General features: G+C 49.9%; 1 protein-coding gene across 1 annotated transcript; it reads left to right on the forward strand.

The window, feature by feature from the left end:
• Window positions 1–401: 401 nt before the first annotated feature.
• Window positions 402–30,919, forward strand: LOC311247876 (pyroglutamyl-peptidase 1-like; the record flags this gene model as incomplete). Its single annotated transcript, XM_084338859.1, has 4 exons — window positions 402–494; window positions 1,769–1,885; window positions 29,272–29,504; window positions 30,697–30,919. 4 exons carry the CDS (start codon window positions 402–404, stop codon window positions 30,917–30,919), a joined length of 666 nt encoding a protein of 221 aa, XP_084194985.1.
• Between the last annotated feature and the right edge of the window lie 41,170 nt (window positions 30,920–72,089).

The raw sequence follows: 72,089 nt of genomic DNA on the forward strand, positions 1-72,089 counted from the left end.
CGTTGTCGTGCCTTCTTCACAACACTGTCAATGTGTGTGGTCCATGTCAAGTCCTCGGATATGTGGGCTCCGAGGTACTTGAAACTGTTCACTCTCTCAACTGGTGCCCCGTCGATGCTGAGGGGGCTGTAGTCCTTGACCCCCGACCTCCTGAAGTCCACAATCATCTCTTTTGTTTTGCTATACTTCAGTAAACTGACCAATATCAATTTTCATACAATTGAGAGAGTTATAGAATGTGGCGAGGCAGGTGACGCCAAAATGCAGTTAAAGAAAATAAATAAAACTGCAGTTGTGACATTCTGTGCACTGTGTCCTGTTGTCTTGGAATAGCAAATGTTTTATTTTGATACCACCCAATTCGGATATTTCCAATATCGAACAAGCCTATATTTTGCAGCATGTTGAAAAGTCAGCAAATTAAAGAACAGTGTTTTCCAGGTTTCGGACCATTTGGAGAGCACGTGGTCAACGCTAGCTGGGTAGCAGTACAGGTAAGGGTTATTTTTTGTATTAGAGCTTCATCAGGTTTGCTACTTATTTTGTTGATATGTGAACCTGAACAACCACTTTTCAGTTTATCCTTTTTTTTCTTTTTCTTTTCTGCCTGTCAAATCCATCAGCCAGCTATTTACACTCGGGACGTCACAACATTCATAAGATGAGACGAAAACGAGATATGGAGGCTACCCTGGGCCTGGCGGTCAGCCAGTAGGCCTGTATGGAGGCTACCCTGGGCCTGGCGGTCAGCCAGTAGGCCTGTATGGAGGCTACCCTGGGCCTGGCGGTCAGCCAGTAGGCCTGTATGGAGGCTACCCTGGGCCTGGCGGTCAGCCAGTAGGCCTGTATGGAGGCTACTCTGGGCCTGGCGGTCAGCCAGTAGGCCTGTATGGAGGCTACCCTGGGCCTGGCGGTCAGCCAGTAGGCCTGTATGGAGGCTACCCTGGGCCTGGCGGTCAGCCAGTAGGCCTGTATGGAGGCTACCCTGGGCCTGGCGGTCAGCCAGTAGGCCTGTATGGAGGCTACCCTGGGCCTGGCGGTCAGCCAGTAGGCCTGTATGGAGGCTACCCTGGGCCTGGCGGTCAGCCAGTAGGCCTGTATGGAGAAGGCCAGACGTGGTGGTTCAGAGCCCTATTGGGGATATTGGAGATGGGGGAAAATGGTTGTCAGGGTGTCTAGACGGACTTGATAAGGATATTATAAGCAAACAAAAGGCAGCTTTGTGGCGGGGTCAGGGATGTGGTCAAACGAGCCCCCTTTCAATATTTATGGGGGGCTTTGCAGCCGTGACCAGTTGTCCTGCGGAGCGGGGCTTTTAATCGGCCACAGATTTGTCTCAGCCACACCCAGTCTTGATGTTTACGTCTTCTTCTTCTTGTTCTTCTAATATCTTTTTATGCATTATATAAAGGAGCTCAAGTTACCTTTGTTACCTTTGTCGGGGCGCCAGTGCAAAATATGAGTATTATTTATATTGTGACGACTGTGGTTTGAATTTCTACATTTGAGGCGACAGTGGCTCGGGAGGTCGAGCCGCCGTCTGGTGATCCAGAGGTTCCCGGTTAGATTCCCAGGCAGCGTGTCGATTCGAAGTGTCCTTGAACAAGACACTTAACCTCTAATTGCTCCCGATTCCGATTCACTGCCGTCGGTGTGTGAGTGTATGGGTGAATGTGAGGAATAAAAGCTGGATAAAAGCTGCTATGTAAATGCACCGTTTACCCTTTATTTGTAGCATTTCCATGTGGGTTATTGTTTGCTCTGATAGGAGCTGGAGAAGCTGGGCCTGGGTGACGAGGTGGCCCTGCATGTGTATGAAGTGCCTGTGGAGTACCAGGCAGTCCAGAGTTTGGTTCCTTCATTATGGAAGCAGTATCATCCACTGGTAAGAGGAAAACATTTACATTTTTAACATTTAGTCATTTAGTTGAACCCTTACTTTTATCCAAAGCGACTTACTTACAGCGAAGTGACTGCATGACAACTCTTTCAGCCGAGTAACAATGTTCATCAAACAGTGTTGAAACTTGGGTGCTGCAGTGTTGAGTGTATAGTAGTAAAGACATATTAGTACAGTAGGTAGTAGGGGTGTAACGGTACACAAAAACAAAGGTTATCCTATAACCCTAGTTATATGAATACTGAGTCTCGCTCTGCCTACTGAGATATCATCTCTCCAGCATAGGGCTGGGCGATAAAACGATAACGATAACTATCGCGATAAATTATTTCCTCGAAATAAACATGAAACGTGGTCGCAAAGTTTCGATATATCGATTTTCCAAGCTTGGATATGAGCACACGCACTAACAACCAATCAGTGAAGGAGATGGCCGATAGCGGAAGGAGACCCGGAAGGAGACCCGGAGGTAGGACTCGGTAAACAAGGCTGGCTAGGCTAATTAGCTTGCACGGCGCTATTTTATATATTTACGTGCTGAGTATGTGTGTGGCGTGAATTCTGATGCCACGGTTATAGTAGTGTGTGGTATACGGTGGACGTCGTTGCAATGTATTGGGGCGGAACACAGTATTTTAGGGATATTTAGTACTTTGGCAATATGGCTCGCTAGGATAATTAGCTTGCACAGCCAGGGGAGGAAACTAACTTTTTGGCTTACCAGCCAACTGGCGAGTAGATGATTTTATTTACCAGCCAAACTGATTTCTTTACCAGCCAAAAATAAAATCGCTAATTGTGATAATTACTTCTTTGTATGTCTTCGTCCAAATTGATTTTCAATTATAGTAATAATCACACCGTGTCTCTACTCGTTAAAATATTTATTAGCATAAAACATGAATAAGTGTCTCTACTCTCCACAATATTAGCATACAACATGTATTAATCACACTGTCTCTACTCTTCAAAATATTAGGATATCACATATTAACATGAAAGAGGGAACTATTCTGGACTGGGTTGGGCTGAACTGGGCAGTGAAAGACGCTGGGTTGGGCTGGTCTAGGTTATACTGGGTTGGGCTGGTTTAGGTTGGACTGAGTTGGGCAGTGAAAGAACCAAGCATTTCACTGTAATGTAATAGCTAAATAAAACAACTTGAACTTGACTTGTTACATTTGCACTCTGGTTGTATGCCAAATGTATTCCGGTTGTACTGTACTTGTGCTGTATGATGACAATACATTGGAACCGAATCGACAACGCTAGGGGTTCAGCAGGTGTATTCTGAATGCCAAGTATGACAACATCACCGTTGTGAAGGGCATATGGGCGAGTGGTGATATGGGGGGAAACCCGGTAATAATAAAATGTCACTCGGCTGCATTTAAGCAAAGCCGCTCAGTATAGTCCACTATGTTGAACGCGCGTTATGGTAGCTTGTTACATGCTAGGTAGCTAGCCGGCTAATGCTGGTTGACTTGTCATTCTCATCCGACTCGAAGGAGTCGCATGCTGTTGTTCGCCCCCATGTCAGACCGCACTGATATCCGAAAGCGACGACTCTACATGCAATTATTTTCATCCACTGATGTGTTTTTGTCTAAGTTTGTCTACGTTGTCAAGCCGGTGGCAGGAGTCTGTAGGTCCGCGCGCAGTGGTCTGTCCACTTCCCCTAGATGGGCGGCATCTTCTAGAAAATGAGTGTTCATTGGAGGAGCTTAGAGCGCATCTGTACAACGATGATGTTCATTGGTTATGGTTGGATTATTATGAGGCGCAAATGGGAGGAATCAAGGGGGGAGTCAGAGTTCGGCTTGTGCCAGTGAGCGAATCAGCAGATTGCAGAATGATTTTTTTGTTTTGTTTTGTAATTACTAGTACTCGCCAGACTGGCGAGTGCTCTTCATGAATTACTCGCCAAACGTAAAAAATACTCGCAATTGGCGAGTAAAGTGGCCTAATTTCCTCCCCTGTGCACAGCGCAATTGTATCGTTTGGCTCGCTAGGATAATTAGCTTGCACGGCGCTATTTTATATATTTACGTGCCGAGTATGTGTGTGGCGTGAATTCTGATGCCACGGTTATAGTAGTGTGTGGTATACGGTGGACGTCGTTGCAATGTATTGGGGCGGAACAGAGTATTTTAGGGATATTTAGTACTTTGTCATGGGATACACTGCTCGCTCTGGCTAACTGCTAACGTGCGCGGACTGATGACGACATCAACTCGAGACATTTGCAGCAGAAAAACAAGTCTATTAATAGCCCGTCCATCGGCGCTGGGCATAATAAGTTAATTAAAGGGGAACTATTTTACTATTTCTTTCACTATTTGGGCACTTTTACACAATTCCTGTGAGTTTATGGAACACCTCTGTAATTATATATATTTTTTTATTCATTGTTTTGTATTTCTAATCAAGTCCTCAAAAACAGCATTTTTCTACCTCAAGATCTTAAGCCGTTTTGAGCCTGGGCACCTAAACCACTGCGCCGCCTGAACATTAACATGCAGCGGTGTCTCTCTGACATCACAGATCAGCACATGTTCAGATGACTCAGTTCAGTGAGGGTGAATATTGTGAGAGGAGAATTGGAAGAATGCGCCAATATGAGAATTAGAGACATAGATCATATTAATATAAGTCCACATAGCTAGGAAACAATGCTAAACACTGAAAAAGGCCATTTATAAGATAGTTCCCCTTTAAACTTGACAGACATTATATCGACGATAATTATCGATATCGAGTTATATGAAAATAATTTTATAATTTTATCGCGATAATGTTTTTGGCCATATCGCCCAGCCCTACTCCAGCACCTACTGTGCTCGTGGAAAACTTCACATACACCTCACTTGCACGTGACCACGCCTACTCCCGAGCGTGCCTCTACACATGCATTAAAGCGTTCCGTCTCCAGACGGATTTCAGTATTTTTTATTGAATTTTTTTGTCAATTTGATTTGGAGTCTGACGGAATTGGCTACCTGGTATAATATGATTTGTATTCTAACCAATCAAACGTGAGCTTGACGCACACACACACTGCTCGCAGTGCCCTCCCCCTCACAGACCCGTCTTGTCACAGACCCGTATCATTTGCACCGAAGATAGCAAGCGTGCAGGTCCTCTTTTAACACCACTGAAGCATTAAACAATGGCCCAGTAAACTATTCACTTTAGTTTACTACACGAGGCGTTGTCTAACGTTATCTAGCTGGCTAGCTGATAGCTCATAACATAATTGAAATTTGTTTTTGAAGCTGTGGCTAACGTTAGCTAGCTACTGATCTTCGGGTGGCTAACGTTAGCTACCTAGCAACTGTAGCTTGCTAATACGGGCTGTCCTGGCTGGCTAACTTTTAATTCGCAATGGAGTGGAGCTAACTAACTGTACAAATCGATGTGATTGGCTGAGACTGTATTTTGTACGGTTGGCTGCCTGGATGTTGTGGATTCGGGGAGCCAGCTAGCAGCTAACATCAACTCAACATCAACACTCTGTTGACACTCTGAGCGAGTTTGCCAACAGCAATGTAACAAACAATATGGTCTGTGCGGAACCATTATCCCCAACACATAGTTCCGTGTGTGAATAATGTTGAGCCACCACAAAAGATGAATCCAAAGTTTAATATAGTAAGAATTAGGGCTGTCAGTTTATCGCGTTAATTAGATGAATTAATTACACAGCAAATTATCGCGTTATGAAAATTAACTCAAAATTAATTAACTCAATTTTTTTTTTTATATACTTTTTTTTTATCATTCATTCCATAAGAATGTAGAATACACATTTACAGACTTTTTTTTTTATATGGTCCATTTGCATGTTCTTGGTATCTGATTCTAGGGACATCTATGAATCTCAGGGAATGTATTCCCAGTATCAGAAATACTGTGGGCTAGATCCACAAAGAATGGATTGCACGGTGCAAGTTGCACCCTTACTTACAATTCATTATGAATTGAAAATGGGGGACCCTGATGTAAACAAGACGAAAGTCTTTCTCTGGTCTGCATCCCCATAACAATTGTGTGTATTGAGCCGTACTGTATTGTACCCATTCTGCAATCTGTTAATAACATTTTCATTCAATCAATCTGCGTGGTGATTGATTGAATGAAGATTTTATTTTGAGTAAATTGTAATGAACCAAATGAGAATATCAATACATTTTTTTTTAATCTTTGACTGTGAATAACACCATGCTCAAATTGACCAGACCTGAAAAATCTAAGCAAATTAATAGATGGAAGATGATTAAACAGAAGGTTTTGTAGATACAGTACTGAATTCTGCCATCCGGACACATGCAATTTGAAATATGATTATAGAATATAGAATATCAGGCATAAAATGGTTATGCGATTAAAATGCGATTAATTAGATTAATTATTTACAAATCCTGTAATTAATTAGATACATTTTTTTAATCGCCTGACAGCACTAGTAAGAATAGTACTAGGCTATATTATAACACATTTTTGCAAGTAGATTACATTAGCAAAATGCCCTTTTGACATGTAGCCTACATATTCATAATCATGAAAGTTTATTTGGAAGTATTTTATATTCTGTATGTAACTGAGGGGTTACAAAACCCTGACTGTATTAAAGATTGTGATAGATTAAACCACTACTACATATTATTATTATTATTACTTGCCAGACAGTACAGTTAATTATGGCAGACACTCAGAATAGACGACACGGTGACAAGGAGATATCATTTACAGTATTTATTATTATGCAGAAGATCAACTGTCAATTACTGGGTCGCTCTTTTATGGCGAATGATATTAGAAAGTCAGAGAGTAGCAAAGTCAGTGGGAATGAATAATTCCTAGGCTAGGTATACTAGACCAGACGCCGCCTGGCGTGGGATGGCAATATAGGGGGGCAAAACGAGGGTACAGCTGGAGACTGGTGATATCCTCCCAGAGTTGTAAGCTCCAGAGGAAGGAAGAATGTACGGATACTCAGGCTGTTCACTTGAAGAAAAGGGGTTCTCATACGGATCCGGTCTTTATAATCCAAGTGCTCGGCAGCAAGGTAATAGCTGTAATCCAATGCCCGATAGCAATGATGATAGCCAGCCAGCTTCGTCCACGAAGCTAGCCCGATGTAGAATCCTCAGGGTAGTTAAATCCAAACGACGAGGGTATTAACGATGCTCTTCTCCACGGTACTACGTTTCCACAAACACTGTCGCCTCACAGCAAGAAGGTCCAGGGTTCGATTCCCGCTTGGGGACCAGGTTTCCATGATGCCAGGTACCCAGGTGGGGTATCTCCCAGGCCTTTCTGTGTGGAGTTTGCATGTTCTCCCCGTGCTCGCAAGGGTTTCCCCCCCGATAAGATAAACCCAATGGAAAAACATGCACAACAACAAGATCGCTAACGCTGTGGCGTCCTTGACGAAGACGGACAGGAGCACTTGGATTGGTCCCCTGGCGCGGCTCACGTTGACGCCTGTCTGCTCCCGGCTGCCCTTGGGGGGGAAGGGCGACGGGATGGGTTAATCGCAGATACGAATTGCATGCATGCATCGCATGTGTGCCAATTGATGACCTCGGAGCAGGTCCTAAATTATTATTATATTATAATCCAACCAATAATGGTTCTACAATATCGCCGCGGTAGGTTCCAATGCGCACATGTCCAATAGTTCTGCTACTAGGCCCACCTCGTGTGCTGGCACTAATTACTTTAAGTCCACACTAGGGCTGCAACTAATGACTAATTTGGTAGTCGACTAATCTGCAGATTATTTTTTCGATTAGTCGACTAATCGAAAACCAATGTAAACAACAACAACAAACAATTTTTTTTAATTTTTTTTTAATTACCTATCTTTGTGAAAGTGGCTTCTCAGCTCTGGTCCAGCTGAAGACAGAGCAGAGGAACAGATTGGACATTGAGCATGACCTCAGAGTTGCTTGTCTACCATCACCCCAGACTTTGAGACTCTTGTCAGGACCAAACAACAACATCATAACATGATGATCCCATAGCAAATTAAAATAATGACTCATGAAACATTTGAATTTGGATCTTTAAGCCACTTTAAATGAAAATGTATTTGAAGAACAATACAGCAATCACTCATAACAAGATAAATAAATTAAATAATACAAATTAAAGTGGAAGTGTACTTTAAATAACTTTTGTTTGCTGTGTGTGAGAGGAGTCCGTGTGTGTGTGTGTGTATGTGTGTGTGTCTTACTCTGATCGCTGTGTGAGTGAGAGGAGTGTGTGTACTGTGTAATTTGTGTGTGTGTCTTACTCTGATCGCTGTGTGAGTGAGAGGTGTGTACTGTGTAATTTGTGTATGTGTGTGTGTCTTACTCTGATCGCTGTGTGTGAGTGAGAGGAGTGTGTATGTGTGTGTGTCTTACTCTGATCGCTGTGTGTGAGTGAGAGGAGTGTGTATGTGTGTGTCTTACTCTGATCGCTGTGTGTGAGTGAGAGGAGTGCGTGTGTAATGTATTGTGTGTCTAGTCTGATCATCATCTCCTGCAGGGGAACAATGTTTTCAATGTCCAAAATTTGCTATGGGATCATCATGTTATGATGTTGTCTGGAACCCTGAGAAGCCACTCTCACAAAGATAGGTAGTGCACACAAAAAAAAAAAAAAAAAAATTTTTAATGACTAATCGACGCAACAATTTCTCGTCAACGATTTTTTATAATCGACGTCGTCGATTATGTCGACTAATCGTTGCAGCCCTAGTCCACACACACTTGCTAAGGTTCACGCTAGTTACTAAACGAACGAACTGCTTGTTAATGCTGCACACCGAACGAACTGCTGTAATACGATTCACACTAAATGACGACTCTTTACTTCACATTAAGTTAGGTCGAACTTGACTCTGCTATACGCTAGGTTCAACTACTGCTGTTGCATTACTCCGGACGAACTTCACGTTACTGCATTAGGTTGAACTTCACCGTTGTACTGACGAACGAACCAACCACTGTTTGCTTGCTAGACGAACTGCTACTGTTCGCGCCTTCCACAATATATATACTTAGAGGGCTTTCTAGTGCGCAGCCGAAGCTCTTGTCTGGGATCAATGCGCTGGCCCCAGGCATGTCCCAACAAGTCCAGACTCGTCTTTGAACTTGTCTCAGGGGCGCGATTCTAGGCGCCGCCGACGTCAAGGGCATTATCCAATGAGGAAAGCGAATAATGCTATGATTCAAACGGAGGCTTAAAGGGATATAGCTTATATATATAAATAATATACAAGTTATATAAAACAATAAAACGTAGATTCTCAATGTTAATCTGGCCCTTCAGAACAGCCGCCTCCTAATTAGTCCGCACCTAATTAGTAAAGGGAGCACAGATTAATATTAGGGTCCAGTCAACTTCTCCATACTTGTTGTGAGGAGTAGGGCAATCTACAAAGTCAGTGGGTCATGGTCGTCATCAGGGGAGTCAGGGATCTCCGGCAGCTCTATCAACTTCGCCACAGGTCGGGTGTAAGTCCGCCCTTGGACAATGACTTCTGCCGCTCTGACCTCCCCATCGGCACCAGTAATCACTCTGCTCACGCGGCCGGCCGGCCGGCCACGTAGCTCGGGGTAGTGACTGGTCTATTATCATGACGACTGTGTCCACCTTCAGGTTGTCCCTGTCCTTTACCCACTTCTGACGGGCTTGGAGGGACGGTAGATAATGGAGGAGGAAGCGGGTCCAAAACTGGTCGGCCAATACTTGGCTGTGTCTCCACATTCTCCGGCCGTTCATCTCATCTTGTCTGTACACAGCCTGTGGAAGGGCAGGGTCCAGCCGCCCCATCAAGAGATAGTTTGGGGTGACTGGGTCGACGTCTGCTACATCACTTGAGACGTAACCGAGGGGCTTAGAGGTCAAGACGCCCTCGATCTCCGTGAGGACTGTCATCAGGACTTCCTCCACCACGGTCTGGGCCCCAAGTACGGTGTACATAGCAGTCTTTATAGAACGGACTTCTCTTTCCCAGGTTCCCCCGAAATGAGGGGCGTTCGGGGGGTTGAACTGGAATGTGATCTGAGCGGGAGCGAGGCGGGTCTTAAGTTCTTCACCCATAGCCAGGAAGCTCTCTCTCAGTTCTCTGTCTCCTCCTCTGAAGTTTGTCCCTTGGTCGGACAACAACACAGATGGGGTTCCTCTCCGGGCTTGGAATCTCCGGAAGGACATGAGGAATGAGTCCGTACTCATGGTCTGGAGGATTTCTTTGTAGTTCGATGCGTCAAGGTCTGTGGTGGGGGGAACCTCAGGGTGGTGCCACAAGAATGTCCTTTTCTGAGCACTCTCAAGAGTTAAGCAGTCGTCTAGGTTCGGGTCCGTTGGAGCCGGGGCGTGCGTCAGCCCGCAGAACATAGACTTCTTGATCTCTGCCTCCTCTTGACTCGCCTCCCGTGGTGTGGGGGTAGGCCACTTCTCCTCCGGGAGCTTGAGGAACTCAGGACCGTCACTGTAAGGGTTAAGACGTGTGAGGTCGTCTAAGGACATCCCCCGTGTGATGACATCCGCTGGGTTCTGCTTGGTGTCAACGTATCTCCAACATGCTGATCCTACCAAGTCTTGGATCTCGGTGACTCGGACTCCGACGAAAACTTTGTATCGACAGGAGTCGGACTGGATCCAAGTGAGCACAGTCATAGAGTCTGACCACAGGATTGTCTTTCGCACCGTTATGGTGAGTTCACTTTGTATCAGCGTGGCGAGTTGCGCGCCTACCAGAGCTGCGCAGAGCTCTAGACGCGGGATCGACTGCTGCTTGCGGGGAGCTATCCTCGAGCGGGCCAGGACGAAGGCTATATGTACTTCTCCTCCCTCTTCTCGGGCTCTCAGGTAAGCTACCGATCCGTAAGCCACTTCGGAGGCGTCACTGAAGACGTGCAGGTCTATCTGACACGTCTCCAGCCGCACTGTAGGGGGGAAGTAGCTCCGTCGAATGTTCACATCTTGGAGTGAGTCGAGTTCTCCCTCCCATTCTCTCCAGGTGGAAGCCAGGTGCTCGGGTATGGGGTCGTCCCAGCCCTGCTCCTTGTCCCACAGTTCTCGCACCAGCATCTTCGCCCGAGTGGTGTAAGGTAGGATACACCCAAGCGGGTCGTATTGGCTTGCGAGTGTTCGGTACACACTCCGCCGAGTGGTCGGTAGAGGGGTCGACCTTCCCTGCTCCTTGGTCAGGGGTGTGTGCTTGTAATGGAGCGAGTCTGTTTTGAAACGCCAGACGAGGCCCAATGTCATTTCCTGTGCTTCACCTGGGGTGGTCGCCATCCAGGTCTCGCTGCTTGCTGCCTTTGTCTCTGGGGGGAGGCTGCGGAGTACGTGAGGGTCACTGCTGGCCCATTGCCTAAGGTCGAATCCGCCTTTGACCAGGGAGGCTCGTAGCTTCAGCAAGATGCTCTCAGCTTCTTCTGGCGTAGATACGCTCTGTAGGCAGTTGTCCACGTAGAAACTCTTTTCCACGCTGTGTCTGACCTCCTCGTCGGCTCCAGGGTCTTCGGCCACGTGCTTCTGTAGCGCGAACGTGGCGCAGCATGGGCTGCATGTGGTGCCGAATGGGAGGACCTCCCATTGATAGATTGAGGGTTGTTCATCGTCGATCCTCTCTCTCCACAGGAACCGCAGCAGGGGCTTGTCTTCCTCCATCAGTCGCACTTGTAGGAACATTCCTTTGATGTCGCCGCTGATGGCTACTTTGTCCTGGCGGTAACGTAGTAGTACGCCGAGGAGGGAGGGGCCGAGTGTCGGGCCGGGCAGGAGCAAGTTATTCAGGTTCTGTAGTCCAATCTGATAACTGCAGTTAAATACAATGCGGTTCTTGCCGTTGTGGTGGACCTTGTGATGGGGCACGTACCAGGACTCAGTCGTCTGGTCTGCCTCGTGGTCGTCGATTTTCTTTATATGTCCAGCCGTGATCAGCTTGTCGATCTTGGCGCGGTATATCGTTGCTTGAGGGGGGTCTTTAGCGAGACGCCGCTCGGTGTTCTGTAGATAGCGTTGTGTCACTTCTTTTGATGCGTGCAGGGTGGGCATCCCCTCCCGCCTCAAGAGTGGAGTCGCGTATCTCATCACTCCGTCGACCTCGACCCTCTTGGTCTTCTGCTCGAGGAGAGCTATGGCGTACTTGTCTTCCTTGGAGCGAACTAGTTTACGTTCGTTCTTAAATGGCAGCGAGTCTAATGTCCATAGTCTCTCGACGTGCTGCAAGAGGGTAGTGTCTTGGTCGCTCACCTTCGTGTAGAGGCAGCGTGTAGACGTTGGTCGGTTGGAAGGCCCGGAGAGGGGGCCTTGGAGCGTCCAGCCCAGGCGGGTCTTGACCGCGGCTGGGCAGCCTCTGGGTCCGATGTGGACCGCGTCCGTTGGGACGATGAGGTCTGCGTGGTCGGAGCCTATGAGCAGTGTCGGTGTGGCGCCGTCGATGAGCGGTATAGGCAGTCGGCGTAGGTGCGCGTACTTCTCCATCAGCTGTGGGATGGGGTAGTCATAGCGTGACAGACCTATGTCGTGGCTTGTAAATGCCTTGGTGATGCTGTACCGCTTCTCGGGCTGCTCGACCGCTGCTATTGTGAATGAGACGTTTTCACCCTTTATTGTTTTTAGGTCTCGCCGAATGGTACGGATTGTCATTGTTTCCTCGGTACCCCGCAGGCCCAACTGGGCTGCGGCGGAAGCGAGGAGGAGAGTCTTTTCTGACCCGTCGTCGAGGACGGCGTAGGTGTCCAGGACCTTGTCCTCGTAGCTCAGGAGCACTCGGACCACCTTAAGGAGCACTCGGGAGCTCCCGCTCTTCGCAGGGTCTATGTATAGGACGTCTGCTCTCGAGCTGCTTTGTGATGCGGGTCTCCGCTTGTTGCTCTCGTGTAGGACCTCCAGGTGGGCGCCGTCACACTTGCTGCATCTTTTCTTCAGGCGGCACTCAGCTGCCATGTGGCTGCGCGCGCAGCGGAAGCAGCGGCGGTTCGCTTTAATCCACTGACTCACTTCTTCAGCGGTCAACTTCTTAAAGGTGTCGCATTGAGATAGCCAGTGTTCGTGGTCACAATACTGGCAGGCGATCTTCCATTTTCCCTTCGCGGGGGGGGGGTGTTATGGCTCTTGTGCCGCGGCACTGACTCGGCCTGGTGCATCATGGTCACGGACCGGCGGTTGTCGTTGAACCTTCTCGGTCCATCTTTAGGGTTAGAGCCACCCCACGCGAATGTGTCTATTCGTAGACTGCTGACCTCCCTGGCTAGGAAGTCAGCAAGGTCTAGGAGGGATTGTTCTGGGCCGTGGGGGTCACGGTGGTCTCTCTGCCGCCGAAAGCGCGCTTGACGGGCTGGGGGGAGCTTCTCCAGTATCCGCTCCACGTTGGAGTTGGCGTATAGTTCATATCTCCCCTTCTCCTTCTGTGACCCGAGCATCCCTACCAGGGATTGTACCTTTATAGATAGGTCATCCAGGGCTCTATTGTCTTTAGCTGGGGGGAGGCGTTCAATCTCCCGTATTTCTTGAATTACATAGTCCCATGTACATCCATAACGCGCGTCGAGGGCCACCAGGGCATCAGAGTAGGGGGTTCTTGAGTTAGAATATGCCAGCGCTATGTTGTGCGCTCTGGGTACTTTAAGGTGCTTGAGGAGGATGGCATATTTGTAGGACTCGTCCTGTACTTTGGACATAATAGTCTCTAAACACATGCGTAGTTCAGTATACTGTGCTCTGTCCTCACGCGTAAAGTCTGGGAATGTGGGTGTCCCAATGTAAGATGCCATGGATGGCTGTGACACCGATGCGCGTAGGGGGAGAGGCCTCCTTGGCGAGTCTCCCCGTACGTGGGGTCGTGGGTTAGTGCTGGGTGGGAACCAGAGGCCGGGCCCCCAGGTACTGCTCCTCGGTGCTGACTGTTGATTAAACTCACCCCTGGGTTGGGTCGGGGGTTCATAACGCAGCGTCTCGGGGCTGAGGTCGGGGCTGTACTGTGCCTCCTGGTCCGAAATAGGTTCGTGCTGGTGGGCTTGTTGTCCTCCCTCGTCCTCCGCTAGGCCTTGAAGTCTCTTAGTTAGTTTCTCGGCGACGTAGGCGGGATCTTCCCGTTGGCTGGGTCCCGTATAGATTGGTCGGGGAGGGGAAGGTGCCCTCGACCCGTGTCGTGATGATCTCCGGCAGCTCCGGGTGGAGGAGTGGGGGGTCGCCCTCTGGAGCACTTGCTCTATCATCTGCGCCTGCAGACGGTCTCTTTCCGCCTCGCGTTGTGCATTGGCGCGGTCTCGCTGGATGTTTTCTTCAACCTGGAGGCGCCTCTCTTCCAGTCTGATGGTCATCGCGGCGTCAGCCTGGAGGCGACTCTCTTCCAGTCGGAGGCGTTCGCGTTCACTCTGTAGGCGGTTACGCTCACTCTCTTGTTGCGCCTGGAGACGTTCACGCTCACCCTGGAGGCGGTCTCTTTCGGTTGAAGCTGTCAGCGTGGCGATCAGGGCTTGCGCTAGTCTCTGGTCGGCCTCGCTTGGGGATGACGCTGATGAGGGTGATCTGGAGTTGACAGGACTTGGCGTTGACCTGTTCTCTTTACGCGCTCCGAGGTCCATCTCGAGGGCGCTGCTTCTTATCTTCTCCTGCGCTCCGAGGTCCATCTCTGAGACGCGGTACTCTTCTCTTTGGTGCGCGCCAAGGTCTATCTCGGGTGCGTGCTCTTTATCCTCTTGCGCTCCGAAGTCCATCTCGGTGGCGCTGTCTTTATCCTCCGGCGCTCCGAGGTCCATCTCGGTGGCGCTATGGTCTTTGGGCATAGTCACGTCATGTCCCGCTTGTCCCCCCGTGAGCTAAGTCAGTTTCGTTTGAACCCGCTGGGGTCTCTACTAGAGGGGCCGACAAGTCGATAGGGTTGGGCATGCTTAAACTATTAGTTTTATCCGTGCTTAACGTCTTTTTAGATAAGCTAGGAGGTAAAACGACAGCGTAGTCCTCCAATTGTGGAGGGGGCTGACGTTGGCGCCTAGGGCGCGCTAGTTTGGGAGAGCCGTTTGGAGAGTGTCCGCCGCTGGCCATATTACTATTAATATGATTAGAATTACTGATACCCTCCGGCTCGAAGGACCAATTGTAACTGAGGGGTTACAAAACCCTGACTGTATTAAAGATTGTGATAGATTAAACCACTACTACATATTATTATTATTATTACTTGCCAGACAGTACAGTTAATTATGGCAGACACTCAGAATAGACGGCACGGTGACAAGGAGATATAATTTACAGTATTTATTATTATGCAGAAGATACAACTGTCAATTACTGGGTCGCTCTTTTATGGCGAATGATATTAGAAAGTCAGAGAGTAGCAAAGTCAGTGGGAATGAATAATTCCTAGGCTAGGTATACTAGACCAGACGCTGCCTGGCGTGGGATGGCAATATAGGGGGGCAAAACGAGGGTACAGCTGGAGACTGGTGATATCCTCCCAGAGTTGTAAGCTCCAGAGGAAGGAAGAATGTACGGATACTCAGGCTGTTCACTTGAAGAAAAGGGGTTCTCATACGGATCCGGTCTTTATAATCCAAGTGCTCGGCAGCAAGGTAATAGCTGTAATCCAATGCCCGATAGCAATGATGATAGCCAGCCAGCTTCGTCCACGAAGCTAGCCCGATGTAGAATCCTCAGGGTAGTTAAATCCAAATGACGAGGGTATTAACGATGCTCTTCTCCACGGTACTACGTTTCCACAAGCACTATAATCCAACCAATAATGGTTCTACAATATCGCCGCGGTAGGTTCCAATGCGCACATGTCCAATAGTTCTGCTACTAGGCCCACCTCGTGTGCTGGCACTAATTACTTTAAGTCCACACACACTTGCTAAGGTTCACGCTAGTTACTAAACGAACAAACTGCTTGTTAATGCTGCACACCGAACGAACTGCTGTAATACGATTCACACTAAATGACGACTCTTTACTTCACATTAAGTTAGGTCGAACTTGACTCTGCTATACGCTAGGTTCAACTACTGCTGTTGCATTACTCCGGACGAACTTCACGTTACTGGGTATTAGGTTGAACTTCACCGTTGTACTGACGAACGAACGAACCACTGTTTGCTTGCTAGACGAACTGCTACTGTTCGCGCCTTCCACGATATATATACTTAGAGGGCTTTCTAGTGCGCAGCCGAAGCTCTTGTCTGGGATCAATGCGCTGGCCCCGCCCCAGGCATGTCCCAACAAGTCCAGACTCGTCTTTGAACTTGTCTCAGGGGCGCGATTCTAGGCGCCGCCGACGTCAAGGGCATTATCCAATGAGGAAAGCGAATAATGCTATGATTCAAACGGAGGCTTAAAGGGATATAGCTTATATATATAAATAATATACAAGTTATATAAAACAATAAAACGTAGATTCTCAATGTTAATCTGGCCCTTCAGAACAGCCGCCTCCTAATTAGTCCGCACCTAATTAGTAAAGGGAGCACAGATTAATATTAGGGTCCAGTCAACTTCTCCATACTTGTTGTGAGGAGTAGGGCAATCTACAAAGTCAGTGGGTCATGGTCGTCATCAGGGGAGTCAGGGATCTCCGGCAGCTCTATCAACTTCGCCACAGGTCGGGTGTAAGTCCGCCCTTGGACTATGACTTCTGCCGCTCTGACCTCCCCATCGGCACCAGTAATCACTCTGCTCACGCGGCCGGCCGGCCGGCCGGCCACGTAGCTCGGGGTAGTGACTGGTCTATTATCATGACGACTGTGTCCACCTTCAGGTTGTCCCTGTCCTTTACCCACTTCTGACGGGCTTGGAGGGACGGTAGATAATGGAGGAGGAAGCGGGTCCAAAACTGGTCGGCCAATACTTGGCTGTGTCTCCACATTCTCCGGCCGTTCATCTCATCTTGTCTGTACACAGCCTGTGGAAGGGCAGGGTCCAGCCGCCCCATCAAGAGATAGTTTGGGGTGACTGGGTCGACGTCTGCTACATCACTTGAGACGTAACCGAGGGGCTTAGAGGTCAAGACGCCCTCGATCTCCGTGAGGACTGTCATCAGGACTTCCTCCACCACGGTCTGGGCCCCAAGTACGGTGTACATAGCAGTCTTTATAGAACGGACTTCTCTTTCCCAGGTTCCCCCGAAATGAGGGGCGTTCGGGGGGTTGAACTGGAATGTGATCTGAGTGGGAGCGAGGCGGGTCTTAAGTTCTTCACCCATAGCCAGGAAGCTCTCTCTCAGTTCTCTGTCTCCTCCTCTGAAGTTTGTCCCTTGGTCGGACAACAACACAGATGGGGTTCCTCTCCGGGCTTGGAATCTCCGGAAGGACATGAGGAATGAGTCCGTACTCATGGTCTGGAGGATTTCTTTGTAGTTCGATGCGTCAAGGTCTGTGGTGGGGGGAACCTCAGGGTGGTGCCACAAGAATGTCCTTTTCTGAGCACTCTCAAGAGTTAAGCAGTCGTCTAGGTTCGGGTCCGTTGGAGCCGGGGCGTGCGTCAGCCCGCAGAACATAGACTTCTTGATCTCTGCCTCCTCTTGACTCGCCTCCCGTGGTGTGGGGGTAGGCCACTTCTCCTCCGGGAGCTTGAGGAACTCAGGACCGTCACTGTAAGGGTTAAGACGTGTGAGGTCGTCTAAGGACATCCCCCGTGTGATGACATCCGCTGGGTTCTGCTTGGTGTCAACGTATCTCCAACATGCTGATCCTACCAAGTCTTGGATCTCGGTGACTCGGACTCCGACGAAAACTTTGTATCGACAGGAGTCGGACTGGATCCAAGTGAGCACAGTCATAGAGTCTGACCACAGGATTGTCTTTCGCACCGTTATGGTGAGTTCACTTTGTATCAGCGTGGCGAGTTGCGCGCCTACCAGAGCTGCGCAGAGCTCTAGACGCGGGATCGACTGCTGCTTGCGGGGAGCTATCCTCGAGCGGGCCAGGACGAAGGCTATATGTACTTCTCCTCCCTCTTCTCGGGCTCTCAGGTAAGCTACCGATCCGTAAGCCACTTCGGAGGCGTCACTGAAGACGTGCAGGTCTATCTGACACGTCTCCAGCCGCACTGTAGGGGGGAAGTAGCTCCGTCGAATGTTCACATCTTGGAGTGAGTCGAGTTCTCCCTCCCATTCTCTCCAGGTGGAAGCCAGGTGCTCGGGTATGGGGTCGTCCCAGCCCTGCTCCTTGTCCCACAGTTCTCGCACCAGCATCTTCGCCCGAGTGGTGTAAGGTAGGATACACCCAAGCGGGTCGTATTGGCTTGCGAGTGTTCGGTACACACTCCGCCGAGTGGTCGGTAGAGGGGTCGACCTTCCCTGCTCCTTGGTCAGGGGTGTGTGCTTGTAATGGAGCGAGTCTGTTTTGAAACGCCAGACGAGGCCCAATGTCATTTCCTGTGCTTCACCTGGGGTGGTCGCCATCCAGGTCTCGCTGCTTGCTGCCTTTGTCTCTGGGGGGAGGCTGCGGAGTACGTGAGGGTCACTGCTGGCCCATTGCCTAAGGTCGAATCCGCCTTTGACCAGGGAGGCTCGTAGCTTCAGCAAGATGCTCTCAGCTTCTTCTGGCGTAGATACGCTCTGTAGGCAGTTGTCCACGTAGAAACTCTTTTCCACGCTGTCTGACCTCCTCGTCGGCTCCAGGGTCTTCGGCCACGTGCTTCTGTAGCGCGAACGTGGCGCAGCATGGGCTGCATGTGGTGCCGAATGGGAGGACCTCCCATTGATAGATTGAGGGTTGTTCATCGTCGATCCTCTCTCTCCACAGGAACCGCAGCAGGGGCTTGTCTTCCTCCATCAGTCGCACTTGTAGGAACATTCCTTTGATGTCGCCGCTGATGGCTACTTTGTCCTGGCGGTAACGTAGTAGTACGCCGAGGAGGGAGGGGCCGAGTGTCGGGCCGGGCAGGAGCAAGTTATTCAGGTTCTGTAGTCCAATCTGATAACTGCAGTTAAATACAATGCGGTTCTTGCCGTTGTGGTGGACCTTGTGATGGGGCACGTACCAGGACTCAGTCGTCTGGTCTGCCTCGTGGTCGTCGATTTTCTTTATATGTCCAGCCGTGATCAGCTTGTCGATCTTGGCGCGGTATATCGTTGCTTGAGGGGGGTCTTTAGCAAGACGCCGCTCGGTGTTCTGTAGATAGCGTTGTGTCACTTCTTTTGATGCGTGCAGGGTGGGCATCCCCTCCCGCCTCAAGAGTGGAGTCGCGTATCTCATCACTCCGTCGACCTCGACCCTCTTGGTCTTCTGCTCGAGGAGAGCTATGGCGTACTTGTCTTCCTTGGAGCGAACTAGTTTACGTTCGTTCTTAAATGGCAGCGAGTCTAATGTCCATAGTCTCTCGACGTGCTGCAAGAGGGTAGTGTCTTGGTCGCTCACCTTCGTGTAGAGGCAGCGTGTAGACGTTGGTCGGTTGGAAGGCCCGGAGAGGGGGCCTTGGAGCGTCCAGCCCAGGCGGGTCTTGACCGCGGCTGGGCAGCCTCTGGGTCCGATGTGGACCGCGTCCGTTGGGACGATGAGGTCTGCGTGGTCGGAGCCTATGAGCAGTGTCGGTGTGGCGCCGTCGATGAGCGGTATAGGCAGTCGGCGTAGGTGCGCGTACTTCTCCATCAGCTGTGGGATGGGGTAGTCATAGCGTGACAGACCTATGTCGTGGCTTGTAAATGCCTTGGTGATGCTGTACCGCTTCTCGGGCTGCTCGACCGCTGCTATTGTGAATGAGACGTTTTCACCCTTTATTGTTTTTAGGTCTCGCCGAATGGTACGGATTGTCATTGTTTCCTCGGTACCCCGCAGGCCCAACTGGGCTGCGGCGGAAGCGAGGAGGAGAGTCTTTTCTGACCCGTCGTCGAGGACGGCGTAGGTGTCCAGGACCTTGTCCTCGTAGCTCAGGAGCACTCGGACCACCTTAAGGAGCACTCGGGAGCTCCCGCTCTTCGCAGGGTCTATGTATAGGACGTCTGCTCTCGAGCTGCTTTGTGATGCGGGTCTCCGCTTGTTGCTCTCGTGTAGGACCTCCAGGTGGGCGCCGTCACACTTGCTGCATCTTTTCTTCAGGCGGCACTCAGCTGCCATGTGGCTGCGCGCGCAGCGGAAGCAGCGGCGGTTCGCTTTAATCCACTGACTCACTTCTTCAGCGGTCAACTTCTTAAAGGTGTCGCATTGAGATAGCCAGTGTTCGTGGTCACAATACTGGCAGGCGATCTTCCATTTTCCCTTCGCGGGGGGGGGTGTTATGGCTCTTGTGCCGCGGCACTGACTCGGCCTGGTGCATCATGGTCACGGACCGGCGGTTGTCGTTGAACCTTCTCGGTCCATCTTTAGGGTTAGAGCCACCCCACGCGAATGTGTCTATTCGTAGACTGCTGACCTCCCTGGCTAGGAAGTCAGCAAGGTCTAGGAGGGATTGTTCTGGGCCGTGGGGGTCACGGTGGTCTCTCTGCCGCCGAAAGCGCTCTTGACGGGCTGGGGGGAGCTTCTCCAGTATCCGCTCCACGTTGGAGTTGGCGTATAGTTCATATCTCCCCTTCTCCTTCTGTGACCCGAGCATCCCTACCAGGGATTGTACCTTTATAGATAGGTCATCCAGGGCTCTATTGTCTTTAGCTGGGGGGAGGCGTTCAATCTCCCGTATTTCTTGAATTACATAGTCCCATGTACATCCATAACGCGCGTCGAGGGCCACCAGGGCATCAGAGTAGGGGGTTCTTGAGTTAGAATATGCCAGCGCTATGTTGTGCGCTCTGGGTACTTTAAGGTGCTTGAGGAGGATGGCATATTTGTAGGACTCGTCCTGTACTTCGGACATAATAGTCTCTAAACACATGCGTAGTTCAGTATACTGTGCTCTGTCCTCACGCGTAAAGTCTGGGAATGTGGGTGTCCCAATGTAAGATGCCATGGATGGCTGTGACACCGATGCGCGTAGGGGGAGAGGCCTCCTTGGCGAGTCTCCCCGTACGTGGGGTCGTGGGTTAGTGCTGGGTGGGAACCAGAGGCCGGGCCCCCAGGTACTGCTCCTCGGTGCTGACTGTTGATTAAACTCACCCCTGGGTTGGGTCGGGGGTTCATAACGCAGCGTCTCGGGGCTGAGGTCGGGGCTGTACTGTGCCTCCTGGTCCGAAATAGGTTCGTGCTGGTGGGCTTGTTGTCCTCCCTCGTCCTCCGCTAGGCCTTGAAGTCTCTTAGTTAGTTTCTCGGCGACGTAGGCGGGATCTTCCCGTTGGCTGGGTCCCGTATAGATTGGTCGGGGAGGGGAAGGTGCCCTCGACCCGTGTCGTGATGATCTCCGGCAGCTCCGGGTGGAGGAGTGGGGGGTCGCCCTCTGGAGCACTTGCTCTATCATCTGCGCCTGCAGACGGTCTCTTTCCGCCTCGCGTTGTGCATTGGCGCGGTCTCGCTGGATGTTTTCTTCAACCTGGAGGCGCCTCTCTTCCAGTCTGATGGTCATCGCGGCGTCAGCCTGGAGGCGACTCTCTTCCAGTCGGAGGCGTTCGCGTTCACTCTGTAGGCGGTTACGCTCACTCTCTTGTTGCGCCTGGAGACGTTCACGCTCACCCTGGAGGCGGTCTCTTTCGGTTGAAGCTGTCAGCGTGGCGATCAGGGCTTGCGCTAGTCTCTGGTCGGCCTCGCTTGGGGATGCCGCTGATGAGGGTGATCTGGAGTTGACAGGACTTGGCGTTGACCTGTTCTCTTTACGCGCTCCGAGGTCCATCTCGAGGGCGCTGCTTCTTATCTTCTCCTGCGCTCCGAGGTCCATCTCTGAGACGCGGTACTCTTCTCTTTGGTGCGCGCCAAGGTCTATCTCGGGTGCGTGCTCTTTATCCTCTTGCGCTCCGAAGTCCATCTCGGTGGCGCTGTCTTTATCCTCCGGCGCTCCGAGGTCCATCTCGGTGGCGCTATGGTCTTTGGGCATAGTCACGTCATGTCCCGCTTGTCCCCCCCGTGAGCTAAGTCAGTTTCGTTTGAACCCGCTGGGGTCTCTACTAGAGGGGCCGACAAGTCGATAGGGTTGGGCATGCTTAAACTATTAGTTTTATCCGTGCTTAACGTCTTTTTAGATAAGCTAGGTGGTAAAACGACAGCGTAGTCCTCCAATTGTGGAGGGGGCTGACGTTGGCGCCTAGGGCGCGCTAGTTTGGGAGAGCCGTTTGGAGAGTGTCCGCCGCTGGCCATATTACTATTAATATGATTAGAATTACTGATACCCTCCGGCTCGAAGGACCAATTGTAACTGAGGGGTTACAAAACCCTGACTGTATTAAAGATTGTGATAGATTAAACCACTACTACATATTATTATTATTATTACTTGCCAGACAGTACAGTTAATTATGGCAGACACTCAGAATAGACGGCACGGTGACAAGGAGATATAATTTACAGTATTTATTATTATGCAGAAGATACAACTGTCAATTACTGGGTCGCTCTTTTATGGCGAATGATATTAGAAAGTCAGAGAGTAGCAAAGTCAGTGGGAATGAATAATTCCTAGGCTAGGTATACTAGACCAGACGCTGCCTGGCGTGGGATGGCAATATAGGGGGGCAAAACGAGGGTACAGCTGGAGACTGGTGATATCCTCCCAGAGTTGTAAGCTCCAGAGGAAGGAAGAATGTACGGATACTCAGGCTGTTCACTTGAAGAAAAGGGGTTCTCATACGGATCCGGTCTTTATAATCCAAGTGCTCGGCAGCAAGGTAATAGCTGTAATCCAATGCCCGATAGCAATGATGATAGCCAGCCAGCTTCGTCCACGAAGTTAGCCCGATGTAGAATCCTCAGGGTAGTTAAATCCAAACGACGAGGGTATTAACGATGCTCTTCTCCACGGTACTACGTTTCCACAAGCACTATAATCCAACCAATAATGGTTCTACAATATCGCCGCGGTAGGTTCCAATGCGCACATGTCCAATAGTTCTGCTACTAGGCCCACCTCGTGTGCTGGCACTAATTACTTTAAGTCCACACACACTTGCTAAGGTTCACGCTAGTTACTAAACGAACGAACTGCTTGTTAATGCTGCACACCGAACGAACTGCTGTAATACGATTCACACTAAATGACGACTCTTTACTTCACATTAAGTTAGGTCGAACTTGACTCTGCTATACGCTAGGTTCAACTACTGCTGTTGCATTACTCCGGACGAACTTCACGTTACTGGGTATTAGGTTGAACTTCACCGTTGTACTGACGAACGAACCAACCACTGTTTGCTTGCTAGACGAACTGCTACTGTTCGCGCCTTCCACGATATATATACTTAGAGGGCTTTCTAGTGCGAAGCCGAAGCTCTTGTCTGGGATCAATGCGCTGGCCCCGCCCCAGGCATGTCCCAACAAGTCCAGACTCGTCTTTGAACTTGTCTCAGGGGCGCGATTCTAGGCGCCGCCGACGTCAAGGGCATTATCCAATGAGGAAAGCGAATAATGCTATGATTCAAACGGAGGCTTAAAGGGATATAGCTTATATATATAAATAATATACAAGTTATATAAAACAATAAAACGTAGATTCTCAATGTTAATCTGGCCCTTCAGAACACTGTACTTAGTTTTAAAGTGGTCAGACAGTTCCCTCTGTGTGTAATACAGACAGTCTTCACACATTCATAAATAACACTTACAGAAAAGCTTATTGTGCACTGTAATACGTTTGGTTCAATGGGGGATTTTTTTAATGTACCGAATACCGTGAAACCGTGGTATTTTTGCCCAAGGTTATCGTACCCTCAAAATGTCATACCGGCACATGCCTAGTTACACTATAGGCTACACTACTAGGTCTACACTGTACTATAGTTCAAGGCTACTTTCACTGTTTTACTGCATTACAGTACTGTTATATTGTAATTTTTTTTATCAATACAAAAAATATATTACATATATATTGTTGGTGCTCCTTACATTTAGGTGGGTGCTCCTAAATTTTTGCTGGTGCTCCCAATTTTTTTTTATCTACTTTTTCTGCCATTTTAAATTTTTCTCCCATCCCAATTTCGTAGCGTCCAATTCTACCCTCCCCTGTCTCGAACGCTGTTTCATGCCTCCCACAAGCCGGCTGTAATGTGGACGAAGCCATACATTGCACGAGTCCCCTCCGGTACTCGAGGTAGCAGCCGTCGCATCTTTTCACCTGCACTGCGTGATCTTTCAGCGTCGGGGGTCTGCGCTTTGGAGGGACGCCGCCCCCGTCGCTTCCTGATTCTACTGCGCAGGCGCACCAACCAACCTGTAGGAGTCGCTGTCCACAACGTCCGATCCCCACCCATCAGCTTCCCACCCCCTAATAGTGTAACGACCAGCAAAGCTGAATGCAATGCGGAGAGCTGGGCTCGAGCCGTGCTCCCAACTTTTTGAAGTTGGGAGCACCAGTGCTACCAAGTAAAAATGTTAATTTCGAGCCCTGCATAATTTGAACTATACACAATACATAATTTGAACTATAGACAATATATAATTTGAACTATACACAATACTGAATTTGAACTATACACAATACTGAATTTGAACTATACACAATACTGAATTTGAACTATAGACAATACTGAATTTGAACTATACACAATACTGAAAGGTTACAGTATGTAGATTTGTTTATTTGTATGACAAAGTCAGTCAACCCTTGCAATCAGTTTCATTTAATGAATTGAAAACAGCATTGATATTACGTAAAAGCAAACTGGCAATAGAAAAGATGTTCAAAATTATCTAGTTCCCTTAAAACGCTAACGCTATTAAATAAAAATATATAGTGGAGGTTAAAATAAGAATATGACTTGGCCTGAAAAAAGTTCAGTCAGGAGATTTCTTTTTGCTTTAATCCCTGCTCTACAAGACGCCGGAAGTGGTCACGTTTACACCCTTCCAAGATCGAATTTCATACGTGGAAAACATCCAAAGGGACCTCAGGGCGCTGAAGAGCGAGACGCTCAGCCAGTATTCATATAACTAGGGTTATAGGATAAGGATAACCTTCGTTATATTATCATACTGGCCTACTGAGATCAAAAGGGGCAGAGCGGACGTGTGGCCACGTCAAATGCACCCCCTGAGGGCCCGTAAGCCCCCGCCAGGGAGGAGGGGAGTCCCGTCCACCCGCCCGTCCTAACGAAGGGGGGGAAGGCAGTCAACTACAACCAATGTGCGAAAAAGGAAACCAGTCACCCAATAACGCACAGTGCACTCGGGACCACGTGTGACACAGCACTCTGCGGTCCACACCCACACACACCTGCTAGCCCACCTGATGGCGGGACGCAGGAGAGGTCCCGGACCTCAGGACTGCCTGGGAGACAGAAACCCCAGTCATGTCCATGAGGTAAAACCTAACGAAAGGCCCCGGGGAGGACCAGGAGGCCGCAGCGCAGATGTCCTCCACCGAGGCCCCCCCCAACAGGGCAGCGGAGGCCGCCACACCACAAGTGGAGTGTGCCCTGACGCCCCTGGGGGGAACCTCTCCAGCCAACGTGTAGCAAAGGGCAATGCCCTCGCACAACCAGTGTGACAGGCGTTGCTTGGACAGCGCCTTACCCGCGCGAGAGCCACCGTAACAAACAAACAGTTGATAGCCCTGAGATCCTGCATGCGACTAAGGTAAACCCCCAGTGCACAGACAGGACACGACAGGTGAAGGCTCGCCTCCAACTCACTAACGTGAGGAGGAGGGTGAAAAGCCTGAATCACAATATCCCTGGAGCGAAAAGAGCTCAGAATATTCTTTGGCACAAAGACTGGATTAGGCCTCAGAGTCGCCCCGCTATCGGCCTGAATAGACAGGCACTCAGACCGCACAGAGAGAGCACACAGCTCACCCACGCGTTTAGCATAGGTGATGGCCAAAAGGAACGCGGTCTTAAAGACAGTCGATCCAACGGCGCCTGCTCAAGAGGCTCAAACGGGACCTCCGACAACCGTCCTAGGACCAGTTGGAGGTCCCAACTCGAAGACAGAGAACGTTCCACAGGCTTGAGATGCCGTGCGCCAAGCAGGAAACGTTTCACTAGAGGGTGGCTGAACAGCGTTCTGCCCTCAAAGCCCAGATGACAAGAAGATATAGCTGCAGCGTATACCTTCACTGTTGAGGCCGACAGCCTATTCAGGATAGACTGGAGGAAGGAAAGAACCGAGTCCAGGGGGCATGACACCGGGTCCAGGCTCCCAACCTCACACCACTCTTGAAACATACGCCACTTCCCTGCGTAAACCGCGGTAGTGGACGGAGCGCGCACGTTCTGGATGGTGTTAACCACCGTAGGGTTAAGACCCATCCCCTCCAGATTCACCCTTTCAGCAGCCAAGCTATTAGAGGCTTCCCCAGAACAGGAGGCAGAAACAGAGTTCTGCATGCCTGAGATAGGGCCCGCGGTGACCACGGATGCCATCATACCGAGCAGGCGCATCACGGACAGCGCCGTAACCGTCCTGCCAGGACGGAACCTCCTGAGCGCGCAGAGAATATCCTCTCGCCGCCACTCTGAGAGGGTTGCCCTCATAGACCTTGAGCTTAGAACCAAGCCCAAGTACTCCACCTGTTGACTGGGAAGAGGAGTACTCTTCTTCCAGTTCACAGCAAAACCCAGACTGGTGAGGAATTCGACCACCTGCCTGGTATGAGACCTGGCGACCTCCTCTGACCGGCTGAGGACCAGAATGTCGTCGAGGTAGAATACAATTCATATCCCATGACGCCGCAGAGGTCCCAGCACGGTCCCCACGCACTTGGTGAATGTGCGAGGAGCCAGAGAGTAGCCGAACGGCAGCCTCTGTTATTCGTACTCTACGCCCTGAAAGAGGAAACGCAGGAATTTCCTGTGAGGGGGGAAGATCGGGACGTGAAAATACGCATCCTTCAGGTCTATGGAGGTGAACCAGTCTCCCACTCTGACAGGGCTTAACAGGTGTTTGACGGTCAACATTCTGAACCTCCTCGTCACAATCAGCCGATTGAACGCAGACAGGTCCAGTATGGGTCTGACACCTCCCGATTTCTTGGGCACCAGAAAATACCGGGAGTAAACGCCATTCATCGCATCCTCCCTTGGGACCACTACGACGGCCTGCTTCGCCACCAGAGAGTGAATCTCCTCGGCCAGGGCTGTCACTGCCGTGGACCTTGACAACAGAGTCTGTACCAAACCCAAAAACGGAGGGTGGGGGTGTGTAAACTGCAACACAAGCCCACCCTCAGCGTTCTCTCCATCCACGCCGACATATGGCACTTCCGTAACCATACGTGGTGATAATCCCAAAGCGGCCTGCAGCCAACTGGCGCTCGTCTGCCAGGAACCGTAGATAGGTGGCCTGGTCCCTCCCGCTGTGCGTTGTCAACCCTGGACTCGCCAACCGCGCGAGCAGGGTGTCTCGCGGAGCCGGGATATCGCACCCTGACTCTACCAACGAGGCAATCGCACCCAAGGGAAGGGCCGGCCTGATATGGGGAGAGCGGCCATCATAGGCTCCCCCGCTGAGCATCTTCCCGGCATAGACTGCTTGAGGACAGCCTGCTCTGCAGCTGGACATGCAAGGTGTGTGGTCCCCACGCTGCCCGATAGGGTGAGTCCCTACACACCGTAGCCCTGTAGTGATATTACTACCACCAAAATTACGCATGCCTGACTTCCGGCCGGGGGAGGCACTAACGTAATACCCGGCCTGGCGAGGGCGGGGCTGGGGGAACCCATGCTGCGACCTCCTGGGCCTAGGGTTCCCCCTCTGACAAAATTTTTTAGATACAGGGAACCCTGCTCCGTCGACAGACACACCAGGCTCACCAAACACAGACGCAGGACGTGTGGTGTGGGAGCCGCCTGACAGCACAGCATTCTCATAGACAGACCCAGGCCTAGCTAGCAACTGGGTGTCAGCCCCTGTCTCCATGAGAAGCGAAATGTGGGGCCGCTTGCGCTTCACTGGAAGACCGCGGCCAGCAGCCAAAGGGGACAAATCAGCCCTGAGTCCTGTAGTGTAGCGGGGGGGAGTAACCGGAGAGCGTGCTAGACACAGCTAGATGACAACGGTTTTTCAGGGCGTGCCCATCTAATATAGCCGATCCCTCGGCCGCCGAGGCTGTCGCCCTCGTGACCACCTGTTCTCTTTGTGTCCAGGTCACAGGCTGTGCCCTCACCTCTGGCTGCGCGGCATGGAGCCCAGGTCAAATACCGCCCGTGCCCCCGCGGACAGACTAAAAAGTCCATCCGCGGAGAGGGGAGCCCTGAGGAGGGGAAGTCTCATCTCCTCCTCAAGGGGAGACTGCTCCAACCAAAGATGCCTGTGAACAAGCGTTGACAGCATCCTAGCCCTCCCTGCGGTTATAGCCTGCGGCTGGGTCAAAAGCTGAATAACCTCAAAAACTTGTGCGATGTTTTTGACGTCGGCTGGCCCTAAGGCCCCACCGCCCGACACCATTGTGGACAGAAAAGCAGCCAAATGAGCAATGTTACTGGTCGCCGCTAAATTCTGTCCCACTCAGCCACCTGCCGGGCCGACTCGCCCTCCGGCGTCGGCTTCCGGGTGGGATACCGTTCAACCATGCCAGGGCAAAGGACCGATGCCACCTGCTCCTCTAAGCACGGCACACCTGTCCTGGACCCTGTCGTCAGCCCATCCACCCGTGTAAAGGGTAAATAAGCCTCAGCTAAACCCCCAACATTAGACACCAATTGACCGTCAGCAATGAAATGGTTAAGAGGAGGGAAGAGTGGAGACAGCCCCGGTGGGGCACATGGGAACGGCGCCCCAAACACTTTAGCATTAGCATCAGCTGCGCGCGCTAGGATAATTGGAAAAACATTCAACAATGAGTCATGATGACCACGTTTATCCAAATACCCAGCCCCCCGCGCCAATACATCGCCCGGTCGTCTCACGAGACAACGAGCAGTATCGAATATGCCAGTACCAACGCCTGTCGGCGTAGGTCCTACCTGAGCACGGCGTGGCTCGACTGCCAAACGCTGCGCGTAGCCCATCGGTCCGCTGCCAAGCGACGAGGAAAGCACAGAATAGGACAGACATTCCGTCTGGACGTGCCGAGAAGGTTCCGGGGGCCAGCGAACCTCTGGCGAAAGTCCAACATTGCGTAATTTCTCCCTTTTCTTCATAACAACGTTCCACCTGGTTAAAGTGCATATGAGCAGCTCCACGGATGGAAAAGATAATGGAAGGGTGTAAACGTGACCACTTCCGGCGTCTTGTAGAGGCACCAGAAGATGTAGAGCGGAGGGGTCTTGAGGGTGCCACCTCATGCCACCTCACGCCAACTCAACTGCTATCGTTGACATTGAACCTATGCAAATGATTCCAATTTTAAATCAAACATTATTTCTTAGGCTTACTAACGCTTTGATTGTTCCTGTTTTTCTTTCTGTGGAAAACCAGTTGGTAGTTCACGTTGGAGTCTCGGGTATGGCCACCACCGTCACGTTGGAAAAGTGTGGCCACAACCGTGGCTACAAGGGCCTGGACAACAGCAGCTTCTGTCCAGACTCGCAGTGTTGCATCGTAGGAGGCCCCGATTGCCTCGATTCGGTTATTGACATGGAATCCGTCTGCAAGAGAGTGAAAGCCTCAGAGCTGGGAGTCGCCGTGTCCGTTTCCAAAGACGCCGGAAGGTAACTGTCTTTTTATATTCCATAAGCGAGCACTTTGAAGTGCAATTTCCGAAAGATTTGACACAATAATGAATTGATCTTTATTTATTTGCATTTTCTGTGGACCTGTCTCTAGAGCTGCCGCGATTACCGCATTACCGCGGTATCGCTGTTACATCACGGCCACCGCAGAGTAGGCTGAATACCGCGTCACCGCTGTTTTTTATAATAATAATAATAAATTACCCTCCTCTCGTTGGGCTTGCGGCTCTGCAGATATACCCTACTCCTCTATCGAGGTTCCAAGCGACCCTATTGGGTACCAGAAAAGTCATGTGAAACATTGCAGACCACTGATTGGTCAGAAGAGAGACGCGTCACACGTTGTAGCGGCATGCAGTGTGTTACCACCAATCGGCAAGCGCGTATTAGGTTTTTACGTCCTGAATGTCAGCTCATCACAACACGGCTAATAACGTTAGCTTTAACTCTCCGCCGGAGTGGACTACCATCGCTCCTCAGGAGTACTAAACGAGACATAATGATTTTACTGTCTGCAACGAATGTTATAATAAAAGCCCTTCGTTCTATACACTTGTCTGATTGAAAACTTTATTAACAGACCGCAGAATGGGACAACTCAGCACGCTCTGAGCAAAGAAAGGAACTGAGATATGAATAGAGTATTGCTTGCCTTGCTATGGTCCGGTAAATACGCTGATGTTATTGAACGTATAACTATATAATGTTAATGCCACAAAACGAATGCCTTTATTATAAAGTAGTAACTTTATAGTAATAATAATAAGAAAGGGTCGGGGGGGTTAGGGGTAACCACCCCTGCCCGCGACACCGAGTGAACTGCGCACGACCAGAGGGGAAACTTCGAATCCGTGTTTCACTTTCAATAACTAATGCGTGCTTGCCTAATCCCAAACAATATTCATGCTGCAAAGTCATCCTCTAAAGATAGACATTTAGACTAGAGGCAGGCTATATGCTATAAAGAGTAGACTACTACTAAAAAAAAAAATGCATTCAAACTTTTTTTTTTAATTTTTTGTGTGCGTGCGGTAATAACCGCGGCGGTAGGAAATATTTTGCAAATTTGTGCGGTAAGGAAAACATCAATACCGCGGCAGCTCTACCTGTCTCTTTAATCTATTTAAGCTAGGACCCTATCTATTTGATCCAATGCTGTCTCCTTTAACAGATATCTCTGTGACTTCACCTACTATACCTCTCTGTACTTGAGCCACGGGCGCTCTGCATTTGTTCACGTGCCCCCTGTCGGAAAGCCTTACAGCGGGGAAGACCTGGGCCGTGCGCTGCAGGCCATCGTGCAAGAGATGCTGGAGTGTCTGGGCCAAGAAGAAGAGAAGATCCAATGCCAGCATTTGACCTCCAAATGCCAACTAAGCCTATCTGCCCCCTGACACAAGAAAGAAACTGCACTTAACCTCAAGTAGCCAAACCTTTTTATTTATTTTATTTTTACTATCTCTATTGGTGCATATTCAAAACTACCATTGGACATTTTCAGTTTTCTCATTTCATTGTTGTCTTTTTTTTCTTTTTTTAAGCTAGTCCTTCTCCTTTGTGTTGGACCTGGATCAGTTATGTATTTCTTCAAATTATGAAGAAACAATGGGATTGCAAAAAGCAAATGTTGCTCAAGTTGTAACTGAAGCTTTTGTCCCACTACTTCGGAACTTGAAACGCTGTGTTCAAGGATATTTTGTGGTCCAGTAACGTGAAATCCATGAAACACAGAAGTGAATAAAAAAAATTATAATAATAATTTCGGGAGCAGGAATACTACTATTGTAGTTCACACACGTTTATATTATCACATTGTGGCAAGTTTATACTGTTGTCATTGCAATCTAATACCCCAAATGTGTCTTCTACCGATGCACCTTATAGGGTTAGGAATAGTAATAGAAGTTACCTTTGGGGCTAACGGTTGATTGTGTTCCACATTATTTAACTTTGTCTTCTTAATTATTCCTCCCTTTGATTGTTCTCTCAGGTTGATACATACTGACAGTTTGTTCTCTCAGGTTGATACATACTGACAGTTTGTTCTCTCAGGTTGATACATACTGACAGTTTGTTCTCACAGGTTGATACATACTGACAGATTGTTCTCTCAGGTTGATACATACTGACAGTTTGTTCAGCCACTTGTGATACTTTTGTTACCATTTCTTATCCAAGTTTAAAGACATAAACCTTTTTCATTATCACATAAAGACCACAGTAGGCGTCTATTAAAGGTTTATTGAGGTGTTTTGTGGGATTTCCCATTAATAATTATTAATGTCCCTGAAACATTTTACTCACATAGAAATTTGAAGTTCTATTTGCTCACATTCTCGTTATTCAAAACATAATTTGTTTCGGTTTTCCTTCAAATAGTTTTTCTTTTTTTCCATCTTCCCCAAAAGCTTAGCTTTGCTGTTTTGACTTTGATGTTGAATACGTTTCTTGAGTCTTTTCTTTATAAGAAGTTGTAATTTTGCCTTCTTTTACAAAAGGTTATTTAATCAGGGAACGGGTTGGTTCCAGCTCACATTTCCCCAGTCTGTCGATCCCAACATCCACTCCAATGAGATCTGGCCTTGGGCTGTGCAATGTTTTTTGTTTTTGTTTTACAGATCTCTGTTAGTGACATTACAGGCCTGTCGTACATTGATTCATATTAAAGCTTTATACCATTCACTTCATTGGATCAGATATACTGTAGCTGCTTATTTTATCTGAAAGTTTGATTGGATGAAGTGAACAACAAATTGATCAAGTTGGAGTTGGCCCTTCTGGAGCACTTATTGTTCTTTATTACATGGCGTTTTCACATTCGCCCAAATGCTTGCTTGTGATTGGTCAATAGCCCCCGACAGCGGTGAATTATTTTTCGATAACCACCGGTGATTATTGTTTTTCGCAGCTGGAGTAATCAAGCCCCACTGACACACACTGTTTCAGTGCAGCCAATCAGACACACCTGCCGGGCTGCCCGCGATAATAATAATCACTTTATTTGGGCTGACAGAGCCACAGAACAACTGCGATTTGTCAAATGAATTAGGTATATTGTTAGTAAGTTAGCCATGTAATAAGCGGGATAATGTATAGCTATACTCGGTCATCATCGCAAAATAATTGACCTTCACTGACGTTTAAAACACCTCGCCGAGGCGGCTCGGTATTTTAAACTCTGTGTCGGTCAATTATTTTGCGACAATGACCTCGTAGCTATACATTATCCCTTACTTAACCCCCCCCCCACCCCTTCCACTTTCACATAATTGTCTGTATTTGTTGACATTTTGGTTGAGCCATGCGAATGCTTACATTTTTATTTCATTTTCAGTCGCTTTAACTTATGTAGTTCATTTTTTTATTTTATTTTTTCACACGATGAAGATGAGATGCTTTGTTTGCTATTTGCTTATGCTTTGATTTTTCCTAGCCTGTCTTAACAAACTGGAGTTGGTGCATTCACAATTGCTGTGATGGTGCATTGTTACATCTCTTTTCTATACAGTGTGATGGTGCATTGTTACATCTCTTTTCTATACAGTGTGATGGTGCATTGTTACATCTCTTTTCTATACAGTGTGATGGTGCATTGTTACATCTCTTTTCTATACAGTGCCGTGGCTTTTAAACGGCGTCGCCCACTAGCGGTGTGTCCAACAAAGTAGCATCCTAAAGTTAGCTTAACAAGAGTTTGTTTTCCTCTTGAACCTTATAACATTTTCTGTTTCTTAGGCTACTTGTAACTATCTGGTTATTGTTCCTTTCTTGGTTTCATGTTCTACAAATCCATTAAGGAATTGTTAAAGTAATGATCCGGTTTAAGAAACCTCCCATGATATTAGTTCCTCATGGATACGTGGCATGTAATGTAACTAAATATGCGAGTTGTTGTTCAAATGTTTAATCACAAATGTGAAACCGTCTATACCTCAAGTTTACATGATGATGTGACCAGTTCCCCACACTTAACCTGTGCCTTGCTGATGAAGGGTTTTATTAAAATGCCTTACAATTTTCCACCTGGTCGATTTATAGAGTATATTACATAACATAAGGCCCAAAAACGCTTTCTACCTGAAATGTGTAGCTACCTCGTAATTATGAGAACATTATGCTGTTTACATTGTTGCCTGGTTCCTCTGTGCAAGGAATGGTGTAAGAGATGTTCTACTGTTATCTGGTTCGGAAACGAGGCATTGTAAAATTGGCTTTGAAATAAAGAAGAATCACTGAAACGCCCATGGTTATTTGTGTTTGCTCTACCAACCCATTGCTTTTTCTTTAAATAGAAACGAGTGCCTATTATTCATTAAAACGTGTGCACTCTTTGATGATCATTTTGATCATTGTATTATAATATTGGTAAATTGCTCAACTATATTATAAAGTAGACATGTCATAAGGCTGTTGCTAGATCACACGGGTCATTGTGTTTTATTTGGGGTTGTCAGTTTGACTAAACCGAAAGAAGCTTTAGCTGTCATGACATAAAGATGCCACACATCCATACATCTGCTTATAGATCTGTTTGATAATGTCTAGCTCAGGAAAGGCTAAAGTAATGTTGTGTGCATTTAACATCCTGCTATCCTCACATTTACAATTTACATTACATTTGGTTTCCTTGAGGTAAATTTCACCCCAGCAATTTAAACCTCTAGAAAAGTATTAAAATTGTAACCAAAGTTTGTGTCTGGGGTGCACGGGGTAAAACAATTAGATTTTAGAATATTTCAGATAATGAAATTAAATGTTTATCATCGACTATCTAGTTATTATTTATAGGTACATTGAGTCCATCCTCACCTCCATCACACTATGGTACGCTGCAGCCAAGGACCAAGGCAGACTGCAGCGTGTCATCCACTCTGCTGAGAAGGTGATCGGCTGCAATCTGCCATCTCTCCAGGACCTGTACGCCTCTCCAGAACTCTGAAGCGTGCAGGTAAGATTGTGGCCGACCCCTACCACCCCGGCCCGGTCACAACCTGTCTGAGTCACTCCCCTCCGACCCCTACCACCCCGGTCACAACCTGTCTGAGTCACTCCCCTCCGACCCCTACCACCCCGGTCACAACCTGTCTGAGACACTCCCCTCTGACCCCTACCACCCCGGTCACAACCTGTTTGAGTCACTCCCCTCCGACCCCTACCACCCCGGTCACAACCTGTTTGAGTCACTCCCCTCTGACCCCTACCACCCCGGTCACAACCTGTCTGAGTCACTCCCCTCTGACCCCTACCACCCCGGTCACAACCTGTTTGAGACACTCCCCTCTGACCCCTACCACCCCGGTCACAACCTGTTGGAGTCACTCCCCTCTGACCCCTACCACCCCGGTCACAACCTGTCTGAGTCACTCCCCTCTGACCCCTACCACCCCGGTTACACCCTGTCTGAGTCACTCCCCTCTGACCCCTACCACCCCGGTCACAACCTGTTGGAGACACTCCCCTCCGACCCCTGCCACCCCGGTCACAACCTGTCTGAGTCACTCCCCTCCGACCCCTACCACCCCGGTCACAACCTGTCTGAGTCACTCCCCTCTGACCCCTACCACCCCGGTCACAACCTGTTGGAGTCACTCCCCTCCGACCCCTACCACCCCGGTCACAACCTGTTGGAGTCACTCCCCTCTGACCCCTACCACCCCGGTCACAACCTGTTGGAGTCACTCCCCTCCGACCCCTACCACCCCGGTCACAACCTGTCTGAGTCACTCCCCTCCGACCCCTACCACCCCGGTCACAACCTGTTGGAGTCACTCCCCTCTGACCCCTACCACCCCGGTTACAACCTGTCTGAGTCACTCCCCTCCGACCCCTACCACCCCGGTCACAACCTGTTTGAGTCACTCCCCTCCGACCCCTACCACCCCGGTCACAACCTGTTGGAGACACTCCCCTCCGACCCCTACCACCCCGGTCACAACCTGTTGGAGACACTCCCCTCCGACCCCTACCACCCCGGTCACAACCTGTTGGAGTCACTCCCCTCTGACCCCTACCACCCCGGTCACAACCTGTCTGAGTCACTCCCCTCTGACCCCTACCACCCCGGTCACAACCTGTCTGAGTCACTCCCCTCTGACCCCTACCACCCCGGTCACAACCTGTCTGAGTCACTCCCCTCTGACCCCTACCACCCCGGTCACAACCTGTCTGAGTCACTCCCCTCCGACCCCTACCACCCCGGTCACAACCTGTTTGAGTCACTCCCCTCTGACCCCTACCACCCCGGTTACAACCTGTCTGAGTCACTCCCCTCTGACCCCTACCACCCCGGTTACAACCTGTTGGAGTCACTCCCCTCTGACCCCTACCACCCCGGTTACAACCTGTCTGAGTCACTCCCCTCTCAAGTTCAAGTTCAAGTTCTTTAATAGTTGTCATACAGAAGTACAGAATACTTTCATACAAAATGCTTCTTACTGTTACGCTCCAGAGACTGTGCTAGACAAGATAGTATCAAATAACATAATAACATAATATAGCATGAATTTAGAAGAAGAAAAAGAGGTCACAGTGTTCGGTATAGACATATGTACAATGTTCTGAGTTACCATATAATATACAATACACAATACTATGCAGTGTACTAATGTACAGTACTATCTAGTGCAAAGCAGAAATGGGATGAGGTACAATTTTAGGTACAATTTACAGTAAGGTGTACGAGTTGTAGTGCAATCCTTCATCCATAAATATAAAGTGTGGGGAGTGGGTGCTACAGTGTGTTTGTTTAAAGTGGGTGTGTGCTATAAAGTGTGTGGAGTGGGTGCTACAGTGTGTTTGTTTAAAGTGAGTGTGTGCGTGTGGATGTGTGTGCTATGTGTGTTTGGTGGTTGTTGTTGTGTAGTGTTCATTCATTGTTCGTTTAGCAGCCTGATGGCCTGGGGATAGAAGCTACTTCTGAGTCTTTCTGTGCTCGCCTTGAGACTCCTGTATCGCTTGCCTGACGGCAGCAGTTCAAAGAGGCAGTTGTTCGGGTGGCTCGAGTCCTTAATAATTCTCTTAGCCTTCCCCTTGCAACGCTTGTAGTAAATGTTCTGGAGGGTGGGGAGCCCCCCTCCAATTGTGCGTTCGGCTGAACGTGTCACTCTTTGTAGTCTGCTTTGGTCTTTTGCAGTGCTATTCCCAAACCAGGAGGTGATGTTGCCGGTCAAGATGCTCTCTATTGTACATGAGTAGAAGTTCTTAAGGATCTTCTGGCTGACTTGGAACTTCCTTAGGCGCCTGAGGAAGTAGAGGCGTTGTCGTGCCTTCTTCACCACACTGTTAATGTGTGTGGTCCATGTCAAGTCCTCGGATATGTAGGCTCCGAGGTACTTGAAGCTGTTGACTCTCTCAACCGGTGCCCCGTCGATGCTGAGGGGGCTGTAGTCCTTGACCCCCGACCTCCTGAAGTCCACAATCATCTCCTTTGTTTTGCTGACGTTCAGGGAGAGGCTGTTTTCCTGGCACCATCCCGCCAGGACCTTGACCTCTTCCAGGTAGGCCCTCTCGTCGTTGGCAGAGATCAGGCCCACCACCACTGTGTCGTCAGCAAATTTGACGATTGTATTGCTACTCCGCTGAGCCACACAGTCGTGTGTGTACAGGGAGTAGAGGAGGGGACTCAGAACACAGCCCTGGGGGGCCCCTATGTTGAGGGTGATGGATGAGGAGGTGCAGTTGCCTGCTCTCACCACCTGGGGTCTGCCAGTCAGGAAGTCCAAGACCCACTGGCAGAGGTCATAGCCCAAGCCCAGGTCCCTGAGCTTGGCTATGAGTATGGAGGGGACTATGGTATTGAATGCCGAGCTGTAGTCGATGAATAGCATTCTCACATAGTTCCCCTGCCTCTTGTCCAGGTGTGATGCTGCTGTGTGCAGCACATGGGATATGGCGTCCTCCGTGGACCTGTTGGGGCGGTATGCAAATTGCAGGGGGTCCATGTTGATGGGGAGGGAGGAGCAGATGTAGCCCTTTACTAGCTTCTCGAAGCACTTCATGGCTATGGAGGTGAGAGCTTGTAAGGTTGTAAGGTCCCCTCTGACCCCTACCACCCCGGTTACAACCTGTCTGAGTCACTCCCCTCCGACCCCTACCACCCCGGTCACAACCTGTCTGAGTCACTCCCCTCTGACCCCTACCACCCCGGTCACAACCTGTTTGAGTCACTCCCCTCCGACCCCTACCACCCCGGTCACAACCTGTTGGAGTCACTCCCCTCCGACCCCTACCACCCCGGTTACAACCTGTCTGAGTCACTCCCCTCTGACCCCTACCACCCCGGTCACAACCTGTTTGAGTCACTCCCCTCCGACCCCTACCACCCCGGTTACAACCTGTCTGAGTCACTCCCCTCTGACCCCTACCACCCCGGTTACAACCTGTCTGAGTCACTCCCCTCTGACCCCTACCACCCCGGTCACAACCTGTTTGAGTCACTCCCCTCCGACCCCTACCACCCCGGTCACAACCTGTTGGAGTCACTCCCCTCCGACCCCTACCACCCCGGTCACAACCTGTTTGAGTCACTCCCCTCCGACCCCTACCACCCCGGTCACAACCTGTTGGAGTCACTCCCCTCCGACCCCTACCACCCCGGTCACAACCTGTCTGAGTCACTCCCCTCTGACCCCTACCACCCCGGTCACAACCTGTTTGAGTCACTCCCCTCCGACCCCTACCACCCCGGTCACAACCTGTTGGAGTCACTCCCCTCCGACCCCTACCACCCCGGTCACAACCTGTTGGAGTCACTCCCCTCTGACCCCTACCACCCCGGTCACAACCTGTCTGAGTCACTCCCCTCCGACCCCTACCACCCCGGTCACAACCTGTCTGAGTCACTCCCCTCCGACCCCTACCACCCCGGTCACAACCTGTCTGAGTCACTCCCCTCCGACCCCTACCACCCCGGCCCGGTCACAACCTGTTGGAGTCACTCCCCTCTGACCCCTACCACCCCGGTCACAACCTGTCTGAGTCACTCCCCTCCGACCCCTACCACCCCGGTCACAACCTGTTTGAGTCACTCCCCTCCGACCCCTACCACCCCGGTTACAACCTGTTGGAGTCACTCCCCTCCGACCCCTACCACCCCGGTTACAACCTGTCTGAGTCACTCCCCTCCGACCCCTACCACCCCGGTCACAACCTGTCTGAGTCACTCCCCTCTGACCCCTACCACCCCGGTTACAACCTGTCTGAGTCACTCCCCTCCGACCCCTACCACCCCGGTCACAACCTGTCTGAGTCACTCCCCTCTGACCCCTACCACCCCGGTCACAACCTGTTGGAGTCACTCCCCTCTGACCTCTACCACCCCGGTCACAACCTGTTTGAGTCACTCCCCTCCGACCCCTACCACCCCGGTCACAACCTGTTTGAGTCACTCCCCTCTGACCCCTACCACCCCGGTTACAACCTGTTGGAGTCACTCCCCTCTGACCCCTACCACCCCGGTCACAACCTGTCTGAGTCACTCCCCTCCGACCCCTACCACCCCGGTTACACCCCCCCCACATCCAACACACTGAGATCAGAACTCTCCCCCCACAGCCCCCCCCCCCCCCCCCCACACATCCAACACACTGAGATCAGAACTCTAAACCCCCCCCCATGTCCAACACACTGAGATCAGAACTCTGGCCCCGCAGCCCCCCCCCCCCCCACACTCAGATCAGAACTCTGGCCCCACAGGGCCCCCCCCCCCCCCACACTCAGATCAGAACTCTGGCCCCACAGCCCCCCCCCCCCCCCCCCACACTCAGATCAGAACTCTGGCCCCACAGGGCCCCCCCCCCCCCCCCCACACTCAGATCAGAACTCTGGCCCCACAGCCCCCCCCCCACGTCCAACACACTCAGATCAGAACTCTGGCCCCACAGCCCCCCCCCCCCCCACGTCCAACACACTCAGATCAGAACTCTGGCCCCACAGCCCCCCCCCCCCCCCCACACTCAGACCAGAACTCTGGCCCCACTGCCCCCGTCCCCCCCGTCCAACACGCTCAGATCAGAACTCTGGCCCCACAGCCCCCCCCCCCCCCCCCCACGTCCAACACACTCAGATCAGAACTCTGGCCCCACTGCCCCCCCCCCCCACGTCCAACACACTCAGATCAGAACTCTGGCCCCACTGCCCCCCCCCCCCCCCCACGTCCAACACACTCAGATCAGAACTCTGGCCCCACTGCCCCCCCCCCCCCACGTCCAACACACTGAGATCAGAACTCTGGCACAGGCGGGCTCCTTTTCCCAGCGCCGCGCCTCTCGTTTTAGCGCTCTCGGCGGTAGCGTTTTTGGGCGGAGCGCTCCCAGCGCCTAAAGTTAAAACTAGTTCAACTTTTGGAAAGGAGCGCGCTCATCAAGGTAACTTTTTTCGACCGACCAATCAACATCGAGCAAGTGGGGGAGCCGCGGCAGTCGAGACTCAGGAAAACGCTCTGAGCTTTTTTTTTTGCTTTTCAAAGCGGTCCGCCTTGAAAAAAACGTCCGCTATGGACACAAGTCCCATCACTCCGCCATGCGAATGTGTTAGTTGCTTAAACAATGTTGGATGATGTAATTGATGGGTCATTGTGTATAATTGTATTATTATCATTGTGGAACAAAAAAAAAATCGCGCAAATTGATTGATTGATTGATTAATTGCAAATTTTATTTTAACTACTTTCTAATAGAAGCAGCTGGGAGGTGCGCTGTTTTAAGTGAGCGTGGACTATTGAATTGATTGATTGATTGATTGATTGCTAATTTTATTACTGTCCGCCTTGTTTCCAACTGGTTAAGTTTAGGCCCTCTTTCGAAGTTGGTTAAGGTTAGAGTTTGTCTTTAGAGCAGGGCGATAGACCACCAGCCCTGATTCCAAACTCTAACCTTAACCAACTTCGAAAGAGGGCCTAAACTTAACCAGTTGGAAACAAGGCGGAAAGTAATAAAATGAGCTGTTTCCAACTGGATAAGTTTAGGCCCTCTTTCGAAGTTGGTTAAGGCGAAGACCACGGGGTCCTCAGTGAGTCCAGCGCAGAGTGCTCGCTATTACTCACATAACTATGGTTATATAGATAACCGTATGTTATGTTACGTCATAGCTTACGCTCTGCGCTCTACTGAAACACAGGAGCTGAGCAGAGCGGAAGCTCGACAAATGTACCCGTGAGGCACCCCACAACCATCAGAACTGGGGAGGACCCGAGCCCCGGTACCCCCCTAGTGGAGGACGGGAGGGAATCGGATCCGACTGTGCGAAGAGGGGTTTAGCAACTCAAACGCACAGGGTGAGCAGACCGTGGGACTTACCTTCCCACAGAAGAACCCACAACTACACAAACGCGCAACCCACATGCCACTAGGGAACGAACGGGAAGAAACAAAACCCCAGTTACAACCCCTAATATCACGGGGTCAAGGGCAAAAACCCAACCCATGGCAAGGCCGTAGCAGCGGAGCGCGAAGGAGGACCCAGCCCCAGGAAGGGACTGGACCCCCCGGAAAAGGGGGCCTGGTAAGGCCAATGACGCCGCAGCATCGAGACCCCACCAGGCGGTCACTAGTGACACCACCCCCCACATAGCCAGCGTATCGGACAGGGCCCATCCAAGAGCAGGCCCTTCCCCCCTACAGCACGCCGCCCTGAAGCACTCAAGAGGCTACACCCACAGCGGGACCAGGCAGCGCACCGGGGAGATAACCCCCAAAGAGGTTGATCCCTCAATCCAGGTAACAGGTCAAAAAGACTCGACCTGAGCCTGGAGCACTGCGGACTAGACAGGCGCCAAAAGGGTCTGCTGAAAACAGCACCCCGGCGGAAGGGGCGGAAGGTATGCTGTGCACCATGTCGCAGCCTCCACAAAAAACCCCAACCCTCTAGAAGGGCAGAGGCAGAGAAGGCAGACACGATTGGCAGACGTCATGAAAGGTGCGGGGGCACACTCACAGGCAGACGGAGTCAAGCCCGGCCTAACCCGAGAGTCGACTCCGCTACCAACACACCTGGAAACCAACCACCACCTAACAGGAGGCGGTTGTTCCTATAACCCCCCAAGAAAAAACTCCAAAACACAACTGCGGGTATACACCGGCTATACAGCAGTACAAGTGTTTCAGTTCTCAAGAAGGGGTTAACCCAGGCCAACAGGTAGACGAGAACGAGTTCGGACCTGGGCCCGGCGGACCGGGACGTACACAGGGATGCCAGAGGGGTACAAGAACCACCTCAACAGCCCCCTCCCCGCCAAGCAGGAGAAGAGAGGGGCGAAAAAGGAATGGAGAAGGACCAGGCTCCTTTAGCACAGCGCAAGGTACAACACAACATGGACCAAGCAACAGTGAGGGATAACACGTAGTAACATAACCACGAACACCTCCATAACATCAAACCCTGCAATGCCCAGGCGACCCGGCATTTTCCCCCCGAAAAAGCACAAGTCCCTCAGGGTACCAGAACAGCAGATCTGCGCCCCGGCGGACAACGGGTTAACTGACCTGGTCCGGCGCGACCAGAACCAGTCCTGTGTCCTAATCACGCCGCCATCCCCAGTCCCAGGAGGGGGGTAGGTACGCGTGTCGATCTAAAACATCACAGAGGGTGCCACCAAGCCGTGCCCGATGGCCCACCCCAAAGGCGTGAGTCCCCTCCGCCAATGCTTTGATCTATTCCGTTATCTCCCCCCAGAGATGAACGAGAATTCCTCGAGACTACCTAGTACACTGGCGCTCGGAAGAGACAAAACTCCATCCTAGTTGCCCCATAAAAACGCTGTTTCAATGATGAGCAACCAAGGCGCGCAAGCCCATGCGTGGTTCCACACAGAAGCACCCAGGGCCAGCACTATGTACACGTCGAGACCCAAAACATATCAATGGTAATTCTAACAAGAACCCAGATAACGTTCCCTCCAAGCCGCCTGGGAGAGCGGCAGGAAGCTGGCCAAGACACAGATATGGGTCCCATATGACACGTCCGAGGGAAAACACCCCTGTCAACCCTGCCCTATAAAAGAGAGGAGACAGGGAACCCCCAGAGAGAGACTTCCCACGTGAGTAATAATTGAAAAGATATATGCAACATTGAGCTACGTGAACAATTGGACTAAGACTCTCTGATGAGGAGGCTCTGAAACTCTGAGGAGGCTCTCTCACTGAGAGGGAGGTTCTGAAACTCACAGAGGAGGCTCTGAAACTCCCTGAGGAGGAGGCTCTGACCCAATATACACTACTAGTAGGGAGCAGAGCAGAAGAACAAATTGTCTCTACTGCATTGCATTGCATCACTCCAAGCCCACGTGGTTGAACAAAAAATTCAAAGAAACAGACTAAGAAATGACGTAAACACCATGATCAAAACCGCAAAAAGAAATTTCATCAACAACAAAACTGAGGAAAACAAAAACAAACCCCGCGAACTTTGGAAATTACTCAATAATCAACTAGGCTGCAGTAAAAAACTTAAAACCAGATTCTCAAACATAAACATAAAGACGGACAACACGCTCATCACAGACAAGCTGGATGTAGCCAATTACTTAAACATCTTCTTCACAAACATAGCCACAACACTGGTAAACAAACTACCCTCCCACTCAGGGCATTATGGGGTAGAACACATAGTAGCATACTACAAAAACCTAGGGGTCCACAAAGACGACTTCAAACTTGAAATGGTAACAACCGATGAGGTACTCAAAAAATGTAGCGCCCTCCAACCTAACAAGGCCACTGGCCATGACAACATCCCCTCCAAATTCCTCAGAGACGCAGCAGCCGCCATCACCCCAGTCATCACACACATAATAAACCTCTCTATAAAACAGGGGCACGTCCCCAAGGACTTCAAAATTGCGAGAGTGACCCCTCTGCACAAAAATGGCAGCAAATTAGACCCAGGCAACTACCGCCCTGTTTCTATTCTTACCTCCATCTCGAAAGTCATGGAGAAAATAGTCTACGAACAGGTCGAAAAGTACCTGGTGGAAAAAAATCTAATCTACGAATTCCAATCTGGCTTCAGAACATCCCACTCCACTGACACATGCCTCCTCTATTTGAACGACCACATCAAACAAGAGGTGGACGCGGGCAAATACTGCGGCATGGTCATGCTGGACCTACAAAAGGCATTCGACACTGTCAATTACTCCATTCTAATGGACAAGCTAAAAGCAATTGGTTTTGATAGCTTATCAGTGAGCTGGATGCAATCCTACCTGGAGGGGAGAGAACAGATGGTAGAGGTAAACGGTACTCTACCCCCCCCCCCCTCACAGTGAGTTGTGGTGTTCCACAAGGAAGCATACTAGGACCGCTACTCTTCCTAATTTATGCAAATGTCATGTGGATCTAGGGGTAACAGTACTGTATATTTGAATACCGTTTATGTCACAAATGTATCAGTACTAAATACCTATATGTCCCTATGCCATAAATGTCATGTATGTTGTGTATGTCATAAATGTCTATATGAATTGAAAATGGGGGACCCTGATGGAAACAAGACAAACGTCTTTCTCAGGTCTGCATCCCCTTAACAATTGTATGTATTGAGCCGTACTGTATTGTACCCATTCTGCAATCTGTTAAATAAAGTTTTCATTCATTCATTCATTCATTCATACCAAGCTCAAGACACATACAACAGAATGCAGAGCAGAACTTCTTTTAAAGTTCTCACGCATTGCATAACTCATCTTGACAATAACAGAGGTCCACAACATGGAGCCCGAAAATAACTCACGGAAGTCTCACAACCAATAGAAACGCGCCCAGTGACGTACTCTATTGCGGGGGGAATTCCGGGACCCACCGCCCAAATATGGCGTGGGACCAGGGAACTCACCCCCCCCCCCTCCCTACCCTGTGACGCGCTGGCCCAGCAACGTGACAGGAAGCCCGAAGGACAGGAGGTCCAACCCCCTGACCAATCAGAAAAAAGGGGAGGGAGGGTTTATCAGTTCACACCCTCATGACCCCTCACCCGTGTTACAATGCAATGACAAAGCAGAGCCATGACACCAGTCATAGCGTGCTACATGAAGCGCATGTATACCTGTCAAGGTAACAGCTTCACATAGGCTCATGTGCGAACCTGCCACCTGAATTTTTACACACAGACCAAGAGAGGGCCAAGGGCCCTGGTACAAGAGCTTACACATGTAACTTCTGTAGGCCAACACCTAACCCAGTTGTGGATCTTAACGACACACACAACCCTCCATCACAACAAAAAAGGCAAAAGTACACTCTCACTACCGTAAGAGGAACGCCGTTTTTCATGACGAGAGAAGACACAAGTCCTCGATTAAGTACTGGCCACAGGCCTTGCTAAGTCCACATGACAGCGACCAAACAATTTTCAGAAATAAATTGCCTCTCTAAGCAAGAGCACAACCCCAGCAGAAGCTGAGGGGTTACACCGTATCCCCAAAAACATAGTGAAACAACACACACATTCTAAAAAAAAACATGTTTGAGGGGAGGGGGAGGGGGGGGGGGGGGGGGGGGGGGGGCCCAGGGGAAAACCGCGGGAAAAAAAACACCTTACCCCTGATACGACGGCAATGTGTAGAGTAAGCTTTACATCATGCACGCCAGCACAGCCGAAGACCTTGTTTGAACAGGCACAGCCCTGTTCATGTGTGAAAAAACTTGCCACCTGTTATTGTCATCACAAGCTGAGAGAGGGACTCATCCCTCTATCATATGCCACTATGCATAGCATTGTAGGGTAACCCAGCCAGTTGTGGGCTCTAACGTTACATGAACACACACAACTTCTCATCATACAACAAAAAACCCAGTTAATTTTACTCACGTAAAAAACAACGCTGTTTCTAGGTAGAGAGAAAAGCACAAGCTTCGGTCAACGCTACCCAAGCTATACAAACGACCAAGACAATTCACACACAGCACATCGTCGTATTCCAAATTTAGTGAAGCAACATACGTTTTGGAAAAACATCGTTATTAACAAAACATTCGGGAGGGGAAGGAAGGAAGAGTGGGGTAATGTCCAATGGACACCTTACCTGCACTAACGAACGCAGGATGAGAAGGCCACAACACAGGCTGGTCTCCACGTTGATGAAAGGCCTCTCGCTGGCAAGGCCAGAAGAAGCTATGGCCGGAGCCTCGCACCGGCGAGACGCCCCCCTCCTGCAGCCGGTCATGGTGCAGGCCCGACTACATCTTCTGTCAAGATGATGTTGTAGTCAGAGTGCCAGGGCCTGCTATTCTCACGGCTAATGTTTAATGGTTGTAGCACAAGCTAACAGCTAACTCTAGGCTAACTGATAGCATCAAGCTAACGTTCCCAGCCGAGCGAACGTAACGGCAGCTAACGTCGTAGCTAAACAGCTAACTGGCTAACAGGTAGCTCAACCCGGCTAGGAAGCAAGCTAAGCAGCTACCACTGAAAACTGCACAACGTGAGAAACGCAATACAGGCCAACACTTCAGACAGCCGCTGCCTTTTCCTCTTCTCATCCGAAGAGAGAAGAGAAAAAGAAGGCAACACGTCCCTCTTCAGAACGGTGTTTACCAGACACAGCGGTGCCGGCACAAGTCCCTCACGGACTATAGCCAACTTGAGCATGGAGATATTCTATTTTTTTTTTATCTACTTTTTCTCCCATTTTTAATTTTTCTCCCATCCCAATTTTGTATCATCCAATTCTACCCTCCCCTGTCTCGAACGCTGTTAGGCCATGCCTCCCACAAGCCGGCTGCAATGTGGACGAAGCCTTACATAACGTGTCCCCTCCGGTACTCGAGGAAGCAGCCGTCGCATCTTTTCACCTGCACAGCGCAATCTCTCTCAGCGTCGGGGGTCTGCGTGGGAGGGCACGCCGTCCCTGTCGCTTCCTGATTCTGCTGCGCAGGCGCACCAACCGACCTGTAGGAGTCGCTGTCCACAACGTCCGATCCCCACCCATCAGCTTCCCACCCCCTAATACTGCCAATTGTATTAGTATGAACGACCAGCCAAGCTGATAGCAATGTGGAGAGCTGGGCTCAAACCCAGCGTCTCCTGCTTTGGTGGTGAGCGCCTTGCCCACTGCACCACCTAGCCACCCAGCATGGAGATATTCTCATAATGAAACACCAAGCTCACCTCCCTCGCACCGGGGCTTTTCATTTTTTTTAAAAGACGGGGCCAGCACGGCGACAGTGGGTAACCGTTTGTCCAGAGACCCGGGGAATTGAACCGCAGATTCGGACACGGTCCCAGGTAAACAAAGCTCCCGATGAGGAGATCATGTTAACGTGGGCATCAACCCTCTCCATGCTGCTAAGAGGCAGCGAAAAAGGATACCAGCCTGGAGCCGGCCTTCATAAGTTGTGTAGCCGTTCCCCCACAACCAACACACCTGGCGCCCGTGTCGCAAAAACATCCCCCGCCCCAGAGTGGCCGCCAGCCCTCACACGGCCGAGCGCCTCCCAAGCAAAGTCGAACTGCAGAGCCAGAGGAAATGCCGGCGGGGATTGCTCAGCGACGCGAGCCCCTAATACGAAACGCCGGTGGAGGTCATCATCATCTTCTAGACACTCTGGTGGCGAAGACATTATCGCTGTATTTCCTCGAAAAATAGTGAGAGAGAAAACAAAGATATAATGTCAACGCAGCTCCTTCTCTTCAACGTAACTCCTTTCCAACAATTTTAGACTAAACTCAAGTGGTGTATACAGACACTCGCCGTGGTGAAAATAAGGAAGGAGCTGTTAGTATGGCCACACCCCTGCTTATGTAGAGGAGCGGATGGGGGTGTGGCCAGGCGGATGGGTGTTTATAGGTACATGTGGAGAAATGTATTCAGTATATAGACTGGATATGGGATATATTCCAGTAGAGCGCAGAGCGTAATGACGTAACATAACAGTGCACCTCCCAGCTGCTTCTATAGAAAGTAGTTAAAAAAAAAAAAAAAAAAAAAACTCTTATAGGGAAAAGAACCCCCCCCCCTCTATATAGGGCAAAGAAAACGTATTCTTTTCCCCTATAGGGCAAATGAAACTTATTTTTTGTTGTTTTAGCTACTTTCCATAGAAGCATCTAAGAATGAAGTTCTATAGAAAGTAGGTTAAAAAAGAAAAGAAAAGTTGGATGTGTTAGTTTGTTGGATGTCTAGTTGAAAGACAGTTGGATGTGTTAGTTTGTTGGATGTCTAGTTGAAAGACAGTTGGATGTCTTAATTTGTTGGATGTCTAGTTGAAAGACAGTTGGATGTCTTAATTTGTTGGATGTCTAGTTGAAAGACAGTTGGATGTCTTAATTTGTTGGATGCCTAGTTGAAAGACAGTTGGATGTCTTAGTTTGTTGGATGTCTAGTTGAAAGACAGTTGGATGTCTTAATTTGTTGGATGCCTAGTTGAAAGACAGTTGGATGTCTTAGTTTGTTGGATGTCTTAGTTGAGAGACAGTTGGATGTCTTAGTTTGTTGGATGTCTTACTGAGAACAGTTGGATGCACTTCCGAGCTGCTTCCACATGGAGGCAACTTCTCTTTTTATTTTTTTGGGAACTACTTTTTCTGGCCGATGATTTTTTCAATAAATCTTCAATTAATGTGTGTTTATTGTATAGCAATAAGGTTGGTTGAATGCGCCAGTTGTATAAAAGCCATTACACCACATGCAGTTGTGGGTTGTGAGAATTAGACCATGCCTAGGGGGTTTTCATTTTTTTTAAAAGACGGGGCCAGCACGGCGACAGTGGGTAACCGTTTGTCCAGAGACCCGGGGAATTGAACCGCAGATTCGGACACGGTCCCAGGTAAACAAAGCTCCCGATGAGGAGATCATGTTAACGTGGGCATCAACCCTCTCCATGCTGCTAAGAGGCAGCGAAAAAGGATACCAGCCTGGAGCCGGCCTTCATAAGTTGTGTAGCCGTTCCCCCACAACCAACACACCTGGCGCCCGTGTCGCAAAAACATCCCCCGCCCCAGAGTGGCCGCCAGCCCTCACACGGCCGAGCGCCTCCCAAGCAAAGTCGAACTGCAGAGCCAGAGGAAATGCCGGCGGGGATTGCTCAGCGACGCGAGCCCCTAATACGAAACGCCGGTGGAGGTCATCATCATCTTCTAGACACTCCGGTGGCGAAGACATTATCGCTGTATTTCCTCGAAAAATAGTGAGAGAGAAAACAAAGATATAATGTCAACGCAGCTCCTTCTCTTCAACGTAACTCCTTTCCAACAATTTTAGACTAAACTCAAGTGGTGTATACAGACACTCGCCGTGGTGAAAATAAGGAAGGAGCTGTTAGTATGGCCACACCCCTGCTTATGTAGAGGAGCGGATGGGGGTGTGGCCAGGCGGATGGGTGTTTATAGGTACATGTGGAGAAATGTATTCAGTATATAGACTGGATATGGGATATATTCCAGTAGAGCGCAGAGCGTAATGACGTAACATAACAGTGCACCTCCCAGCTGCTTCTATAGAAAGTAGTTAAAAAAAAAAAAAAAAAAAAAAACTCTTATAGGGAAAAGAACCCCCCCCCCTCTATATAGGGCAAAGAAAACGTATTCTTTTCCCCTATAGGGCAAATGAAACTTATTTTTTGTTGTTTTAGCTACTTTCCATAGAAGCATCTAAGAATGAAGTTCTATAGAAAGTAGGTTAAAAAAGAAAAGAAAAGTTGGATGTGTTAGTTTGTTGGATGTCTAGTTGAAAGACAGTTGGATGTGTTAGTTTGTTGGATGTCTAGTTGAAAGACAGTTGGATGTCTTAATTTGTTGGATGTCTAGTTGAAAGACAGTTGGATGTCTTAATTTGTTGGATGTCTAGTTGAAAGACAGTTGGATGTCTTAATTTGTTGGATGCCTAGTTGAAAGACAGTTGGATGTCTTAGTTTGTTGGATGTCTAGTTGAAAGACAGTTGGATGTCTTAATTTGTTGGATGCCTAGTTGAAAGACAGTTGGATGTCTTAGTTTGTTGGATGTCTTAGTTGAGAGACAGTTGGATGTCTTAGTTTGTTGGATGTCTTACTGAGAACAGTTGGATGCACTTCCGAGCTGCTTCCACATGGAGGCAACTTCTCTTTTTATTTTTTTGGGAACTACTATTTCTGGCCGATGATTTTTTCAATAAATCTTCAATTAATGTGTGTTTATTGTATAGCAATAAGGTTGGTTGAATGCGCCAGTTGTATAAAAGCCATTACACCACATGCAGTTGTGGGTTGTGAGAATTAGACCATGCCTAGGGGGGTCTAACGACCACCCCTAGGCATGGTCTAATTCTCACAACCCACTCCTGCGCGTGATGTAATGCTTTATTACATGGGACCCCTGCTGCATTGATACACGTCACGATATTGATACACATGCAGATAGATATTGATACACATGCAGATAGATATTGATACACGTGAAGATAGATATTGATACAGTCGTGCAGATAAATATTGATACACGTGCAGATAAATATTGATACACGTGCAGATAGATATTGATACACGTGCAGATAGATATTGATACACGTGCAGATAGATATTGATACACGTGAAGATAGATATTGATACACGTGCAGATAGATATTGATACAGTCGTGCAGATAGATATTGATACACGTGCAGATAGATATTGATACACATGCAGATAGATATTGATACAGTCGTGCAGATAGATATTGATACACGTGCAGATAGATATTGATACACATGCAGATAGATATTGATACACATGCAGATAGATATTGATACACGTGCAGATAGATATTGATACACGTGCAGATAGATATTGATACACGTGCAGATAGATATTGATACACGTGCAGATAGATATTGATACACATGCAGATAAATATTGATACACGTGCAGATAGATATTGATACACGTCACGATATTGATACACGTGCAGATAGATATTGATACACGTGCAGATAGATATTGATACACATGCAGATAGTTATTGATACACGTGCAGATAGATATTGATACACATGCAGATAGATATTGATACACATGCAGATAGATATTGATACACATGCAGATAGATATTGATACACATCACGATATTGATACACGTGCAGATAGATATTGATACACGTTCAGATAGATATTGATACACGTGCAGATAGATATTGATACACGTGCAGATAGATATTGATACACGTTCAGATAGATATTGATACACGTGCAGATAGATATTGATACACGTGCAGATAGATATTGATACACGTGCAGATAGATATTGATACACGTGCAGATAGATATTGATACACATGCAGATAGATATTGATACACGTGAAGATAGATATTGATACACGTCACGATATTGATACACGTCACGATATTGATACACATGCAGATAGATATTGATACACGTGCAGATAGATATTGATACACGTGCAGATAGATATTGATACAAGTGCAGATAGATATTGATACACGTGCAGATAGATATTGATACACGTGCAGATAGATATTGATAGATATTGTCTCACTGTGGTACATTCTAGTGAATTAAACAGTTATATTAATTCCCACTTAGCAGCAGATCTATACATCATGATGCAATGCTCACAACAAGCGTACATAATGAGGTGAACACGATCAACAACAAAACACGAGGTGGTCATATGTACCCGATGTTAGCGATGATTATTACATGGCGTTTTCACATTCGCCGAAATGCTTGCTTGTGATTGGTAAATAGCCCCCGACAGCGGTGAATAATTTTTCGATAACCACCGGTGATTATTGTTTTTCGCAGCTGGAGTAATCAAGCCCCACTGACACACACTGTATGCAGATAGATATTGATACACGTGCAGATAGATATTGATACACGTGCAGATAGATATTGATACACATGCAGATAGTTATTGATACACATGCAGATAGATATTGATACACGTGCAGATAGATATTGATACACGTGCAGATAGATATTGATACATGTGCAGATAGTTATTGATACACGTGCAGATAGATATTGATACACATGCAGATAGATATTGATACACATGCAGATAGATATTGATACACGTGCAGATAGTTATTGATACACGTGCAGATAGATATTGATACACATGCAGATAGATATTGATACACATGCAGATAGATATTGATACACGTGCAGATAGATATTGATACACGTCACGATATTGATACACGTGCAGATAGATATTGATACACGTTCAGATAGATATTGATACACGTGCAGATAGATATTGATACACGTGCAGATAGATATTGATACACGTGTAGATAGATATTGATACACGTGCAGATAGATATTGATACACGTGCAGATAGATATTGATACACGTGCAGATAGATATTGATACACGTGCAGATAGATATTGATACACATGCAGATAGATATTGATACCCGTCACGATATTGATACACGTGCAGATAGATATTGATACACGTTCAGATAGATATTGATACACGTGCAGATAGATATTGATACACGTGTAGATAGATATTGATACACCTGCAGATAGATATTGATACACGTGCAGATAGATATTGATACACGTGCAGATAGATATTGATACACGTGCAGATATATATTGATACACATGCAGATAGATATTGATACACGTGAAGATAGATATTGATACACGTCACGATATTGATACACGTCACGATATTGATACACATGCAGATAGATATTGATACACGTGCAGATAGATATTGATACACGTGCAGATAGATATTGATACACGTGCAGATAGATATTGATACACGTGCAGATAGATATTGATAGATATTGTCTCACTGTGGTACATTCTAGTGAATTAAACAGTTATATTAATTCCCACTTAGCAGCAGATCTATACATCATGATGCAATGCTCACAACAAGCGTACATAATGAGGTGAACACGATCAACAACAAAACACGAGGTGGTCATATGTACCCGATGTTAGCGATGATTATTACATGGCGTTTTCACATTCGCCGAAATGCTTGCTTGTGATTGGTCAATAGCCCCCGACAGCGGTGAATAATTTTTCGATAACCACCGGTGATTATTGTTTTTCGCAGCTGGAGTAATCAAGCCCCACTGACACACACTGTTTCAGTGCAGCCAATCAGACACACCTGCCGGGCTGCCCGCGATAATAATAATCACTTTATTTGGGCTGACAGAGCCACAGAACAACTGCGATTTGTCAAATGAATTAGGTATATTGTTAGTAAGTTATCCATGTAATAAGCGGGATAATGTATAGCTATACTCGGTCATCATCGCAAAATAATTGACCTTCACTGACGTTTAAAACACCTCGCCGAGGCGGCTTGGTATTTTAAACTCTGTGTCGGTCAATTATTTTGCGACAATGACCTCGTAGCTATACATTATCCCTTACATACATAACAGCAGGTTGAACAGAAACAATATCTAATATAATATTAACACAGATCACTGGCTGCTCGATCAGCTGCTGTTGTTGTGGTTGTTGTTGTTTTGAACCCACTCTCCATCCTGCGCTCTCAGAAGCCCTTGTTCTGCTGAGACTGCAGCACAGAGATACTGACGACCCTAACGACATCATCTACATGTGTGTTATTAATGCGTCTAGATTAGAGGCTGACATGTGAGTGGATTTTGACTCCCGCTCCTTCCCACTCCCACAGAAATAATCCCATCCCATCCCAATCCCGAGTGAGAGTTTCAAAAAAATCCCACTCCCTCCCACTCCCACAGAGACTGATCCCACTCCCTCCCACTCCCACAGAGACTGATCCCACTCCCTCCCACTCCCACAGAGACTGATCCCACTCCCTCCCACTCCCACAGAGACTGATCCCACTCCCTCCCACTCCCACAGAGACTGGTCCCACTCCCTCCCACTCCCACAGAGACTGATCCCACTCCCTCCCACTCCCACAGAGACTGATCCCACTCCCTCCCACTCCCACAGAGACTGATCCCTCCCACTCCCTCCCACTCCCACAGAGACTGATCCCACTCCCTCCCACTCCCACAGAGACTGATCCCACTCCCTCCCACTCCCACCCGAATCCCATTGATTTTGTTGTCATAGTTCCCACTCCCTTCTGCTCCCGTTGACGTTTACTCCCGGTCCTGCCCAATCACGGGATTCAAAGTGAATTTGACTCCCACCGCGGGAATCCCGAAAAAATTTCAGATGTCATGTGAAGCAGCGCTATATTGTTATATTGTGAAAAGTACAAACTGTTCTTTTTATCCGAGGACCCGGCGTGACGTCACACAACACTGATGGAGAGCGACTGCGCAATCTGGTGTGTGCATCAATACCTGATGAAACACTGTAATAATAATAATAATAATAATAATAATAATAATAATGTGGACATAATGTAATCTTTAGGTAGACTGACTTGTTTCTGTTTAAAACTACAGGACCAGTGCATTATAAATGTAATCTTTAGGTAGACTGGCTTGTTTCTGTTTAAAACTACAGGACCAGTGGATTAGAAATGTAATCTTTACATAGACTGACTTGTTTCTGTTTAAAACTACAGGACCAGTGGATTAGAAATGTAATCTTTACATAGACTGACTTGTTTCTGTTTAAAACTACAGGACCAGTGGATTAGAAATGTAATCTTTACGTAGACTGACTTGTTTCTGTTTAAAACTACAGGACCAGTGGATTAGAAATGTAATCTTTAGGTAGACTGACTTGTTTCTGTTTAAAACTACAGGACCAGTGGATTAGAAATGTAATCTTTAGGTAGACGGACTTGTTTCTGTTTAAAACTACAGGACCAGTGGATTAGAAATGTAATCTTTAGGTATACTGACTTGTTTCTGTTTAAAACTACAGGACCAGTGGATTAGAAATGTAATCTTAGACTGACTTGTTTCTGTTTAAAACTACAGGACCAGTGGATTAGAAATGTAATCTTTACGTAGACTGACTTGTTTCTGTTTAAAACTACAGGACCAGTGGATTAGAAATGTAATATTTAGGTAGACTGGCTTGTTTCTGTTTAAAACTACAGGACCAGTGCATTAGAAATGTAATCTTTAGTTAGACTGACTTGTTTCTGTTTAAAACTACAGGACCAGTGGATTAGAAATGTAATCTTTAGGTAGACTGACTTGTTTCTGTTTAAAACTACAGGACCAGTGGATTAGAAATGTAATCTTTAGGTAGACTGACTTGTTTCTGTTTAAAACTACAGGACCAGTGGATTAAAAATGTAATCTTTAGGTAGACTGACTTGTTTCTGTTTAAAACTACAGGACCAGTGGAGACAGCGGCTGGGGGCCTGAGCTTCCATAGAACTCAGCTGGACTCACGTGATGCTGGTTAGAAAGGCTGTTTCAAATGAATGCTTTTTCTATTACCTACATCCAAACGAGGTACCTAATTAGGAAGGTTCCTTGTTAGGTACAAGGTGATAGGAAGCTTCCTTGCATTTGAGACACGTTCATAGTTCGGTCAAAATACAATGTTTATGTCTATAACTCTGCTATTGTATTACTTTAAGTGAAACAAGAGAGTTTTATTGTGAAACAGTTCTAACCACCCACAGATTTGGACACTCTATAACAATATGTTTTTATTTCAGGATAATCTGTTCAAACAAGTGAAAGGGTGCCATGGGAGCCTGCTTTAGTCCTTCCTATGCGGGTCTATATGTGGGCAAGTGGGAAGAAGACTTTGTGATTCATCCATCCATACAGAGACAGATGAATCTGGTGGGCTCACTACATAGAGGATGTGATATTATGGTGGGATGGAACAGAGGAGGAGTTGGTGTCATCTCATAGGTATCTGAACAGCACAAATAGTAATGCGGAACCGTCTTTAGAATACGATAGAAATAAAATCTACTTCCTAGACCTTACAATCAGTAAAGATGCTAGGGGCTATTTACACACTTCTATCTATCGTAAAAAAGACACACACAAACACACCATACTCCATGCTAATAGTTTCCATCCAGATAGTATTCAGACAGATGCATTCGATTTCATTCTCGGGGCATTGGATCTCTTCGCATGAGATATGTTCTCGTACATAGAACATTACCCCCCCCCCCCCCTCTTCCTTGCACTCTGTCCTTCCTGTAGATATTATAGCCAGGTATAGTTAAGGCAGCGGATGGGGAGTTTTTGTGGAGCCATGTCTCAGAGAGGCACAGGAAGTCTAGATTAGAGTCTGAGAGAAGACGTTTAATTTGGTCGCTTTTTGGGATAATACTACGCATATTCAAATGTCCTCCTAGCAGTCCCTTGGGTTTGGAGTGAGGATGGGCTAGTTTCAAGTTTCAAGTTTCTTTAATAGTTGTCATACAGAAGTACAGAATACTTTCATACAAAATGCTTCTTACTGTTACGCTCCAGAGACTGTGCTAGACAAGATAGTATCAAATAACATAGTATAGCATGTAATTTAGAAGAAGAAAATTAGGTCACAGTGTTCGGTATAGACATATGTACAATGTTCTGAGTTACCATATAATATACAATACTATGCAGTGTACTAATGTACAGTACTATATAGTGCAAAGCAGAAATGGGATGAGGTACAATTTAGGTACAATTTACAGTAAGGTGTACGAGTTGTAGTGCAATCCTTCATCAATAAATATAAAGTGTGGGGAGTGGGTGCTACAGTGTGTTTGTTTAAAGTGGGTGTGTGCTATAAAGTGTGTGGAGTGGGTGCTACAGTGTGTTTGTTTAAAGTGAGTGTGTGCGTGTGGATGTGTGTGCTATGTGCGTTTGGTGGTTGTTGTTGTGTAGTGTTCATTGTTCGTTTAGCAGCCTGATGGCCTGGGGATAGAAGCTTCTTCTGAGTCTTTCTGTGCTCACCTTGAGACTCCGGTATCGCTTGCCTGACCGCAGCAGTTCAAAGAGGCAGTTGTTCGGGTGACTGGAGTCTTTAATGATTCTCTTAGCCTTGCCCTTGCAACGCTTGTTGTAAATGTTCTGGAGGGTGGGGAGCCCCCCTCCAATTGTGCGTTCGGCTGAACGTGTCACTCTTTGTAGTCTGCTTCGGTCTTGTGCAGTGCTATTCCCAAACCAGGAGGTGATGTTGCCGGTCAAGATGCTCTCTATTGTACATGAGTAGAAGTTCTTAAGGATCTTCTGACTGACTTGGAACTTCCTTAGGCGCCTGAGGAAGTAGAGGCGTTGTCGTGCCTTCTTCACAACACTGTCAATGTGTGTGGTCCATGTCAAGTCCTCGGATATGTAGGCTCCGAGGTACTTAAAGCTGTTGACTCTCTCAACCGGTGCCCCGTCGATGCTGAGGGGGCTGTAGTCCTTGACCCCCGACCTCCTGAAGTCCACAATCATCTCCTTTGTTTTGCTGACGTTCAGGGAGAGGCTGTTTTCCTGGCACCATCCCGCCAGGACCTTGACCTCTTCCAGGTAGGCCCCCTCGTCGTTGGCAGAGATCAGGCCCACCACCACTGTGTCGTCAGCAAATTTGATGATTGTATTGCTACTCCGCTGAGCCACACAGTCGTGTGTGTACAGGGAGTAGAGGAGGGGACTCAGAACACAGCCCTGGGGGGCCCCTATGTTGAGGGTGATGGATGAGGAGGTGCAGTTGCCTGCTCTCACCACCTGGGGTCTGCCAGTCAGGAAGTCCAAGACCCACTGGCAGAGGTCATAGTTCAAGCCCAGGTCCCTGAGCTTGGCTATGAGTATGGAGGGGACTATGGTATTGAATGCCGAGCTGTAGTCGATGAATAGCATTCTCACATAGTTCCCCTGCCTCTTGTCCAGGTGTGATGCTGCTGTGTGCAGCACATGGGCTATGGCGTCCTCCGTGGACCTGTTGGGGCGGTATGCAAATTGCAGGGGGTCCATGTTGATGGGGAGGGAGGAGCAGATGTAGCCCTTTACTAGCTTCTCAAAGCACTTCATGGCTATGGAGGTGAGAGCTACAGGTCGGTAGTCGTTGAGGCAAGCAGGCTTGGATTTTTTGGGTACAGGGATAATAGTGGACTTCTTCAGGCAGGTGGGGATGACAGCCTGTTCTAAGGACAGGTTAAATATGTCAGTGAATACTGGGGCCAGTTGGTCGGCACAGACTTTTAGGACGCGGCCGGGGATGCCGTCCGGACCTGCTGCCTTCCTGATATTAACTTTTTTAAAGGTCCGCCTCACCTCATGCTCTGTTACCCTGAACACTGCGCCTCCATCAGCAGCCGACCCCCCCCCCCCCCCATTGCCGTGGCTTGTGAGCTGGTGTTGTTATTACCAGCATCAAACCTCGCATAGAAGGTATTGAGGTCATTTGCTAAGGAGATGTCACTGTTCAGTTTGAGGGAGGCGCCTTTGTAGTCTGTCATCGTTTTGAGCCCCTGCCACATAGCTCTAGAGTCAGCTTGTTCAAACTGGAGTTCAATTTTATCCCTGTAGCGCCGTTTGGCCTCTGACACTGTCCTCCTTACGTTGTATCGTGCCACCTTGTGGTCATTCATGTTGCCTGCCACTAGGCCGTCGTTGTATGCTTTGGTGCGCTCTCTCAGAGCTTCACGGACGGATTTGTCTACCCAGGGTTTTTGATTTGGGTAAACTCTCATTTTGGTAGTGGAGATTGTTTCTTCCACCAAAGTACAAACATAGTCCAGCACTGTCTCCGTGTAGACATTAATGTTATCTGTGTCGCGGAACACATTCCAGTCTGTGCAGTCAAACGCAGACCGGAGCGTCTCCCCCACCTGGTGGTGGAGCTGCTGCTGTGGCCTGAGTTAGGCCTGGTGGTGGAGCTGTAACCTGGGTTAGGCCTGGTGGTGGAGCTGCTGCTGTGGCCTGGGTTAGGCCTGGTGGTGGAGCTGCTGTTGTGGCCTGGGTTAGGCCTGGTGGTGGAGCTGTGGCCTGGGTTAGACCTGGTGGTGGAGCTGCTGCTGTGGCCTGGGTTAGGCCTGGTGGTGGAGCTGCTGCTGTAGCCTGGGTTAGGCCTGGTGGTGGAGCTGCTGCTGTGGCCTGGGTTAGGCCTGGTAGTGGAGCTGTGGCCTGGGTTAGACCTGGTGGTGGAGCTGCTGCTGTGGCCTGGGTTAGGCCTGGTGGTGGAGCTGTGGCCTGGGTTAGGCCTGGTGGTGGAGCTGTGGCCTGGGTTAGGCCTGGTGGTGGAGCTGTGGCCTGGGTTAGGCCTGGTGGTGGAGCTGTGGCCTGGGTTAGGCCTGGTGGTGGAGCTGTGGCCTGGGTTAGGCCTGGTGGTGGAGCTGTGGCCTGGGTTAGGCCTGGTGGTGGAGCTGTGGCCTGGGTTAGGCCTGGTGGTGGAGCTGTGGCCTGGGTTAGGGCTGGTGGTGGAGCTGCTGCTGTGGCCTGGGTTAGGCCTGGTGGTGGAGCTGTGGCCTGGGTTAGGCCTGGTGGTGGAGCTGCTGCTGTGGCCTGGGTTAGGCCTGGTGGTGGAGCTGCTGCTGTGGCCTGGGTTAGGCCTGGTGGTGGAGCTGCTGCTGTGGCCTGGGTTAGGCCTGGTGGTGGAGCTGTGGCCTGGGTTAGGCCTGGTGGTGGAGCTGCTGCTGTGGCCTGGGTTAGGCCTGGTGGTGGAGCTGCTGCTGCGGCCTGGTTTAGGCCTGGTGGTGGAGCTGTGGCCTGGGTTAGGTCTGGTGGTGGAGCTGTGGCCTGGGTTAGGCCTGGTGGTGGAGCTGCTGCTGTGGCCTGGGTTAGGCCTGGTGGTGGAGCTGTGGCCTGGGTTAGGCCTGGTGGTGGAGCTGTGGCCTGGGTTAGGCCTGGTGGTGGAGCTGCTGCTGTGGCCTGGGTTAGGCCTGGTGGTGGAGCTGTGGCCTGGGTTAGGCCTGGTGGTGGAGCTGCTGCTGTGGCCTGGGTTAGGCCTGGTGGTGGAGCTGCTGCTGTGGCCTGGGTTAGGCCTGGTGGTGGAGCTGCTGCTGTGGCCTGGGTTAGGCCTGGTGGTGGAGCTGTGGCCTGGGTTAGGCCTGGTGGTGGAGCTGCTGCTGTGGCCTGGGTTAGGCCTGGTGGTGGAGCTGCTGCTGCGGCCTGGGTTAGGCCTGGTGGTGGAGCTGTGGCCTGGGTTAGGTCTGGTGGTGGAGCTGTGGCCTGGGTTAGGCCTGGTGGTGGAGCTGCTGCTGTGGCCTGGGTTAGGCCTGGTGGTGGAGCTGCTGCTGTGGCCTGGGTTAGGCCTGGTGGTGGAGCTGCTGCTGTGGCCTGGGTTAGGCCTGGTGGTGGAGCTGTGGCCTGGGTTAGGCCTGGTGGTGGAGCTGCTGCTGTGGCCTGGGTTAGGCCTGGTGGTGGAGCTGTGGCCTGGGTTAGGCCTGGTGGTGGAGCTGCTGCTGTGGCCTGGGTTAGACCTGGTGGTGGAGCTGCTGCTGTGGCCTGGGTTAGGCCTGGTGGTGGAGCTGCTGCTGTGGCCTGGGTTAGGCCTGGTGGTGGAGCTGTGGCCTGGGTTAGGCCTGGTGGTGGAGCTGTGGCCTGAGTTAGGCCTGGTGGTGGAGCTGCTGCTGTGGCCTGGGTTAGGCCTGGTGGTGGAGCTGCTGCTGTGGCCTGGGTTAGGCCTGGTGGTGGAGCTGTGGCCTGGGTTAGGCCTGGTGGTGGAGCTGTGGCCTGGGTTAGGCCTGGTGGTGGAGCTGTGGCCTGGGTTAGGCCTGGTGGTGGAGCTGCTGCTGTGGCCTGGGTTAGGCCTGGTGGTGGAGCTGTGGCCTGGGTTAGGCCTGGTGGTGGAGCTGATGCTGTGGCCTGAGTTAGGCCTGGTGGTGGAGCTGTGGCCTGGGTTAGGCCTGGTGGTGGAGCTGCTGCTGTAGCCTGGGTTAGGCCTGGTGGTGGAGCTGTGGCCTGGGTTAGGCCTGGTGGTGGAGCTGTGGCCTGGGTTAGGCCTGGTGGTGGAGCTGCTGCTGTGGCCTGGGTTAGGCCTGGTGGTGGAGCTGTGGCCTGGGTTAGGCCTGGTGGTGGAGCTGTGGCCTGGGTTAGGCCTGGTGGTGGAGCTGTGGCCTGGGTTAGGCCTGGTGGTGGAGCTGCTGCTGTGGCCTGGGTTAGGCCTGATGGTGGAGCTGTAACCTGGGTTAGGCCTGGTGGTGGAGCTGTGGCCTGGGTTAGGCCTGGTGGTGGAGCTGCTGCTGTGGCCTGGGTTAGGCCTGGTGGTGGAGCTGTGGCCTGGGTTAGGCCTGGTGGTGGAGCTGTGGCCTGGGTTAGGCCTGGTGGTGGAGCTGTGGCCTGGGTTAGGCCTGGTGGTGGAGCTGCTGCTGTGGCCTGGGTTAGGCCTGGTGGTGGAGCTGCTGCTGTGGCCTGGGTTAGGCCTGATGGTGGAGCTGTAACCTGGGTTAGGCCTGGTGGTGGAGCTGTGGCCTGGGTTAGGCCTGGTGGTGGAGCTGTGGCCTGGGTTAGGCCTGGTGGTGGAGCTGTGGCCTGGGTTAGGCCTGGTGGTGGAGCTGCTGCTGTGGCCTGGGTTAGGCCTGGTGGTGGAGCTGTGGCCTGGGTTAGGCCTGGTGGTGGAGCTGCTGCTGTGGCCTGGGTTAGGCCTGGTGGTGGAGCTGCTGCTGTGGCCTGGGTTAGGCCTGGTGGTGGAGCTGTGGCCTGGGTTAGGCCTGGTGGTGGAGCTGTGGCCTGGGTTAGGCCTGGTGGTGGAGCTGCGGCTGTGGCCTGGGTTAGGCCTGGTGGTGGAGCTGCTGCTGTGGCCTGGGTTAGGCCTGGTGGTGGAGCCTGTGGCCTGGGTTAAGCCTGGTGGTGGAGCTGCTGCTGTGGCCTGGGTTAGGCCTGGTGGTGGAGCTGTGGCCTGGGTTAGGCCTGGTGGTGGAGCTGCTGCTGTGGCCTGGGTTAGGCCTGGTGGTGGAGCTGCTGCTGTGGCCTGGGTTAGGCCTGGTGGTGGAGCCTGTGGCCTGGGTTAAGCCTGGTGGTGGAGCTGCTGCTGTGGCCTGGGTTAGGCCTGGTGGTGGAGCTGTGGCCTGGGTTAGGCCTGGTGGTGGAGCTGCTGCTGTGGCCTGGGTTAGGCCTGATGGTGGAGCTGTAACCTGGGTTAGGCCTGGTGGTGGAGCTGTGGCCTGGGTTAGGCCTGGTGGTGGAGCTGCTGCTGTGGCCTGGGTTAGGCCTGGTGGTGGAGCTGCTGCTGTGGCCTGGGTTAGGCCTGGTGGTGGAGCTGTGGCCTGGGTTAGGCCTGGTGGTGGAGCTGTGGCCTGGGTTAGGCCTGGTGGTGGAGCTGCTGCTGTGGCCTGGGTTAGGCCTGGTGGTGGAGCTGCTGCTGTGGCCTGGGTTAGGCCTGGTGGTGGAGCTGTGGCCTGGGTTAGGCCTGGTGGTGGAGCTGTGGCCTGGGTTAGGCCTGGTGGTGGAGCTGTGGCCTGGGTTAGGCCTGGTGGTGGAGCTGTGGCCTGAGTTAGGCCTGGTGGTGGAGCTGTGGCCTGGGTTAGGCCTGGTGGTGGAGCTGTGGCCTGGGTTAGGCCTGGTGGTGGAGCTGCTGCTGTAGCCTGGGTTAGGCCTGGTGGTGGAGCTGCTGCTGTGGCCTGGGTTAGGCCTGGTGGTGGAGCTGTGGCCTGGGTTAGGCCTGGTGGTTGAGCTGCTGCTGTAGCCTGGGTTAGGCCTGGTGGTGGAGCTGCTGCTGTGGCCTGGGTTAGGCCTGGTGGTGGAGCTGCTGCTGTGGCCTGGGTTAGGCCTGGTGGTGGAGCTGCTGCTGTGGCCAGGGTTAGGCCTGGTGGTGGAGCTGTGGCCTGGGTTAGGCCTGGTGGTGGAGCTGTGGCCTGGGTTAGGCCTGGTGGTGGAGCTGTGGCCTGGGTTAGGCCTGGTGGTGGAGCTGCTGCTGTGGCCTGGGTTAGGCCTGGTGGTGGAGCTGCTGCTGTAGCTTGGGTTAGGCCTGGTGGTGGAGCTGCTGCTGTGGCCTGGGTTAGGCCTGGTGGTGGAGCTGCTGCTGTGGCCTGGGTTAGGACTGGTGGTGGAGCTGCTGCTGTGGCCTGGGTTAGGCCTGGTGGTGGAGCTGCTGCTGTGGCCTGGGTTAGGCCTGGTGGTGGAGCTGTGGCCTGGGTTAGGCCTGGTGGTGGAGCTGCTGCTGTGGCCTGGGTTAGGCCTGGTGGTGGAGCTGCGGCCTGGGTTAGGCCTGGTGGTGGAGCTGCTGCTGTGGCCTGGGTTAGGCCTGGTGGTGGAGCTGCTGCTGTGGCCTGGGTTAGGCCTGGTGGTGGAGCTGCTGCTGTGGCCTGGACTAGGTCTTACTATAACCTGTATATTTGAGTTTTTATTAATATCAGTGTTATAATGGCACAGGCTATAGTCCATCCGAATATCTAGCAGGTGGAGGGCAGCCGAGAGCGTTTACAGGCAGGAGAGGGGGATCGGGGGTTTAAAACGTTGGTGTGGGGGGGGGTGAAGGACTTGGAGCAGAGCGTTTATCATTTCGGCGCGCAGCTCTACATCCACGCTCACGCTGCTGTATAGAGGTGCGGAGCTTGCTACTGTCGGCTATCGCTAACGTAGGAAAGTCAGCCAGTGGAACAACATATTAGAGCGGGGCGCCCGTTCTGAAAAAACAGAGGCTTCGGAGCGTTCAGACAGGGGAGCGTACCGGTTGGAGAGTTGAGGGGAGTCCATAGGATCAAACAGAGGAAGCGAGAGCTTCCTTTTACCTCTCACGACGGTCGCCCAGGATGAACGAGCAGGCGAGGGGGCAGCGTCAGACGGCTCCAAACGTTCCAACCGAGACAGGATTTCAGTTTGACGGCCAAGGAGATCCACAATGAGTCTATGAACTTCAACTCGGCCCTTGCTTTTGCGATATCCGAAGTGGGGTCCGGCATTTCCCTCGGAGCCAGAGTCCTCCTTCGGAAGAGTGTACTTGGGATTGTAATTGTGGCCAGCTGTGAGACACTCCTGGAGCCGGAGGCCCAGGTAGAGCAGGCTGGAGGCCCAGGTAGAGCAGGCCGGAGGCTAAGTGGAGCTGGAGGCTCAGGTAGAGCAGGCTGGAGGCTCAGGTAGAGCAGGCTGGAGGCTCAGGTAGAGCAGGCCGGAGGCTAAGTGGAGCTGGAGGCCCAGGTAGAGCAGGCTGGAGGCTAAGTGGAGCTGGAGGCCCAGGTAGAGCAGGCTGGAGGCCCAGGTAGAGCAGGCTGGAGGCTAAGTGGAGCTGGAGGCCCAGGTAGAGCAGGCCGGAGGCTAAGTGGAGCTGGAGGCCTAGGTAGAGCAGGCTGGAGGCTCAGGTAGAGCAGGCTGGAGGCTAAGTGGAGCTGGAGGCTCAGGTAGAGCAGGCTGGAGGCTAAGTGGAGCTGGAGGCCCAGGTAGAGCAGGCTGGAGGCTAAGTGGAGCTGGAGGCTCAGGTAGAGCAGGCTGGAGGCTCAGGTAGAGCAGGCTGGAGGCTAAGTGGAGCTGGAGGCTCAGGTAGAGCAGGCTGGAGGCTAAGTGGAGCTGGAGGCCCAGGTAGAGCAGGCTGGAGGCTAAGTGGAGCTGGAGGCCCAGGTAGAGCAGGCTGGAGGCTAAGTGGAGCTGGAGGCTCAGGTAGAGCAGGCTGGAGGCTAAGTGGAGCTGGAGGCCCAGGTAGAGCAGGCTGGAGGCTCAGGTAGAGCAGGCTGGAGGCTAAGTGGAGCTGGAGGCCCAGGTAGAGCAGGCTGGAGGCCCAGGTAGAGCAGGCTGGAGGCTAAGTGGAGCTGGAGGCTCAGGTAGAGCAGGCTGGAGGCTAAGTGGAGCTGGAGGCTCAGGTAGAGCAGGCTGGAGGCTAAGTGGAGCTGGAGGTCCTCAGGTAGAGCAGGCTGGAGGCTAAGTGGAGCTGGAGGCCCAGGTAGAGCAGGCTGGAGGCTAAGTGGAGCTGGAGGCTCAGGTAGAGCAGGCTGGAGGCTAAGTGGAGCTGGAGGCTCAGGTAGAGCAGGCTGGAGGCTAAGTGGAGCTGGAGGCTCAGGTAGAGCAGGCTGGAGGCTAAGTGGAGCTGGAGGCCCAGGTAGAGCAGGCTGGAGGCTAAGTGGAGCTGGAGGCTCAGGTAGAGCAGGCTGGAGGCTAAGTGGAGCTGGAGGCTCAGGTAGAGCAGGCTGGAGGCTAAGTGGAGCTGGAGGCTCAGGTAGAGCAGGCTGGAGGCTAAGTGGAGCTGGAGGCTAAGTGGAGCTGGAGGCTCAGGTAGAGCAGGCTGGAGGCTAAGTGGAGCTGGAGGCCCAGGTAGAGCAGGCTGGAGGCTAAGTGGAGCTGGAGGCTCAGGTAGAGCAGGCTGGAGGCTAAGTGGAGCTGGAGGCCCAGGTAGAGCAGGCTGGAGGCTAAGTGGAGCTGGAGGCCCAGGTGAAGCTAGTGGCCCAGTAGAGCTGGAGGCCCAGTAGAGCTGGAGGTCCAGTAGAGCTGGAGGTCCAGGTGAAGCTAGTGGCCCAGTAGAGCTGGAGGCCCAGTAGAGATGGAGGCCCAGTAGAGCTGGAGGTCCAGTAAAGCTGGAGGCCCAGTAGAGCTGGAGCACAGTAGAGCTGGAGGCCCAGTAGAGCTGGAGGTCCAGTAGAGCTGGAGGCCCAGTAGAGCTGGAGGCCCAGTAGAGCTGGAGGCCCAGTAGAGCTGGAGGCCCAGTAGAGCTGGAGGCCCAGTAGAGCTGGAGGTCCAGTAGAGCTGAAGGCCCAGTAGAGCTGGAGCACAGTAGAGCTGGAGGTCCAGTAGAGCTGGAGGCCCAGTAGAGCTGGGGGCCCAGGTAGAGCTGGAGGCCCAGTAGAGCTGGAGGCCCAGTAGAGCTGGAGGCCCAGTAGAGCTGGAGGCCCAGTAGAGCTGGAGGCCCAGTAGAGCTGGAGGCCCAGTAGAGCTGGAGGCCCAGGTAGAGCTGGAGGCCCAGTAGAGCTGGAGGCCCAGTAGAGCTGGAGGCCCAGGTGAAGCAGGCTGGAGGCCCAAGTCAGGCCAAAGTAAATATATATCTCTCAGCCCACAGGGCAATAAGCCTCTGCTGCAGATCTAGGCTATAGACGAGCCACACTGCAGCAGTAAGATGGTTGTGATGGGCAGGTAAGCAGGAGATTATTCTTCCAACTCTGGACTGGATTGATAGCAGGGCTAGCAGAGCCAGCTAAGCTACTGCAGGTCTTCCAGCTCTTGGCTAATTGCTAACAGAGCCAGCTAGGCTACTGCTAACAAGCAGGGCACAATTTCAGAAAAGTTCCCAAAAACAGTATAAGTAGTCCACTGTTTTTAAAGCAGACCTTTTCAACTGGCAGTACAATTCCATGTTAAAAATCCATAAAAATTCAATAAAATCCAACAAACTTTTCAGGAGCTGTCATTTCACACAGCTATCACAGCAGCCATTTTGTTTTTAGGGAGTGTGTAGAAGTATTATAATATATATTATTATTATTATTATTATTATTATTATTATTATTATTATTATTATTATTATTATTATTATTATTATTATTATAGTACATATTATTATTATTATTATTATTATTATTATTATTATTATTATTATTATTATTATTATTATTATTATTATTATAGTACATAATCAACAGTTATTAGAGGATATATTCCATGTTGAAGGCATCTTCTCAGTGTCTATAGGTCATCTATGGCAGTGGTTCTCAACTGGTCGAGCCTCGGGACCCAACATAGTCATTAAGTCGCAACCCAAATTTTTGAACCACTATGATTTATTAAAAAAAAATTGCAGTAATACACAATCTTCCATGCACTGTTAAGAACATGAAATAAACACAAAAATGTGCAACAAAATTGCAACTAGGGCTAAAAACCCAATGAAATAAAATAATAATAATAATAATAATAATAATAATAATAATAATAATAATAATAAATAATTATGCTTCCTAGCAGACTTCTTAGCTTAACATAACAGACCTACAGTAAGTTTGGGGGAACTAATGGGATAACTGGGGTTGCAACAAAAGTGCAACTAGGGCTAAAAACACAATGAAATAAAATAATAATAATAAATAATATATCCTTCTTAGTAGACTTCTTAGCTTAACATCCCAGGGAACTAATGGGATAACTGGGGATGTTGGTAGACAAAGCAACTCTGAGGTCATGCTCAATGTCCAATCTGTTCCTCTGCTTTGTCTTCAGCTGGACCAGAGCTGAGAAGCCACTTTCACAAAGATAGATAGTGCACAAAAAAAAGTAAATTTTTTTTATATATACACACATCCGTGACCCACTCAAAATGGCCCCGTAACCCACTTTTGGGTCGCAACTCACCAGTTGAGAAACACTGATCTATGGGACAATGCCTTTCTGGGCCAGAGGGGATTAGGTTGCATTCTAGGCTTTGGCCAGCAGAGAGCATCAGTGTACTGTCTGAAACCACTGCATGGGGCTGGCCTTTGTTGTCTAGTTTTTGATACCACTACCTACTACTAGCTTTTTCTTTTTTTTAAACAATTTAGAAAATTGAAAATACAGTATAAAATGTGGTATAAAATTACCCTTTTCTCTCCGAAGTCTCCATTCAAGTTTGGCCCGATGGTGGCACCAGAAGTGGAAAGGTCATGGGGTCACCAAAATCAATAGGTCTCTTCCTCTTGGGGTCATGCTCACACAGCAACCTTTAAAGATATCTCATTCACAGAAAAGACAGACAGTGGCAAAAACATGACCTCTTTGACATGACCTCAGGGGTAAAAAGCTATGAGCTTTGATCATTCTTTATTACTTCTACAAAGCCAGCAGATGACTTTGTACTTTGAGCACCAAGTTGTATCTGCCTGAGTCAGCATTTATAACAAACTCTACTTCCTTTCTCAGGGTTCCAGGATGGATGAACCCAGATGTTCTGCACCTCATATCCTCCAGAACCCGGCTATGCCGTCTGCTCAGCGGAAAGCTGCTCACGATAAACCCGCCCAGAGGCCGGTCTCCTTCAACTGGGCCAGAACCAACCAACCTCATCAGGTCAGAGACACCCCGGTCTGTCCCCATTTCAAATGTCTTTGGGCTTCGAAGCTTCAATAGTACGGTAATTATCAGCGAATAATAATCTTTCCGGCGCAAAAGTTTAAATGAGGTTAATGAGAGATGTGGTAGATAGTGGTATTGTAGTCAAGACCACCCAACGTTTAAGCTTGATGTGTCTCTACCAGGTGGAGAGAGAGGACACTTGACTCTCATCTGTGTCCTTGATGTGTCTCTACCAGGTGGAGAGAGAGGACACTTGACTCTCATCTGTGTCCTTGATGTGTCTCTACCAGGTGGAGAGAGGAGACACTTGACTCTCATCTGTGTCCTTGATGTGTCTCTACCAGGTGGAGAGAGGAGACACTTGACTCTCATCTGTGTCCTTGATGTGTCTCTACAGGTGGAGAGAGAGGACACTTGACTCTCATCTGTGTCCTTGATGTGTCTCTACAGGTGGAGAGAGAGGAGACACTTGACTCTCATCTGTGTCCTTGATGTGTCTCTACAGGTGGAGAGAGAGGAGACACTTGACTCTCATCTGTGTCCTTGATGTGTCTCTACCAGGTGGAGAGAGAGGACACTTGACTCTCATCTGTGTCCTTGATGTGTCTCTACCAGGTGGAGAGAGAGGAGACACTTGACCCTCATCTGTGTCCTTGATGTGTCTCTACAGGTGGAGAGAGAGGAGACACTTGACTCTCATCTGTGTCCTTGATGTGTCTCTACCAGGTGGAGAGAGAGGACACTTGACCCTCATCTGTGTCCTTGATGTGTCTCTACAGGTGGAGAGAGGAGACACTTGACTCTCATCTGTGTCCTTGATGTGTCTCTACCAGGTGGAGAGAGAGGACACTTGACCCTCATCTGTGTCCTTGATGTGTCTCTACAGGTGGAGAGAGAGGACACTTGACTCTCATCTGTGTCCTTGATGTGTCTCTACAGGTGGAGAGAGAGGAGACACTTGACTCTCATCTGTGTCCTTGATGTGTCTCTACAGGTGGAGAGAGAGGAGACACTTGACTCTCATCTGTGTCCTTGATGTGTCTCTACCAGGTGGAGAGAGAGGACACTTGACTCTCATCTGTGTCCTTGATGTGTCTCTACAGGTGGAGAGAGAGGACACTTGACTCTCATCTGTGTCCTTGATGTGTCTCTACCAGGTGGAGAGAGAGGACACTTGACTCTCATCTGTGTCCTTGATGTGTCTCTACAGGTGGAGAGAGAGGACACTTGACTCTCATCTGTGTCCTTGATGTGTCTCTACCAGGTGGAGAGAGAGGACACTTGACCCTCATCTGTGTCCTTGATGTGTCTCTACAGGTGGAGAGAGGAGACACTTGACTCTCATCTGTGTCCTTGATGTGTCTCTACCAGGTGGAGAGAGAGGACACTTGACCCTCATCTGTGTCCTTGATGTGTCTCTGCAGGTGGAGAGAGAGGAGACACTTGACTCTCATCTGTGTCCTTGATGTGTCTCTACCAGGTGGAGAGAGAGGACACTTGACTCTCATCTGTGTCCTTGATGTGTCTCTACCAGGTGGAGAGAGAGGAGACACTTGACTCTCATCTGTGTCCTTGATGTGTCTCTACCAGGTGGAGAAAGAGGACACTTGACTATCATCTGTGTCCTTGATGTGTCTCTACCAGGTGGAGAGAGAGGACACTTGACTCTCATCTGTGTCCTTGATGTGTCTCTACAGGTGGAGAGAGGAGACACTTGACTCTCATCTGTGTCCTTGATGTGTCTCTACAGGTGGAGAGAGGAGACACTTGACTATCATCTGTGTCCTTGATGTGTCTCTACAGGTGGAGAGAGAGGACACTTGACTCTCATCTGTGTCCTTGATGTGTCTCTACCAGGTGGAGAGAGAGGACACTTGACTCTCATCTGTGTCCTTGATGTGTCTCTACCAGGTGGAGAGAGAGGACACTTGACTCTCATCTGTGTTCTTGATGTGTCTCTACAGGTGGAGAGAGAGGAGACACTTGACTCTCATCTGTGTCCTTGATGTGTCTCTACCAGGTGGAGAGAGAGGACACTTGACTCTCATCTGTGTTCTTGATGTGTCTCTACAGGTGGAGAGAGAGGACACTTGACTCTCATCTGTGTCCTTGATGTGTCTCTACCAGGTGGAGAGAGAGGAGACACTTGACTCTCATCTGTGTCCTTGATGTGTCTCTACCAGGTGGAGAGAGAGGACACTTGACTATCATCTGTGTCTTTGATGTGTCTCTACCAGGTGGAGAGAGAGGACACTTGACTCTCATCTGTGTCCTTGATGTGTCTCTACCAGGTGGAGAGAGAGGACACTTGACTCTCATCTGTGTCTTTGATGTGTCTCTACCAGGTGGAGAGAGAGGACACTTGACTCTCATCTGTATCCTTGATGTGTCTCTACCAGGTGGAGAGAGAGGACACTTGACTCTCATCTGTGTCCTTGATGTGTCTCTACCAGGTGGAGAGAGAGGACACTTGACTCTCATCTGTGTCCTTGATGTGTCTCTACCAGGTGGAGAGAGAGGACACTTGACTCTCATCTGTGTTCTTGATGTGTCTCTACCAGGGTTAGGGTAACGTCTCATTCTCCATCTTTCTCTTTAATGTAACTCTCGCAACTAGGAGGGATTTTTCAAAAGGCTCATAAGGAATCTTAACAATACTCACCTCTGTGGTCATGAAGTGTTTTGAGAGGCTGGTCAAGGATCACATTTGTGCCTCCCTCCCCAGTCATATGGACCCTATGCAATTTGCATACAGGCCAAACAGGTCCACTGACGATGCGGTCTCCCAAGTACTACATAGCACCCTCTCTCACCTAGACTGCCAGAAGGGGGGCTATGTGAGACTGTTGTTCATTGACTACAGCTCAGCGGTCAACACCATAGTCCCCACCAGACTGGTGGACAAGCTGATCGAGCTGGGTATGAGCTCCGCTCTGAGCGCCTGGATACTGGACTTTCTGAGTGAAAGGCCCCAGGCGGTCAGGGTGGGGGGTCAGACCTCCAACACCATCCCCCTGAGCATCGGGTCCCCCCAGGGCTGTGTTCTGAGCCCCCTGCTGTACTCACAATACACACATGACTGTGTGGCCAAGTTCAGCTCCAACTCCATAGTTAAGTTTGCAGACGACACAGTCGTGGTGGGGCTGATCTCGGACAACGACGAGAAGGCCTACCGGGAGGAGGTTGAGGTACTAGAGCGCTGGTGCCAGGACAACAGCCTGCTCCTGAACATTGGTAAAACCAAGGAGCTTATCGTGGATTTTAGGAGGAGACAGCAGGGGACACACACACCACTGAGGATAAATGGGGCTACCGGGGACAGGGTGAGCAGCTTCAAGTACCTGGGGGTCCACATCTTAGAGGATCTGACATGGACAACACACATAGACTCAGTCGTAAAAAAGGCGGGCGGCGCCTCTACCACCTGAGACAGTTAAGGAAGTTCAGAGTATCTGGGAAGATACTCCAGTCCTTCTACTCCGGAGCTATAGAGAGCATCTTAATAACATCTTAATAACAATAACGGATAACACAGAGGCCCTCTACAGGAAGGGACAGAGCAGGCTGTTCTTCCTGAGGAGACTCAGGTCCTTCAATGTGTGCAACAGACTGCTGCAGTCATTCTACCAGTCTGTAGTGGCCAGCATCCTCTTCTATGCTGTGGCATGCTGGGGAGGCTACATCAACTCAAGGGACACCAACAAGCTCAACAAGCTGGTGAGGAAGGCTAGCTCCGTGGTGGGAGTCGAGCTACCTAGACTTGAGGTGATGGCAGAGAGGGGGATGATAAGGAAGCTGGCTGCCATCATGGAGAACCCCTACCACCCCCTCTACGACGAGCTAGTCAAGATGAGAAGCTCGTTCAGCCACAGACTCATTCCCCCACGACACTCAACTAACCGCCTCGGACAGTCCTTTATACCAGCGGCCATCAGGCTCCACAACAGTGGGCAGCGACTAGCAGCCTCCAGGCTCCACAACAGGGGGCAGCGACAGCGACTGCTACCAGACATTGACCTGGGACTTATAGGAACCCAAGGAGGACAACCTACACTACCTTAGGCTTACTGCACCTTATGTGGATACTGTGATACTGTGAATAATGTATATTTCAGTGGATACCGTGATACTGTGAATAATGTATACTCAGTAGATAGTAAATTATAACACTACCTTATGCATACTGCACCTTATGTGACACTGTGAATAATGTGAATATTTCTTCAGCTAGTCAGATAGTAAATTATATTGACCATATTGACCAAATTGTTTACACTGCCTGTGTTGTTTTTACTACCTGTACACTGTGTTGTTGTTTTACTACCTGTACCCCCCCCCCTCCCCCCCATGCTGCTATGATGCCTGAATTTCCCCAAGGGGATCAATAAAGGAATATCTTATCTTATCTTATCTTATCTTGACTGGAAACATCACTGCCTGGTATGGAAACAGCACGGCACAGGACAAGAAGGCCCTACAGAGAGCGTACTACGGGTATTGCACTACCTCCCCTGCAGGTTCTATACAACAAGAGGTGCAAATCCAGAGCCTGCAGAATAATGAAAGACCCTCACCACCCCAATAACAGCCTGTTCATGCTGCTGAGGTCAGGCAGACGCCTGCGAACACCAGCAACTAGGACAGAGATACTTCGGCTCAGCTTCTTCCCCCAGGCCATCAGAGCCTTGAACACTGAACACTGAGTGCCACAGAACACTGAACTCTCCACACACAAGCACACATGAGCACACACACGACACGCACGCTGTACACGCTCACACACTAGCAGCCACTTTAACATGAACACACACACACATGCTGCACACGACCCACACGACCCTCAACGGTCACCTTACACAATGAA

Source organism: Notolepis coatsorum (assembly GCF_963971535.1).
Source record: "Notolepis coatsorum genome assembly, contig: SCAFFOLD_93, whole genome shotgun sequence".
In the NCBI taxonomy this organism is placed as follows: domain Eukaryota; kingdom Metazoa; phylum Chordata; class Actinopteri; order Aulopiformes; family Paralepididae; genus Notolepis; species Notolepis coatsorum.